The following is a 60000-nucleotide window of genomic DNA, read 5'->3' as shown; positions in this document are numbered from 1 at the left end:
TTTTATGCATTTTAACAAATTTGCACAATCATAAGATTCCTTTTAACCAACCTGTTAAACCAACCGTTTTACCAACCTGTTAAATAAAATCGTTGAAACGCAGTTTCGCTTATCAAGGTGGTTCCATTTGAACATTCGTCAACGGCGTAAACTTCAAAGTCATACACTGTGCCATAATCAGGTAAGTCTAGAGACAATGTCTGGTTAAGACCCAGTTGCAAATTCTCATAGATTGGAGAGTTATCGTAGTAGTCATTCACTGACATTGTGAAGCGCTCAGTGTTTCCCACAGCAGAAGTGGCGCTAATCCGGACTGGTCTACCATCCCCGCTTATGTCCAGTTGGACATTGACACCAAGTGGCGCATCAGGAACTAAACAAGGGATCCATGTCACAAGGGCAAAAAATACTCAATGCCAAAATCCCAAATTAAACGATATACCCAATTATAAATAAAAAATACAAAGTATAGTCAGTGAAATGTTACTTGAGTGAATTCCTTAGATTTTTCAAAACACAAACATCATGCAAACATATCTTATGGAAAATACCTCTCAGCATTGTTGTCAAATCTCATTTTTAACATCATTGGTTAGTCATACAAACGTCATCATGTCGAATCAAAATAAGCCCTATTATACCATCCGCTTGAATCCCAAATTATGATTATGATAAATCTACGCTATCGAATCCTTAATGACACCCTATCCCTTGGATTTCAGATCTTACATCCCACAATAATTGGTGTTCAAAATGCTATTATACATCAGATGATTTCTGCATTAAATGAAAATAGCGCGCCAAAAAGAACCGATGAGAACAATATTTTGCACGACAATTAGGTGATCTTTGTTTTGCGTGGCGATGTCACGCTCCAATCATGTAACCTATTATGGTGACTCCCAGTACAATTTTGTACAGTGACAGTGTAAATGCAATGACAACCCTAGTATTGAACTAAAATTCTTAAAAGACCGTCCGCGGCCGATATATGACATAAAAAGAATTTCCTGGATAGATTTTTGGTATGAAAAGAATTTGTCTGGACTTTAAGTGATGTCATCGACTTTGGCTGGAACTAAAACAACCGTCCTCAAATTTGTAATTTTGTATAGACAATGAAACGTGTCCTGGAATTTGGCCGAACAGTAAAGCGTGTACTGGAATTTGGCTGAACGTTAAAACGTGTCCTGGAATTTGGCCAGACAATAAAAAATGTCTTGTTTTTGAATGCTTTGAAAGTTAAGGAGATGTAGCGCAATTGAACCCAGATGTTGGGGGAACTTTTTATTTTGACTCATTTTTGCATATAAAAAGAATTTGGGTTCATCGACTAGGTTCCTCGACCATGTAATATAATTAAATATTTACCACCCCTCGCTCCTTCCCACTCCACATGGAATTATAAGATCTTTTTCATAATTCCGCAGGTCCAGACTAGGGAAATCAGTACAGAGATCATAACTAATTGGACTCAGGTTAAACCTAATTTGAGAGAGAGAGAGAGAATTTTAAATTGTTTCAACAAAATCATTTAAAAGTATATGATAGAGAACATATCCAAAGAGACGCAATCCAAAACAGAAAGCAGCATTTTTGCTTTTGCGGTAAAATTATTTAACAAACGCAGTAGGTTTTTTTTTTCAAAAGACCCATCACATTAGAGTTGCCTGTGACCAAATTTTTCACTAAAATACTAATTTTTGAAAGCTCATTTTGATGTGCTTAGAAACTGACAATCCGGTTCATCTGCCCCTAAGTCTCGCCTTTTATATTAATTAGAATAATTTAGGCCATATAGTGAAAAAATTAGAACTAGATTTCAAATAATTTTTTCCTCGAAAATTTTCTTTCTTGAAGTTTTAGTTCTCAAAAAAATTATCTTCTTAAGTAAAAAAAATATTGAACGATAGAGTAAAAAAAGTTCTATGGCATAAGAAAATGCCCAACAGAAATAGTAGAAACTTTGTCATTCTCGATTTGAGGAACAAAGGAGCTATCAGGAATCTGATATTTTCACTTTCATTTAGTCTGAGCGCACGACTCTGCATTTCCAAAATTGGTTAGATCCTTTTTATTTCTGGGACCGTCTACCAGGAGAAGAAATGCAGGCGCTTGCGGGATCAAACCTTGATTCGTTTGTTTCTCAGATCTCTGATATGCTGAGAACAATTGTTATAAATTGAACTTAATTTATATTTGGAGTTCAGTACGAGTAGGTTGAAATTATTGAGTTATGAGTAATAAACTTTTCAACCTAAAAATATTCAAGCTAAAGGTTTATCTTTTAGGGTACTTGCTGTTTTATTCCGTTGGTTTTTACTTCGCATTCGCTCCCTTTGATTTAATATCATTTAAGCTGAATTTGTCGAGATAAAGGGGGCGTTGTTTTAAGAGAAACTGACAATTTTAAATTTTGATATACGATTATGGGAAAACATCTATATTTAAGCTTAATCAGCTCTGCAGAAAGCATGCAGCGTTAATGATCTATTGAAGAATACAAACATGTTCTTTTTTGGAGAGGTGTACATTATTACGCACTTCAATTTTTCAAACAGTTCCGTAAGAAATTTTTCACTTTAAATCATATGTATCATTACTACATACACGAGCGCATCAATCTTAGATCTTAAACAACGAGGCCCGGTAATGTGCGATCGTACATATGGTTCCGACCCCACTCATCCACAATTTTGGCATAATTGTCTACCAAATGAGGAACAGAAAGAAAACCCCAAAAATTCAAGTATTCAAAAAAATTGGTGTATAAACAAAAAGATAGCCTCAAAAGTAAACAACTCAGTGGAGTACAAAAAAGATGCATTAGATTGATGAGATAGTCCAATATTAAGAAAGCGAGTCAAGACGAACAGCAAAATCAAGCAACAACAAAAATTAACTACATCAAAAACTTTATGTCCGTTTTAGAAAACAAACTTAATAACAAAGTCAAAATAGCGTCAGATGAAACTGAAACTAAACAAAATAATTTGTAATTCAACAGAGAAAACTGAGACCAGTCCATACTAAGGCTTGGTACCAAATAGACGAAACAAAAACAAAAACAGTAAAGTTGAAAAAATTTCCTTAATTTTTTTAAAAAATTAAATTAAAAGTAATAAAAACCATTAGAAAGACTAAAAGATCCCATAGCTTTACGGTTACCAATGCTTCTATAGAGGAGAATTAAGAACTGTCGGGATTCAATTTTGTATGCCGTTACAAAAAAAAACAACAAACAGACAACAAACAAAAAATCAATTAAAACTTTCCAGAAAACGCTTTCCAAGCAGTAAAGCCATGTTTTGGCCCTCAGAATGTGTTTGAGTGCACCTTCTTTTAACACTGATAAAGTTTCACGTACCCTCTCATTAGTGAAACTAGGTAACAAGTGGACAAAAAAGAAAAAAAAACGCAAAATAAAGTAAAACTTAATTTTTCTATAAAATTTTTTTCCAAAGTCATGAAAACCATTAATTACAAAAAGAAAAAAATTAAATAGGTTCTTTTATTCTTCCAAAGAAAGCCAATAAGACCTTCATTTGTCGAGAAAATGTCTTACGGTTAAAAAAGAACGTGAAATAAGACAAAAATCAAAAATTAATTGACATTTTTTGTGAAAAACCAGTGTCGAAGCCAAAAAAATCATAACGAATCATTTAAAAGCAATATATTTTGTGACACCAAATACTTTTGTCACCAATAATATTATATCTGGCCAGTAATTAACGAGACTAGGCTACAAACAGACAATAAGAGAGGACCAAAATTGCGAAGTTAACTGCTTTCTTTATTTTGGAAAACAATTGTTTTCAAAGTCATGAAAGCCATCAGCTATCCACTAATATCAGAATATCGGCTGTTCTTCTCTGAAAAGCCAATGAAACCAGGTCAATGTAAAGGAAAAATCATATGACTAAAAAGACAAACTAAAAACGATAATTAAAAACAAAATTTAAATAATCAATTAAATTCTTCGAGAAAGTATTGTCGTAGCCGTTAAAACCAAAATCTATATCTCTCAGGAAATCAGTATTATCAATTGTGCTTCATGTTGAACGCCAATAATGTGATATATGAGCTGTCAATAAAGTGATAAAGTGACAAAATTAGTAAACATGAAAAATGGGCAAATACCTAAAAATAAAAAACTGCAAAATCTAGTAGTATCAAAGGCAGAAAGCCATAATTTAAGGCGTAAAATCGCATTAGAGGATAAATCTAAACTCAGCAGAAAGAAGAAACATTCTTTATTTGCTGACAATAAGCTACAAGCTGACAATAAGTCATTATTTTTTCAAAAATCAAATTTTTTTTGATGTCAAAACGACCATAAGTTTTCAAGTAAAGAACTAGAAGCATTATTTTGGAGCTGCTAAGGAAGCCAATTGGACCTATTACTAATGAGCTTTGATTTGAAATGTTCTGATCTCTAGTTAATATTAAAAAGATCGACTAAATTAATTTTAAAAAATGACCGATTGATTACAACTCGAATTATTTTTGAATTGTAACAGTCCAAGTTTGGTCCAAAATTAGCCCTGCTAATGCTGTTCATCCACTAGGAGCACTTATTTTTTCGAATGTGGTAGATATAGATAAGTTGTTAGTTAAAAAATTAAAAACAAATGCTGCGTTTATGATAATCACCGAGTAAAGTTAGCAAAAAACAGCAAAGCTTTAATTACAGAGCACTCTCAACGGAAGTTAAAGTAAAAATGGCCCCCTTTCGTGTCTGCAACGATTGTGTTAGGGGTGGTGTTAGGTTGTGTACTTTCTGTAAGTTTAATCAAAGAGGACTAAAGAAACTTAATTCTTGCCGTTTTGATGAAACACAATATTTTTTTGTGTTTAAAAATAAAATCAACAACTTTTGTTTTTAAAACTAACAAATATTCGCAAAATTGACGAAATTTTAGTCAAAACTCCGTGAATGAAATCAACGGAATTCACTCTATTTTCTCAAAAGTTTAAACCTGATAACTCCCTGTAAAAAACGAAAATCTTTTTATTTCCATATTCTACGCTGGACGAGCTTTTTAATGATACTAGTCTCCACTCTCTACGATGAATATATCGATCGGCCAAAATTGTCTGAACAAAAAAACCCTTTTGAGTATATAGTTCCTCCCCCCTCAAGAGGGGTCGGAACAACTAATAGAAAACTTTTTCATTAGTTTTAGAAAAAATTTATATTGAAAGGGTTATCTAAAAAGATCTTGCAAGATGGATGTTTACTTTCATAAAATCCTGCAGGATTGTTGTAAGATTAATGATCTTAAATTGTTGAGCGTAGAATTACCTTCACAGCAATGTGCTCCATGGACAAGTGCATGAGCCACAATTAGAGCTAGCAGCGTTTTGCCTGAAAAATAATCATTATGATACACAATATAACATCATCTTGAAATTTTGTTGTTCGATTTGTGGTCCGAGTTCTTGTGTCCCTCGCAGATTTAAGCCACCAAGTACAATTAAAACCTCAAAAAAGCACGGCAACTATGCAGAAATAGCAGAACAGTGTGTAATTTTGTACGCCAAAAGTATACGAGATAGAAAATTGCTGATTCATTTCTGTTGTCATTTGATGATTTTTCTTATCTACTCGTACTTTAAAAAAATCCGTTGGCCCCGTCATTTCGGGCATGCAACATTCCAAAAGACGCAATCAAAAAGGTCTCTAGAACACTTCAAGTACCATTCACTAATGAGGGGGGGGGGTGGCTGCGCAAAACTGGTTTTTGAATCCCGGGAGGAGAATAGAACACTCTAGAGATATCAATTGCGTCAGGAAAATAATTAAAACTGCTAACTAGAAATAATTTGTCACAGAAAAACGAATTCTCTGATTTTAGTAACCCCCAGAATTAAAAAAAAAATTCAATGAGAAACAATTTTAGCTCCTTACTTTTTATCAGGGAACGATTCGTCAGTTGTTTCAGTTTAATTGTCCCCATATAAATGAAAAAGCAGAACAATGAGTAATAATGTGCTCAATATTTTATTAAAAGCCAGATGAAGAAAAAACGAAGAGAAGTAAATTAAATGACGATCAAAAATGCCTTTCTGGCAAAATTGTATGAACGAAAGTACGTTTTCAAATTCGATGGTTAAAAATAGCTTCTACCGTTCTACAAACGAAGCTTTTTACCAAATTGACAAAAAACGTATTGTGTAGTTACATTTAGTTACGTTACAATATTTATGCTTAAGCACTTTCAAATGCAGCTTTGAGAAAATTATGAAACCGTTTATAACAGCCCGTTTTTAATGCACACGCAGCTTCATAATTCTCCACATTTTGAATGCATGCACCTAATCAACATCTTAACAACTGCAACACGTAAAATTAACAGAAATTGGATATTACGAAACATCAAAACAGTGCTATTAAATCATTCTACAATATTTTTTAAGATATTTGGTCACACTGGTTAGATAAAAGAGTATTTTCAAGAAACAGTTAGTTCTATGTGCCACATATTCAACAAGGCATAACGCCAGACTGAAAAAATGCATGCTACAGCTGTTCCAAAAAGTTATACTGCAAAAAATGAAAGCACGAAAATTATAAATGAAAGACTTTATAGAAAACGATAAAAGCTTTTATTTTCACGACAAAGGGAGTCCAGCAAAATCGCTCGATTGCTATTATTATGAGAAACATGCGTACGCTGGGCTTAACGATCAGGAATATTACAAACTGCAATCAAAATTACCGGTTGATGTACACTTTCTTGATCTCTTGCACTATGCAATAATTGAGTCCTCTGTATGCATAGCTCATTGTTCAAAAAGCGAAGTCTAGCTTGTCGTTTTGTTGGAATGGTTCACAAAAACAATTGAAATGGTCAAATTTTGGTGCTAGTTAAGCGCTTTTTGCGGAAAGCGCTGAAATGAGCAACAGAGAGCGCGCTGAACAACAATCAAGAGAAAGGTCAAAGTGCTGTAAGTGTTAACCCGTGTTGAAATCTCCCCTGATTACACCCCCCAAAAAAAAAACGGATGCAAGAGTAGGTGGTAATTGTCTATGGGGGTAAAATTATGTAAGATTGGGGGGGGGGAGGGTAATGGGGTGGGGGAATTTTTGATTTTACCCGCCAAAACTTTCTCCCCAAAAAGATTATTTTTGGATTGTAACAGTCCAAGTCTGGTCAAACATTAGCCCTGCTAATGCTGTTCATCCACTAGGGACACTTATTTTTTCGAATGTGGTAGATATAGATAAGTTGTTAGTTAAAAAATCAAAAGCAAATGCTGCGCTTTAGATAATCACCGAGTAAAGTTAGCAAAAAACAGCAAGAGAAAGGTCAAAGTGCTGTAAGTGTTAACCCGTGTTGAAATCTCCCCTGATTACCCCCCCCCCCCAAAAAAAAAAACAAACGGATGCAAGAGTAGGTGGTAATTGTCTATGGGGGTAAAATTATGTAAGATTGGGGGGGGGGGAGGGTAATGGGGTGGGGGAATTTTTGATTTTACCCGCCAAAACTTACTCCCCAAAAAGATGTAAGATTAGGGTGTAATTCTAGGGATCTAAGAGTTATTCTAAGATAAAGGGATCATACTAGGTGGGTTAAACGATTAAGATAAGAGTCAGTGAGGTGTAAGGGGGGCGAATTTTTAAAACTCAACCCCCCATTAAAAAACCCAAAATTTGTAAGATAAGGGGGTAAGTTTAGGGGGTAAAACAATGTAATATTAGTGGGTAATGAGCAGTAAGGGGGGATTTATTAGATTTACCCCCCCCTTGCACCAGAAAAAAACCCCAAAAGATGTAAAGTTAAAAGGGTAATTTTAGGGGTTAAACGATATATGATAAGGGGGTAATGGGGAGTAAGAAGGAATTGTTAGATTTTACTCTTCAAAATTGCCATCAAAAAGATGCCAGATTGGGGGGCATCATTAGAGGGTAAAACAAGGTAATGGGGTCATAGGCGACATTTTCAGATTTAAGATAAGGGGGTAATGAGGATAGAACATAATGCAGCTGAGGGGAGTAGTGGGGGGAATTTTTAGAATGAACCCCCAAAAAATTAACCGCTCCCCCCCAAAAAAATATAAGATTAGGGGGCAATTTTAGAGGGGTAAACTGAAATAAGGGTGAGGGGTAAAATGTTAAATACATGGGTTGGCTTGTATTGAGCAACCATCTGTGCGTGGTCTGAGTGCTAAGGCGAACTGGCTTAGGGGACAGAGCTTGTGGGTGCAAGGTTGTCACTCTGCGACTATGGATGTAACACGATGTGGAAGTGGGGCTGCCAAACGGTACATATTTTGGGGCAAAACGATGTAAGACTAGGGTGGTAACAGGTGGTAATGAGGGTGGGGGAGTAATGGGGAAAATTTTTATTTTTTACTCCTCCCCCCAATATTTACCCCCAAAAGGATGTAAGATTAATGGGTAAATTTAGTGGGGCGGGGGGGGGGGGGTAATTTGAAGTAAGATTAGGGGATAATGGGGAGTAAGGGGGATTGTTATATATTACCAAAAATTTCACCCAAAAAAGTAATATTAGGAGGGTAATTTTAGGGGGTAAAACGATGTAAGATAAGTAAGGGAGAATTGTCCGATTTTACCCCCAAACCTACCATCCAAGAAGACGTACGATTAGAGGGTAATTTTAGGGGGTCAAACGATGCAAGAAAGGAGGTTAAATCCATCGTTTCACCCCCAATACTCCCATACACTTACGTGGGTTTACCCCCCTTACACCCTACTTTTGCGTTGTTTTACCCCCCCTCTTGCGCCGTTTTAACCCCCATTACACCTCATTACTCGTGCATCAGTTTACTTTACATTAACCCCCTGCTCTTACACCATTTCACACCCCCCCCCCCCCCCAATGACCCATACTCTTGCATTGTTTTACTCCCATTGCCCACCTACTCCTGCGTCGTTTAACCCCCATTACCCCCTACACTTGCATCATTTTACCCCTAAAATGTCCCCCCTACTCTTACACCATTTTACCCCCCCCCCCCAAATTACCCCCACTATTGCTTCGATTTACCCCCCATTACCCCCCCCCCCCCCCAAAAAAAAAAATGACGTAAGAGTTTTGTGAAGAATTGGCTAAAAATTCCTCCGATCCCCCCCCCCCTAATCTCATCTTTTTATTAAAATTCGACACGGGAAGATATAGTTTACAACTCGCCGCTTATATGTCCCTTCTGCTCATTTTCAGCTTCTCCACACAATTTTCAGCGCTAATTCAGTACCGTTCAATTTTATGCCTGTTGAAAAATCCCGCTCTCTCTCTCTCATTGCATTATTTGAACATGTTATTTGTATATGTTTTACACATTTTAGTGGCAATTGCAGCGCGCTTGAGTTGCACATTTCAAACCAAACAGACCCAGTTTAAGACAAGGCTTACAACAAAAAATAATAACGCCCAACAGTTACTGTTCATTTTACATAAAATTTTAACCGTTTAAATTGAAACAAGGCTTCTCCTTATTTAAGCAAAAACAATTTCCCGTCCTTTCTCTATCTATGAGCATAGCTCTTAAGGCAATTTGTTCAAGTCCATTCACCAACGGTTATTTCAATCAATTTTATGTAAACGTAGCCAGTGGATCGCAGTGAAAAAGTTACGGAGTAAAAATAAACTTGCGAAAAAACATTGACCAATCGGATTTGAGTATTTGCATAGCCCACACAAGACCTTAGATTACCCAAGAACCACGCAAAGGTTACCAGGATCTTGACAGGAACGGGTGTGGTTTTCAGAAAATCACATATTTGCAAATGTCTATAATAGTCTCCAAAACAAATCAAAATCGTTTTTGGTTTGCCACACAATAAAGCAAAAGTTTTTCAAAATTATATACGTTTAACTTTTTCCAAGGCCATGGAAGGATCTTGAAAAGAATTTGTGTGGTCTCTAACGTTTTATTTCTGCTGTTTTTTGCCTCATTTGTCAATCCAAAGCCATTTACTAATCCATAGAAAGCAACATTCGTTGACGCAGGCAATTCAAAAAGAAATTTTCCAAACCACAACATTTTCCAAAGCATGGCAGGGTCCTGGCAGGATCTTGTGTGGTTTTTAGATTTTCATGGCCTATTTGTATTATGTACGTTAATACTCATGCGATGCCTAATGAAAATACGTTGCTTCTACCTTTTGAATCGGAAAGTCATTGAACTGAATAACCGGTTTCATGAGAGACAAAACTGATTCTGCGTCCCAATTCTCGACTGCTCTCTAGCCAATATTTCAAACACCTCTATGATAAATTTTATCACTAACACCGTCACAGCGTTATAAATCCACAAACCTGTTTCAAATGAATTATTTGAACAATCCGATAACTCTACACAAGCTATATAGCGAAGAGCGGAACATTTGATTTGCGACTGGATTATTCGGTGCTGCTCTGACTTTTGGATGTCAAGAATTTATCAAGCGGATCTTGAAGACAGACGGTCTTGTGACAAGTGTCAATGTGCATGGAGCCGACAACGGGGCATGATGTGTATTCTCCCGGGTCACCGATCATACAACTTTCTTTGATTCCATTCTAGGTCATATATGATTCTTAGTAGTCATTCTAGGTCATAAATGATGTTGTGTATGATTTCTAAGCAGTCATAGAATGATCATATATGATTTCTTTGAAATCATACAAGAATCAAACAAAAAATTGAAAGCCAAAAAACCATTATTTTTTATCTTTCCTAGAAATTTGAAAAATTTCTTGGAACTCATACAAGGTCATATATGGTACATGAAACAATGGCTGATGCCATATAATGAACTCAGGGGGCGTTTAAATTTATTTAGTATGTGCAGACAACATTTGACTATTTGGTGCACTATAACTATATGGATTTAATAAATAATTAAAAAATGATTTGAAAGTTAGTTGCAAAAAATTGTGCATTTTCCAAATAAATGAGCATTTGTAGGTATAAACTGTCTTCAGAGAAATTGAAAATTTTAGTCATATAGATATACTTGTTTTTTTTTCATTTAGCACCTAATTTAACAATAATTATTGCACTGCAGGGTCTTTGGTGGATCACAAAGTGATACCGGGGAATCACTTAAGTGATGTCGTATCCATAAATTGAAAAAAATCCAGTCAAGAAAAAGAAGATGTATCATTCTTGGTAACCATAATAGGATCATATATGATTTCAATGCAACCATACGAGGATCAAATATGATTTCTTTGGTTTCATACTAGGATTGTACTTAAAAATCGGTTGTGGTCAGTATGAAATCATATATGATCCTTGTATGAAATTGAAGAAACTTCAACCCGGACTCATTTGCAATCTGTGCGCATTCAGACTTCACGAAAGTTGGCTTCATTAAAGAAGAAGGTCTCATCAACGGTGGCCACATTTCTCTCCTAGGAAAACAGCATATTGCGTGCCCAATCAGTCAATCCAAGCACCTAAGGCTAAAAACTGTAAATTAGAAATAAAATCAAAAAATCATTTTTAGCTGTACTCAAATGAGCGTTTAGCTGTACTCTAATGAGGGTTTACTTGGCAAAGCAACCTAACCCGATTAAAAAAATATTCTGATTGTCACAGCCAAAAATAATTTATTGAAATTTGAAATTTCACCTAACAAATTTGAATAATCGGTTACCATTATAACCGCAAAAGTATTTTCAAGAAGAAAAACTCAAACACCGAGTAAATACGAGTAAACGGTAAAAAAAATAAGCAACCATGTTTAATTATTTATATGCGTATAGAAATTGTTCCAAGTTAAGTTGAAAGGTAGAAAAAAAATGTTTAGCCCAGTATTTAGTAAATATAACCACCGATGACAATACGTTGCTTCTACCGTTTGATTATCCGGACAGTCAATGAATTGAAGAATTTCCTAATAAATTGGTTTTATCAAAGATTTAAAAAAAATAAGTCGCGTCCCAGTTCTCGATTGTTCCCTAGCCTATTTTTCAACAACCTCTATGAATATTTTAACGAAACAGAAAAAATATTCATGCAGAAGTTTTTACTTCTTCTTGAAATTTCACAAAAGTCTAGTAAGTTAACTTTAAAGAAAAAGCAATCTTGAAGTCACGGTGACAACAATCAATTTAAAAAACAAGCCATTAACTTCTGACTTAGAAACGAAAGGACAATGATGGATTTAAATTTATAAAAGCCTTCTCAGAATTCCTTTTCGCATCGTTTTCACGTCGATCTTTTTTCAAATAACTTTCAAGTCACAACTTTTTCAGAGAAATAATAATAATGAGCCAGTTTTTCATTTCTGTTGGCATATCTATGTGACCTGATTTGCTCATTGTACAAGAAGTACAGAATGAGTGAAATCTGCAATTTTGGAACATTTCCATTTTTCTTAAATGCATATTTTCCTTTCTCATTTGCTTTCTCGAACAAAGTAAGTTTTGGATGTTTTCTTCAAATTTAAAAAATTTGATCACCGACCAAAACTTGGTTATCACCGTTTGATAGAACAAAATCGCAAAACTTGCACAAATGCACCCTTTGAAATTTTTGCCGAAAAAATTTTCGTATTTTTGCGGGAGAAACTTTTGTTTTTTTATCAGTGATAAAAAATTTTAAGGATTCTGTCTGGTGAGTATCACAGATCCTGTTGATGTAAATTTAATTCCTAGCACATTTTCCGACTGAACTGCTGAAATATACCAATCTGGATATTTTCACAATTTCTTACATTGATACAGTGAATACTAATATGGTTTAAACCCAGAATGTTGCACTGTTTCAAGAGTCTGTAGTTTGAACTCGTTTCTCAAATTGATGAGATCGCAGATGCACTAGTGTTCAAGAAGAGTAGTGCAATGAAATTACTAGCCTAACCCTACCCAAATCAGAGCTATTGGAGGAGGGGCGGTAGGTAAGGGCTTGGTATGATTGGAATGGAGGTAGATAGCATTGGAGGGCAGCTATAATGGATAGTTTGGGGATTCTGGTTGCTAGGTTGGTGGTTGGGGTCAGATGTAGTTAGGTAACGGGCAGATAGGTAGGGGCAGGCAGGTATGTTGAATTATCTAAAGTTTAAAAATGGAGGGATTGCATTCAAGGAAAACTTTTCCAGTTAACCTTTTGACCATAAGTATTACCCGCAGTCCTTTATTAATGAAATTTAGAAACTAAGTTACGGCTAAAGCAACTGCTACTAAAAATCAATTTCGAAATTATAATTCAACGTTCTAAAACACAAATGCTCGAGAACCAAAAGTTCAGAGTTCAAGTCATGAACAAATTTGAACTTTCGGAGAAAATGGTGAGTGAGGGTACGCGGATGCGGTCTGTATTAGTTTGAAAAGGGAGTAGGGACTGTTATGGAAAAAAATTCTCTCAAAAGGACCAATCGACCTTGAACGATGCCAGCTTTTTTCGAAATACCATAAATTAGAGAAAATTCGACTAGTAAAGTCCAACGCTCAAAACAGAAGTCAACGTTCTAACCCAGAAGGCAATGTTTGAAAGCATAAGTTGATTTTCAGGACATACACAAATTTGCTTCAGCTAAAAAAAGTAGTAGCTTCAGCTAAAAACTTGTTGAATAACAATACTCGTCTTCCAGTAAAAAAAAACCAAGAGCACCTCAATATGGCTGCACTCAGCTTGCAAGTTTGCTGCTAGAAACTCCAAACTGAGACTTCATCTCTATATTATTGAGTTTCACCCGTACTAACAACTAAAAAAACCCATTCAAGGAAAAGAAGATTTATCATTCTTGGTAAACATAATAGGAGCATATATGATTTCAATGCAATCATACGAGGATCAAATATGATTTCTTTGATTTCGTACTAGGATTGTACTTAAAAATCGGTTGTGGTCAGTATGAAATCATATATGATCCTTGTATGAAATTGAAGAAACTTCAACCCGAACTCACTTGCAACTGTGCGCATTCAGACTTCACGAAATTTGGCTTCATTAAAGAAGAAGGTCTCATCAACGGTGGCCACATTTCTCTCCTAGGAAAACAGCTTATTGCGTGCCCAATCAGTCAATCCAAGCACCTAAGGGAAAAACTGTAAATTAGAAATAAAACCAGAAAATCATTTTTAGCTGTATTCTAATGAGGGTTTAGCTTTAAGCTAATGAGGGTTTAGCTGTACTCTAATGAGGGTTTAGTTGGCAAAGCAACCTAACCCGATTTAAAAAATATTCTGATTGTCACAGCCAAAAATAATTTATTGAAATTTGAAATTTCACCTAACAAATTTGAATAATCGGTTACCATTATAACCGCAAAAGTATTTTCAAGAAGAAAAACTCAAACACCGAGTAAATACGAGTAAACGGTAAAAAAAATAAGCAACCATGTTTAATTATTTATATGCGTATAGAAATTGTTCCAAGTTAAGTTGAAAGGTAGAAAAAAAATGTTTAGCCCAGTATTTAGTAAATATAACCACCGATGACAATACGTTGCTTCTACCGTTTGATTATCCGGACAGTCAATGAATTGAAGAATTTCCTAATAAATTGGTTTTATCAAAGATTTAAAAAAAATAAGTCGCGTCCCAGTTCTCGATTGTTCCCTAGCCTATTTTTCAACAACCTCTATGAATATTTTAACGAAACAGAAAAAATATTCATGCAGAAGTTTTTACTTCTTCTTGAAATTTCACAAAAGTCTAGTAAGTTAACTTTAAAGAAAAAGCAATCTTGAAGTCACGGTGACAACAATCAATTTAAAAAACAAGCCATTAACTTCTGACTTAGAAACGAAAGGACAATGATGGATTTAAATTTATAAAAGCCTTCTCAGAATTCCTTTTCGCATCGTTTTCACGTCGATCTTTTTTCAAATAACTTTCAAGTCACAACTTTTTCAGAGAAATAATAATAATGAGCCAGTTTTTCATTTCTGTTGGCATATCTATGTGACCTGATTTGCTCATTGTACAAGAAGTACAGAATGAGTGAAATCTGCAATTTTGGAACATTTCCATTTTTCTTAAATGCATATTTTCCTTTCTCATTTGCTTTCTCGAACAAAGTAAGTTTTGGATGTTTTCTTCAAATTTAAAAAATTTGATCACCGACCAAAACTTGGTTATCACCATTTGATAGAACAAAATCGCAAAACTTGCACAAATGCACCCTTTGAAATTTTTGCCGAAAAAATTTTCGTATTTTTGCGGGAGAAACTTTTGTTTTTTTATCAGTGATAAAAAATTTTAAGGATTCTGTCTGGTGAGTATCACAGATCCTGTTGATGTAAATTTAATTCCTAGCACATTTTCCGACTGAACTGCTGAAATATACCAATCTGGATATTTTCACAATTTCTTACATTGATACAGTGAATACTAATATGGTTTAAACCCAGAATGTTGCACTGTTTCAAGAGTCTGTAGTTTGAACTCGTTTCTCAAATTGATGAGATCGCAGATGCACTAGTGTTCAAGAAGAGTAGTGCAATGAAATTACTAGCCTAACCCTACCCAAATCAGAGCTATTGGAGGAGGGGCGGTAGGTAAGGGCTTGGTATGATTGGAATGGAGGTAGATAGCATTGGAGGGCAGCTATAATGGATAGTTTGGGGATTCTGGTTGCTAGGTTGGTGGTTGGGGTCAGATGTAGTTAGGTAACGGGCAGATAGGTAGGGGCAGGCAGGTATGTTGAATTATCTAAAGTTTAAAAATGGAGGGATTGCATTCAAGGAAAACTTTTCCAGTTAACCTTTTGACCATAAGTATTACCCGCAGTCCTTTATTAATGAAATTTAGAAACTAAGTTACGGCTAAAGCAACTGCTACTAAAAATCAATTTCGAAATTATAATTCAACGTTCTAAAACACAAATGCTCGAGAACCAAAAGTTCAGAGTTCAAGTCATGAACAAATTTGAACTTTCGGAGAAAATGGTGAGTGAGGGTACGCGGATGCGGTCTGTATTAGTTTGAAAAGGGAGTAGGGACTGTTATGGAAAAAAATTCTCTCAAAAGGACCAATCGACCTTGAACGATGCCAGCTTTTTTCGAAATACCATAAATTAGAGAAAATTCGACTAGTAAAGTCCAACGCTCAAAACAGAAGTCAACGTTCTAACCCAGAAGGCAATGTTTGAAAGCATAAGTTGATTTTCAGGACATACACAAATTTGCTTCAGCTAAAAAAAGTAGTAGCTTCAGCTAAAAACTTGTTGAATAACAATACTCGTCTTCCAGTAAAAAAAAACCAAGAGCACCTCAATATGGCTGCACTCAGCTTGCAAGTTTGCTGCTAGAAACTCCAAACTGAGACTTCATCTCTATATTATTGAGTTTCACCCGTACTAACAACTAAAAAAACCCATTCAAGGAAAAGAAGATTTATCATTCTTGGTAAACATAATAGGAGCATATATGATTTCAATGCAATCATACGAGGATCAAATATGATTTCTTTGATTTCGTACTAGGATTGTACTTAAAAATCGGTTGTGGTCAGTATGAAATCATATATGATCCTTGTATGAAATTGAAGAAACTTCAACCCGAACTCACTTGCAACTGTGCGCATTCAGACTTCACGAAATTTGGCTTCATTAAAGAAGAAGGTCTCATCAACGGTGGCCACATTTCTCTCCTAGGAAAACAGCTTATTGCGTGCCCAATCAGTCAATCCAAGCACCTAAGGGAAAAACTGTAAATTAGAAATAAAACCAGAAAATCATTTTTAGCTGTATTCTAATGAGGGTTTAGCTTTAAGCTAATGAGGGTTTAGCTGTACTCTAATGAGGGTTTAGTTGGCAAAGCAACCTAACCCGATTTAAAAAATATTCTGATTGTCACAGCCAAAAATAATTTATTGAAATTTGAAATTTCACCTAACAAATTTGAATAATCGGTTACCATTATAACCGCAAAAGTATTTTCAAGAAGAAAAACTCAAACACCGAGTAAATACGAGTAAACGGTAAAAAAAATAAGCAACCATGTTTAATTATTTATATGCGTATAGAAATTGTTCCAAGTTAAGTTGAAAGGTAGAAAAAAAAATGTTTAACCCAGTATTTAGTAAATATAACCACCGATGACAATACGTTGCTTCTACCGTTTGATTATCCGGACAGTCAATGAATTGAAGAATTTCCTGATTAATTGGTTTTATCAGAGATAAAAAAAAATTATGTCACGTCCCAGTTCTCGATTGTTCCCTAGTCTCTTTTCCAACAACCTCTATGATTATTTTAACAAAACAGATAAAATATTATATTCATGAAGAAGTTTTTACTTCTTTTTGAAATTTCACAAAAGTCTAGTAAGTTAAATTTGCCGAAAAGTCAATCTTGAAGTCACGGTGACAACAATCAATTTAAAAAACAAGCCATTAACTTCTGACTTAGCAACGAAAGGACAATGATGGATTTAAATTTATAAAAGCCTTCTCAGAATTCCTTTTCGCATCGTTTTCACGTCGATCTTTTTTCAAAAAACTTTCAAGTCACAACTTTTTCAGAGGAATGATAATAATGAGCCAGTTTTTCAATTCTGTTGGCGTATCAATGTGACCTGATTTGCTCATTGTACAAGAAGTACGGAATGCGTGAAACCTGCAGTTTTGGAACATTTCCCTTTTTTCTTAAATGCATATTTTCCTTTATCATTTGCTTTCTCGAACAAAGTAAGTTTTGGATGTTTTCTTCAACTTTTAAAAAATTTGATCACCGACCAAAACTTGGTTATCACCGTTTGATAGAACAAAATCGCAAAACTTGCACAAATGCACCCTTTTGTATTTTCGTATTTTTGCGGGAGAAACTTTTATTTTTTATGAGTGATAAAAATTTTTAAGGATTCTGTCTGGTGAGTATCACAGATCCTGTTGATGTAAATTTAATTCCTAGCACATTTTCCCACTGAACTGCTGAAATATACCAATTTGGATATTTTCAAAATTTCTTACATTGATACAGTGAACACTAATATGGATTTAACATAGAATGTTGCACTGTTTCAAGAGTCTGAAGTTTGAACCCGTTTCTCAAATTGATGAGATCGCATATGCACTAGTGTTCAAGAAGAGTAGTGCAATGAAATTACTAGCCTAACCCTAACAAAATCAGAGCTATTGGAGGAGGGGCGGTAGGTAAGGGGCTTCAGCTAAAAAAGAGTGGTAGCTTCAGCTGAAAACTTGTGAAATAACAATACTCGTCTTCCAGTCAAAAAACCAAAAGCACCTCAATATGGCTGCGCCCATCTTGCAAGTTCGCTGCTAGAAAAACCAAACTGAGACTTCATCTCTATATTATTGAGTTTCACCTTTACTAACAACGAAAGTCAAGCCATTTTCGTTTAACAGCATCTTGAGAATTGGTGGTCCTGAATTAGTATTACTTAAAACTGGGAATGTCTGCAGTCCGAAATAAGACACAGGTTTTTTTGGTCAACCCAGTTTGCTTCGTTCAAAGGCAATCTGTAGACTTTAAAATTCAACAAATCTTGGCTATAGTAAAAATTTAAAAAATGAAGCTACAACAGTGCCTAAAATGGAATTCGGATTGGACTCAACAGGTTGGCTACGGAATAATCAACGACACCAAATACCTGGGAGTGCGCCGTTTGCTGTTTCTACGTGTTTTGTATCGTTGATTGTTCCTTAGCCAATTTGTTGAGTCCAATCCGAATTTCATTTAAGGGCACTGCTGAAGCTTAATTTTGCTTTTTCAAAACGAATCCAAACTCCATTTCATAGGACTATGAACTATGACCGCGCTTCATCGGTTTATCCCGTTTCTGTTGACTTTGCTGTTCAGACCTTAACTACACTCACTGCATAGCTTCATTTAGTGCAAGCAATTCAAATCCATTCAGTTGAAACAGTGAGTAATGTAATTCAAGATCCAAACATGAACATAAACCGACAAATGTCGGAAGAATTGCTCTTGAACGACAGGCGAGGCAATTTAATTCAGGAGCTGTAGCCTAGATTAATTTTTCTTTATGGGTGCAAAAAACCTCTCCCCCACCAGGATTCGATCCAATGACCTCCCGATCCACAGCCTCAAGCACTAACCACTTCGCCACAAATTACTTTCCTCTGCAACCGATTATATATTAGCTTTACTTCAGAGCAATAGAGATCACTCAAAATTGAAGAAGGAAAGCGTGAAAAAGTCACTTGAGAAGTCAAAGAATGTTCTAGAAAAGCGCAAAATTGTCAGGCAAAAAATTTGCATAAAAAGACATACACGTTTACTATAATTGCTACGAACTTCGTTCAAGAGCAATTAAAAATCCTGGATTCTGTAACACAAAAAGCCTGAACTAATGACAAAAAGTGTTTGAAAAAGCTAGCAGTTCAAGTCTTGGCCTGAAATTCAAAGAACTTAAAAAACTAGACCTTAAATTGACTTCAGGATGGTCTCCGAAAACCATTTTAAAAATTCTATTAAGAGTAAATCGAAACCACAGGGAAAATTATCGTTAAATTGCCGCATAAGAACAAAAGACCACAGGGGAGGCATCGCTTTTCTGTTCAAAGGCTCTTTTTTTTACTCGACATTAAAGTTATTGTGAAAAACTTCCATTCCTTTAAGGCACTTGCTAACTCGCATCAGTTCCTACTTCGGTGTCACCAACATCACTACTCCGTTTTGTCTACAAAAGCTATCAAAATGTGTGAACATTTTTTTAAACAGCCAGAGTTATTCCTGAAAAAACCTTGTTTCAATTTGTAAAAGGAGTCCTTTGGAAAACATCAATTCCATAACTGAAATTGAATCTTGTAAGGGGTAAAATATTGCTGAAATAGCCCCAAATATATATTTGAGAGATCGCCAAATTAGCGTAAAACTCTTCATTATCCAAAAGCTTGGAAAGCTATCAAAAGAAACCAAATATCACCCTAGTCTTTAGTAACCTTTTCGGAAACAAAAACTTTAGAAAAAAAGCTTGAAGAAGGTGGAAATGAAGAGAAAAGATGTATACTTAAAAAAATTTTCTATCCCAAATCTCTTTTCTCCGCTCTTCAAATTTTTCACTTTTTTTCAAATTTTAATCACTCCCTGAACTTCGGTTTCTTTGCTCGCTGACATATGTCATCAGTAATCGTCACTTATTTAGAACAAAAAAGCTCTAAGGTAACACGAACAAAAAAAGCTGACAGGGCAGGTCCCGAACTACAATTCATAATTTTTCATAACTTGACAATTGATTCGTAGAAGCATTACAAAAAAGGATTATAAAATTTTAAATACAACAAAAACAAGTGAAGTTGCCGCAATTGAACTTAAACCACAATCGAGAACGCAAAATTTTGTTCAAACACGTTCTCCTCTAAATTAAAAATAAAAAAATTCACACGTAAAAGCACTTGCTTTCATACTCCACTTCATATTTAAGAGTGACAAAAATCATCACTTCAATTTGAATTGAAAAATAAACGTGAGCCGACTTATGTCGGAGGAATTGCTCTCGAACGACAGGCGAGGCAATTTAATTCAGGGACTGTAGCTCAGATAAATTTTTCTTTATGGATGCAAAAACAGTTAACCACGCCGGGACTCGAACCATGGAACTCCCGATCCTTCACCAGAAACACAACCCACTGGGCTATCAGGCCCTTCTTACTGCCGTGCTGCAATCGATTTTATTCTAACAACAAGCTTTACTTCGAAGAGAGAGCAGTAGAGATCACTCAAAAATAAAGATCGAAAGAATGATAAAGTCACTTGAGAAGTCAAAGAATGTTCTAGAAAAGCGCGAAAACGGCCAAGCCAAAAATTTGCATAAAAAAGACCAACATGCTTACAATAATTGCTACGCACTCCGTTCGAGAGCAATTAAAAATGTGTGTACACATCTTAAAAAGACAGAACCCAATACAATTCGTCTTTGTATTGAAATAAGCATAACGCCGCTTCGAGTCGTAAAAAAAGACAGCGCTTCAATACAAATCAAGTTCTTTGAGCATTCAAATAGTAGTTGAGAGGCTTACGGAGGTTAAAGAATTTTTTTATCATTTTTTTCCGGCGGGCTTAATTGTATTGTAATAAGGATTTGCCCAAGTAAACAGTACCACAATTTTCTGAATTAAATCTCAGCGCTTTAGTTGCAGTTACTTAGCGCTTCTCAATCAGTTCTATTCGTCGCTCATTAAAAGACATATTTAAGTCAAATGATTTATTAATCAATTGAAATTTGGTTAACTACATAAAAGAAATTACTAAATTGAACATTGCGAACTAGTTAAATATCCAAATTAACTCAAAGGAAATATTCAATAATCATAGTTTTGGATCATAGGAGGAATCATAGTTTTGGAATTGCGTTGAATTATTAAATGCTGTCAAACTACTGCACGTGTGAAAATACAAACCCATATACACGAATAAAATCATTATATTCAGCACCTTTTCTGTAAATTTAGATGCAACAAGTGAGACACAGGAGACAAGTGAATGGAATGTGTAATATTTGCTTACTACTAACTAGTATAACATAACCGAATAAACGTCGGAAGAATTCCTCTCTATTAAAAATTAAAGTGAAAAATGGAACCAGTTTCGGCGCATTTTCTAGTTTCGACATAAAGAGGTCCGAGCCGGGCGCGCACAAGCTAAGAAATTAATGAAAACAAAAACCAAATCAAACAGCAGAAACTTAGAAAGAAAGCCTGTCTTCATAACTAATCAGATAAAAATATACAAAAATTACAGCTTAGTCTAAATTGAGTAACCTAAAGATTAATTGGGAGATATCAATTGATATTTGCATTATAACCGATAATCGTCAGAAAAATTACTCCAAATAACTAAGGTTCGTCTTTTGAGATGATTCTCTAGCCTCCGGCTTATAGTCTTTTTGGGGTTTCATTTTACAGCTCGACTTAAATATTTTGAATAAAAATGCCCATTTCTGTACCCAAATAAATTTTAAGAGCCTTGGGGCAATCGGAAATAATTGGAGCAATTTTCTTAAACTAGTATTAGCATTAATTTATATCTATCAATTCTCTATTGGTACAATGTGAATGTTAGTCCTCTGTTTGGCCCATTCCCTGAAAACGTTTTGCTCAGTGAAGAACAGGTGTTTGAGTCCTTGGCGGCGATGATTTTTGCGGAAGTAGTAACAGTCGCCCATTGATTCGATCGTGAACAGGGCTGAGGGGTAGTAGTGGTAAGGCGCGTACTTCCAACTACTTTGGCACATATTTTCTAAAACAAACATAAACCAACTAACGTCGGATGAATTGCTCTCAAACGACAGGCCGGCGGCAATTTAATTTAGGGGCGTACCTAATCTTAGAAATTTTTTATGGGAACAAAACTCGGACCTCATAGGGGTTATAAGCCGAAACCTCCAGGATAGCCACAATGGCTCACAATCTCTTTTATATTAGCAACAAACAAAGAGCAATTGAGATCACTCAAAAATGAAAAGTGAAGCGTGAAAAAGGCACTTGAGTAGCTACAGAATGTTCTAGAATAAGTGCAAAAATGGTCAAGCAAAAACTTTGCATAAAAAGGACCGACACATTTACAATAATTGCTTCAAACTTCGTTCGCGATATAATTTCCGTTCAGCCTACAGTGTTACACTCCAAACAATTCTAGAAGAAATGAACGTTTCTCAAAAACGAGATTGCCCGAAAAAATTGAGTAATCGGGAAAAACTGCAAAACATACCCGGCAGATTGCCGGAAAATAGCCGCCGTTGATTCCAATAAGCATGACTGGGATTGAAATAACAGAAGATATTGAAAAAAAAAGATTTTCGTACAAAAACATTTTTTAAGTCCGATTTATTTTGATGGCATTTCGTAGTTGAACATACTTCTGTTTCTTAGAGAGAGGCTACAGGGGCTACTATCAATAACAATCAGCATTAGAGAGAGGTAACTAATACTTATAGGACCGACGTTCAAATAGCGGGCATCTAAAATTGGGCTTTATGGGTTTATCCCGTTTCTATTTCTGACTTCAATTTTTTATACTGACTGTTCATTTTGAATTGCTTTGCTGAGCAACTGATGTTCAAAATCACTTTTAGCAGAATGAGAGAAGAGAGAAACTAGCCTAGAGAAGTCAAAAAGATTTCACGCAAAATGTTGAAAAGGCGGCAAAATGAGGTAAAGCGAAACATTTTTTTTATTCGACGAAGTAAAAAAACATAGCAGGACAAGTCCTGACGTACAATTCAAAGAATTTTCATTGACTAAACAGAAAATCTAGACCTAGAATTAACTATGAGTGAATTCAGAAAAACATTTTAAGAAAATCAGAACAAAAAAATAAGAAAAAAAAACAGAAAATCAATATCAAAATGCCGCATGTGAACAAAAAAACCCCTAGCGAGAAATGAAAATTTAATTCAAACAAAAAACTAGGCCTAGAATGAGCTGTGAATGGATTGGGAAAACCAGCTAGAAAAAAATCCGATCCAAAAAATCGAAAAAACAGTAAAAATCAGAGTGAAATTGCCGCATGTGAACAAAAAACTGCTGCCGAGAAACCGAATTTTTGTTCAAACACCGTTTTCTCACTCTACTTTCAAATTAGAGCAAAAAAAATTCACGCCGCAAAACCACTCGCTTTTTCGCTCCATTTCCTGTTTCGGCGTGACCAAAATCACTACTCCAATTTGACTTCAAAAATCATGAAAATGTGTGAACAGATCTTAAAAAAAAAACATAGCCGGAAGAATTCCGGAAACGACTCGAAGTAGAAATCTGACTAATCTCACTAATCAGACGCATCACCAGCATATTACCAATCGACAGACATTGTAACCAATTAACAAAGAAAAGACGAGAAGTGGAAACTTGACAAAGAACAAAAGCAAAAAATAATATTCTCTAAAAATCCAAACAAAATTCTCTACAAAAAGATAACATGCAGCTTACCATCCATAACTCATAGAAATCATTTAGTTATATATTTGGCTAGATCAATCGCCCACCTAGTACTTGCAGAGAAACAATAAACAACAAACTAAAAAAAGACCAAGAAAAACTCTTTAACGAATTAGAATTTTGTATAATTTGTTTAAATGAAAACTGCCCTGCTAAGCCTTCAAGTGCAAAATCATAGAATCAACACCTACAAAAATGCTCCTTATTGAGAAAAAGTTACCGACAAAAAAACATTAAATTGGAAAAAATAGGCAAAAAACTTAGAAAAAAGACCAAAAGTGGCCAAAATTTGCTCTGATTTACTCGATTTTCTTTAACAAAAACAACTCAAAACTAATATCAATCAAAATGAGAGACATCCAAAAGAGCTACAACAACTGAATTCCACTAGAAAACTCCCCAAATGCTATCAAAGGTTGAGGAAGAATAGAAACGACATTTAAAACCAAATTGAACAAAAAAAAACGAGAAAACGTAAGGTGTTTTTTAAATTTTACAAGAAAAAATAAAGCCAAATAAAGTTCCTTTGAGCAAATAGAGCAATGAAATGCTCGCGAAATAATGGGCAAGTCATAACAAGCTAAAAAAATTGTCAACGATTGAAAAAAAACGAAAAAAAGCAAAAAAAATTTAAAAAGTGGTTAAAAAATTCTCTATTCTGTCATTTTTCTTCAGAAAAAAATGTTTTATACCAATAAAATTGAAATCAATTTACATCCGTGATATTCTTTGAGTAACGAGCTTCTATGCAAATTGCACTTAAAGCAGTAAAACAAAACAAAAGGCCAAAATACATTAAATTTCGTCGAAAAATCAGCAAAACTGATCAAAAACCTCCAAATTTTCATAAAACTCAAATTAACTACTTGAAACCTTCAATTCCTATCAGAACGAGCTGAAATCCAATACAGTATCATAATCAGACCTCATAAACAAGAAAAATTGCAAAAAAACTGCTTTTAAAAGCCGCACGTGAACAAAAAAATTTCGCTCGCTCAGAGAAAATTTTTTCACACATCAATTTCTCGCTCTCTCAAAAACAGCGGTATGAACAAAAAACCACTCTCTTTTCGCTCCGCTCTTCACTTTTGTTCAGCAACCAAATCACTCCAAATTTTTTCACGCGTTTCATTTCCCGCTTAAAAATTCACTCCAATAAAATGATTAAAAAAAAAACATAGCCGGAAGAATTCCGGAAACGACTCGAAGTGAAAATCCAATTAAACGCCATCCAACTACTCAACAAACAAAACATGTCTTCCTTAACTTATGATTATCTTGAAACAAAGTCATGAAACAAAAAAGTAAAAACAATAAAATCAAATCTGTTAAAATATGATAAAAAATCTGATCAAATTTTGTTATAAATTGAGATACCAAAAAAACTATCTCTGCCAAAATAACCTCATCAAAACAACTATTACCTACAAAAACCACTTATGTGAATTTTGAAAAAACACTTTAGGCTAAAATTATGAAAAAAAAGCTCTTAAAAACAACTTTCACTGAAAAACTGGAAAAAGTTACTAAATTTTTTAATATTTCAAAAACATATAAATCCAAAGAAAACATCCGCTCAGCCAGAAGGGTATCCAGATGCTCGCAAAACAATAGGCAAGTCATAATAGGCAAAGAAACTTAGCTAAAAACAGAAAAAAAAACGAAAAACTGCAAAAAAATTAAGAAAAACAGTTCCAATTTTCGCCTTTTTTGGTCATATTTCTCAACAAAAAAGTGATTCTTACCCACAAAAACTGTAACCAATTGTTATCATAAAATTGCTCAAGTAGAAGGGGTTTCCTCAATACCCATTTGAGCCCGTAAAACAAAATAATCGTAAAAAAAACGCAAAAATTAGCCCGAAAATAAGCAAAATACATTAAAAACCTCCGAATTATCATAAAATTCATATTAATTTCCAGAAACCTTCAAACCACTACCAAAACCAGCCTAAAATTAAAACAAAATCATAACCAAACCTCTTAATCAAAACAAACGAAAAAAAACTGCTTTAAAATGCCGCACGTGAACAAAAAAATTTCGCTCGCTTAGAGAAAATTTTTTCACACCTCAATTTCTCGCTCTCTCAAAAACAGCGGTATGAACAAAAAGCACTCTCTTTTCGCTCCGCTCTTCACTTTTCAGCGCCAAAATCACTCCAAATTTTTTCACGCGTTTCATTTCCCGCCTCAAAAATCACTCCAATAAAATTGATTAAAAAAAAAAAAGGACTTCTCCAATACTCCTCTTCGAGTCGTAAAAAGGACTTCTCCAATACTCCTCTTCGAGTCGTAAAAAGACAGCGCCCCAATACAATTCAAATTCTTTGAATTGTAAAAAAAAATAGGAGCGCTATAATAGCCGGCTGAGAAGATGAGGGCGGCTATTAATAAACATAACGGATTACCGTGGGAAAAAAAGCTCATGAAAAACAGGCCAGGCGCTGGCTTTAGTTGTACTAAGCTAAGCTTAGGAGGCTTGACTCCCATTTTCTCTTACTATACCACGAAACTCTTCCCTCTCAAGTGTTCAAAAGCTTCGAAGAACTGTACATTCGATCCCATTAAGGCTCTAAGAGCCCTAACAGCTAACAGTCCCCTGCCCTGGAGTTCACTGGATTATACAGTTTCTCAAGACTAAAATTCAACGGGAAGACTGACACCTGAACAATTAGATAAATTGAATTCCTACTAATGTTGCGATGTGTTTGATTGACTCAAATGCGTGTACTGCAGAACTGCCCTCAGATAGCCTTCATTTAGATAGAGATATGACCTTTTGAAAATGAGGACTGACCGAAAAGATATTCACGAGAATGAAGAATACCTCACTCCAATAACCGTGAAAAATGGTCTGAGGCACTCATTTTAGTCAAAGAATTCACGAATTAATAACAAGTTGATTTGAAGTGAGAATGTCGTTGCAGGTGGTTAACCCGAATAATACAACATACCCATCAGATTGCCAAAAAATAGCCGTCACTGATTCCCATAACCCCAATTGGGATTGATAGAACAGGAAAAAAAGGAGAAAAAAAACTGATTCATTAAAGAAATCTTATTTAAAGTGCGAACTATTTTGATTTCATTTTGCTGGTAGACATACTCCTGTTACTTAATGAAAGGATAAAGGGGCTAGTATCAATACCAATAAACATTAGAGATGGTAATTGAGACTTACAAGAAACTAAGTAGCGGGTATCTAAAATTGGGCTTTATGGGTTTATCCCGTTTCTATTTTTGATTTCAGTCTACTGATACTGAATCTGTTAATTTTAGATTGCTTTGCTAGGCAACTGCCGTTTAAAACAGGTTGAGCAGAATGACCGAACTATAAAACTAGCGTAGAGAAGTCAAAGCGATCTCACGTAATATGTCAAAAAAGCAGCAAAATGAGGTAAAGCGAAAAAATTTTTATTCGACGAAGTAAAAAAAAACATTGCAGGACTGGTCCTGGCCTAGTTCAAATAATGTTCATTGAATAAACAAAAAAATAAGAATATGAGTGGACTGCGAATGGATAGGGAAAACCATTTAAAATCAAAACAGATTAAAAAAATAGTCAAAATCAATATGATAAGGCCGCCGCATGTCAACAAAAAAGCCATTGGCGAGAAAACGAACTTTTGTTCAAACACCATTTTCTCAATCTACTTTAAATTTAGCGAAACAATTCACGCCGCAAAACCACTTGCTTTTTCGCTGCACTTCCTGTTCCAGAGTGACCAAAATCATCACCCTAATACAATTCAAATTCTTTAATTGTAATAAAAATAGGAGCACAATAATAGCCTGCTGCGACGATAATGGTGGCTAAACATATCCGATTAACGTCGGAAGAGTTTCTCGTGAACGACTAGTGGTAGCTCTAATCTATTGCTGCCTGCTTGTTGATGGGATGAACTAAGAAATTCACCAATGTGCTTTAAATGAGGTCATTAGTGGGAAATAACCATTTTCTGCGCACTTTTCAAATGACTTTTATCGGTACATTGTGTTCAGCTACTTGAGCTTGTAAATGAGGGAGGAATTTAGATCGCGCAAAACGTCAGGGGCGTTAAAGTCACTCGAAAAGTCAAAACGGTAGATCGATATTTTGCATAAAAAGACGCACATTTAAAATTGCTTCGTTCGAGAGCAATAGAAGGACAACCGCTCAGCTACCACTCGCCCGCCTTTAGAAAATGACCATACGTTAATGCCCAACGTTCGAAAGCAGAAGTTGATGTTAGAAAAGATTGAAACCGAAGTTGAAGTCATGAGCGGACGATATGAATCAACAGCAAAAAACCTGGCTGATACCAATACTGACTACTATTCGAGTCATAAAAAGACATAACTACAATGAACGTTTCAAACTTCGTTTTAGAGGTTGAGAAAAAGGTTGTCATTGAGAAAAGGTTGTCCAACCTGGTGTCAACCCGTAGACATAAGTTTGCTTGCACGTGTTCATTGCTATGACGAAGGCGTAGAACCCTGTAGAGATCCAAGTAGTATTTTGAAAGGCATTCGACTCCGTCCCCGTCCACTCCAGCCACAGATTGTCAAAGAACTCCGAACGCCCGTAGAATACCTTAACGTTTGGCCTCAACCTACTTAAGTTGCGTGACAAGTCGAAAATGTCCAAATCTGGCGCTCGCCCTCTGTCCGACTTTTTGCCAGAGCTGAAACGAAAACTAAATGCTTCCATATAGCTCTCTCAAAAAGTGAACATCAATAGATTCACAGCGTGCAAAATGGCACAGGGATGAAAGAAATGAACGTCAGAGTTCTGATTTTGAACAGTTAAACTGTTGAAAATCAAAAATCTTGCCCAGTGGAAAGCAATTACAAGTTTTTCACTGATTAATTAAACTTCGGATGCCACTAAAACATAGATTAGCAGGAAAGCATGGTCAATTAGAGTTGGATGAGTTGTTTGTAGCCGTCAGTTGAACTCAAAACTTAAATGCTGCACCCATAGACCAAGAATTAGTTGATCAATAAACAGAACTAAAAAATAATTGAGAAAATATAATTGTCATTCATTGTTACCTCTTTACTGAAATTAACCAGAACGAGTAAGAGTGATTTCATTCACGCAGAATTCACTCGCGAAAAGAAAGAAATTTCAAATTGATGTGACGAAAGAGTCCCCATACTAATAAAAAACATCTATAATCTGAACTAAAAAGTATTTCAAGCAGTTATCAAATTTTGTATTAATTTTTAATTAATCATTCGAAATATACATTTTTCTGAGCTTTAAAACACATCAACAGATCCACGGGTAATAAATCAACGTAATAACCTGTTTCGCACCTCGTCTACAAAAAACAATGAATTCCACTGATCTGCAGTGTCAAAAAAGAATATCAATAAGTTATATGGTTGTTAGCTCGTTATAAGAGCCGCGAGAAAAAAAAGGCCATTGCAACACATACGCACTAGGGTACCACTATTAAAGACACTATTCGTGTTTCAATAAATAGTCACTGCTGAAATTCTCTCATTTCAATCTAGACCTTTCTCATTTCAAATTCCGAACAACCCCCAAGGACTATCTATGTACCAGTAAAAGGGAAGAAAACGATTATAATTAATAAATCATATTAAAAAAGCGAAATGCAAACTTTAATAAATAAAGGTTCTAATAAAGGGCTCACAACGTTGTTAAAACACCTCTCAAACGTTAGGTGGTGTGCGGTTTAAGGAAAATTTTGAGCGCTATGATTCGGACATGTTGTAAATTTAACCTTCTTTAGGCTATGGTGATTCGACATAGCATTTTGCGCCTTTAATCTAAATTTAGTAAAAAGGAAATTGTCTGTCAGTGATCGTCATACACTCTGCTATATAACAACACGTAAAGCATCAAATTAGATACCACCACCGTTCTTAAAGCCCTATAAACTTTTAAAAAAGGAAAAGTTTGACAAAAACGCTTAACTAGCTCTTCTGTTAAGAAAGCCATATCGTCAATAAGAATAAGTGCCAGACAAAATCTAACAAACGGTTAACTGTTAACTAAAAAATCTTTAATCAATAAAAACTGAGAACAGTACAACCAATTTTTAGGTCAATACAAACCGGAAAATAAAATTTTCAGCTCTAAGCATAATTTTCGTAGGTAAGATAGAAAATCCATCGGAGTGAGAGCAATTGAAATCACTGAAAAATCAAGAAATGCGTGAAAAGGGGACTTGAGAAGTCAAAGATTAATCTAGAAGAAAAGCGCAAAACGAATTGCTCTCAAACGACTGGAAATCGGTTGGCTTCGGCAGTGGATAGCTGCGGCTTAGAGATACTCGCTAACACTTAATAGAGGGGGAGTGTGCATTGGGGGGGGGGGGGGGGGGTGGTCGAGCGTGCGGTGCTACGGGTTAAATGAGTTAAGGGGTATGGGCGCCCAACTCTAGGAACCACCCCTCATGCCACGAAAATACATTTTCTCGACAGTTTCGGCGAATCACAAACTTAGAGACTAGTAAGGCGGTAAGAGAACTGCACAGCGACTTAATGTTGATCGGTGATTACCTGTTTATTTCCTTTGACAGCCTCATATTGACAGCCTTTGTTTTCCGTTTGAGCCTCCCTCAAGCTCAAGGGTGTATATTATTTTCACCACCAGACGCTCGCGACATATTTTTATGTCATTATTTATGTACGGCCACGTTCTCTGTAACTAGGGGTGATTGCATAACGTATTGGGGGACACAAACGCCTCGGGGCGGGGGTCTAAATTGGCAGGTGGGGTAGCGTAGACGAGGGCAGTGGCGGTGACTGAGGGGGAACAAACATTTCTCAAAGTTAGGAAACTTACATCACACCAGGAATTTATGTCTCCTCAACAGTTGCGGTGAATCGCATAGTTAGAGACTAATAAAGCTTACAACTCTAAGAGAGCTCTTTTTCCTTTGCCAGGTCTGTGAATCAACACATTTGCTGCCACACTCAAATACAATTGCCATCCTTTTCTGTTATCTGTTCTGATCAGATCAATGGCGTTATTAGGGATCTGTTTGAGGTAATTCACTTTGTCTCTTCTTTTAGCCTTCTTCCCGAGTACCTCTCCTGTTATAGCTAAATGCTCCACTTCCCTCTTCCTCATGACATGGCAAAAAAACTTGAGTTGTCTCAATCTAATCAGGGACAGTTTCTGCCCAGACATCTTGACAACTCTTTCGTTTGTGAGTTTTGTGCTCCAACTGATCCTCATCATCCGGCGCAAGCAGCACATTTCAAAAGCTCTGAGCTTTTTCTCTATTGGTTTCGCTATTGTCTATGTCTCGCATTTATAGCAGGCGATGGGAAAGATCACTTCGAGATTTTATCCTTATGTTCTTGTTACATAGGACACTCATGTCATTGAAAATAGCTTTCGCAGTAGCGATCTTTTCTTTCACGTCTCTGTCGTCATTTCCATCGCATTAGATTGTTGATCCCAAGTACATGAAACTTCACACTAACGTTATTCTTTCTTCATAGACATTCCGGTTCTGTTAACCATCACTTGTGTCTTAAAGCGTTGTGCCACGGGGTACTTTTCACTCTGCAAGTTTACTGTATCAAGTGCTTGGAGACCGCTTTCCGTTTCAGCTATCAAAACGTTGTCGTCTTCATACCTGAGGTTGTTGATGATTGTGCCACAGGATGCCCGGCATATTTTCGATGGCTGCAAGGATCCTTTCGCTGTACAGGGAGAAAAAATCGGGCGAGCACACGCAACCATGTCGCACTCCCTGTTCAACTTTTAGCTCTTCCGATAGATTGTCTTGAATCTTTACTCTTGCCGTTTGCGTATAATATACTTGGATAATTCTGAAATCTTTTTCGTCCACAAGCACTTCGTCAAGGATGTGGATTACTTCGTTGTGTTTCACATGGTCAATGCCTTCTGACAGTAAATGAAGCACACGTAGACGTCACTTGAACTTGAAGCGCCCTCTCTATAATCGCCTTCAGGGCAAATCTGCATTTCTAGCGCCTCGGTCAGGCATAGAACCGTACTGAGCATCGGCAATTTGAGAGTGGATAACCGTTTTCATTCAAGATAATTTTAAGTAGTAGTTTGCGGCTGTGACTTATAAAACTTACGGTTCTGTAGATTCCAATCGCGAGTGCATTGTTTGTTTTTGGCAGAGGTATGAAGGTGACGCATTTACACTGCTTAAGTATTTCACCGCTCTCAAAGACCATATTGAGCAACGACGTCAAAAGACAAGCCACGGTCTCCCAACAGTTTCAAAAACTCAATGCTATTTTTATTTTTTCCAGAGCTTGGATAACTTCTGTTTCCAAACTTATTTGTTTGTTCTTCCAGGGTCACTGTACAGCTGACCAGTGTACTTCGCCCATCTTTGAAAAATATCCTCCCGCTCTGCATATCAAGCCATCATCATTTCTCAGACCTTTTAAGTTCCGGCTAGATTTCTTTCTGCCTGCTATTTTGCTGATCTTCTGATGTGCTTCCAAAGGATTCGCGAGATAATTATTTTGAATTTCTGAGCCTTCTCTGTTAACATATTCCTCCTTGGTTGAATTACACATCTTTCTGATTTTACAATTGAGGGGGACATCTTGGTATTTCAACCTCATTTGCTTTCTTACATGCAATTCCTCGTTCCTCATTCAGGGCTTGTGCTTTCTGGGTTTCAATTTCGGTATTTTTTCCGCCGCCAACTTCATAGTTCTAACTATATCTTTGAACTTATTTTCATTTCGAATATTTGCCCAGTTCTTTTTGAAGTCTTCCATGGTCTGATAATCACACACCGTGCCCAGTCGATTTTATCCGTTCTTACTGTTTTAGGTGACTTAAACTGGTACCGAAGCCTGTACTTTACAATAAGAGGGTTATGATCACTTACGCAGTGCAGTCTGCACGTGGTTCACAATATGAATCTAGGATATTAAACCTATTGGACGTCATTATGAAATCGATTTGATTTCTGGAGTATCCATCTGGGCTTCTCCAGGTCCATTTCTTGTTTTATGATTTCTTGAACAGTGCATTGCATAAGCACAATTTGTTGGATTGGCACCATTCAATTAATCTGTCACCTCGTTCCTTTTTTATGTACTCTCCGCTTTCGCATTTAAATCTCGCATAATGAAAACAGTCTCATTATGTTTGGTATTTCTCTCTGCTGCTTCAACATTTTCATGGAAGGTCTCAATCTCTGAGTCGTACTTGTCACTCGTGGGTGCATAGCATTGTTAAAATGCAAATGTCCTGGTTTGTTCTTTTGATCTTTAGCAGCATCACTCGATTAAAATCGCCCCAGCGCTCCGTACCATTGGAGCTAAACATGGGTCCACAATAATACTGACACCTCTTGTGCTGCAACTGTTTCCGGAGTATTCGATGTCTAAGAGCTGCTCAACCACTTAAAACCCTCCAAGCTTCACTTCCGTTTTCTGTTTTGGAGATGCGTGAAAAATTCACTAAAGAAGTGAAATCAATAGAATGTTCTAGAAGAAAAAGGTGAAGCAAAAATTTTGCATTAAAAAGGCACGCATATTTAGAATAATTGCTTCAAAGTTCATTCAAGAGCAATTGAACAAATTTCAAGAATCGTACCAAATCGTCAAAAAACGGTTATCTATAAGAAGGATTCTCTCATAAACACTTTTCAAAGCCGAAAAATCATTCACTCCACGTAGCGTTTGAGCAAAAAAACTTCTTTCGCTAAGAAATAATAAGTTCACACGGAAGTTGTTACGCATTTCGCTTTTAGGTCAAAACGCAGCCTGAACAAAAATTAATTATAAAAAACTCAAGAAAACCAAAACACCGCTTCGAGTCGTAAAAAACAGAGGAGGCTGAAAATAACCATAGCTACTACTTTGGCGATTAGAAAAAAATCAGGTACAAGTTGAAGAGTTGTTGTCAGACAATATTGGATTTAGATTATAGGCTCAATAGTCTGGTAGAGTGATGTCGACAAAAAATGTCGATTTCCGATGCTAGTACTAATTTCATCTGTGCAGAGCAGGATGTACCACTAGATTTTATTAGAAATCTTACTGATATTCACTTCAGCAGCTTAAATTCCTAGTGAAATCAATTTAGAGCAAGAAAACTATCAGGACTTCACTCTGGCTATTTGTCAACAGGTGAATACCTGTGGTTAAAATGTGCGTGGGATGCGAGCAGATTTTATCATTTGAATTTCTCCGCTAACTTGATTTTGAGCTACCCTAAACATTTTAAAAGGTTCAGAACTTCAAGAACTTTCCGGATGATCATACTTTTCAACCAAAAGAGCCAGTTACAATTGTAAAAGAGGTAATCCATAGTATTTGTGAGACGATGCTCAGCCTAAAAACATGTAGACACACACTATACTTCTAGTATAATTGAAAGAATCAATTCAATTTAAGCGGTCAAAATTATCTAGCACGATTTAATAACAGCGTTAAAAAATGGCTTAATATGGTTGAACTTCACCTGAAAACAAAAAGCAGGCGCTCTATAATTGATACAAAAATCATTGACACTAATCAAGCCTAACTGATACTGTCAGTGAATGAATGAACTAGCACACTAAGAATTATTAACAATCATATACAAAGGTGCTTACATTTTTCCGGACCTGAAAATGAAATGTAATGTTAACCGATATAGATAGCTACAAACGGTATTAACATAAAATGACACGACTCAAATTATCCGACAACAAACACACACGTTATCTCTAAACCTATACATTTATCAGACCAGGAGATTGCGCCCCGTCCTTCACTGGTTTACCTTTAGCACGAAGTACATGTAATGCAGAAACAGTGGAACAATTATCGCTGACGGAGTTCGCAAGTAGCGTTCCCAAGCAAATCGACCTTTTTATCAATTTTAAATGAAATTTCTAAATATAATTTCATGTAATTACCAAAAGTCTGGCCCATTAAAAACGTTCTCAGAATTTGGAGCCAGAAGGATTGAGCATGTTGACTAGTGTTATCATTTTCCTGGTCGCAAAATGTCATTTCAATCATTTGTACGCATTAGACAAACAAGGATAACTTGAATTACCTAAAACTTTGCCTACCGTGTTAAAGAAGTAATCGTTTACATTAGTAACGAACATATATTAAAATTTTAACTAATGCAAAGGAAAGGAAAGTGGTAAGGGTAAACGGGAAGAAAAAATCAATGTGCAACTTACAATGGTGGATCCCAGACAACTACAGAGCCTTCACTTTTCTCTGATATCACTGACAGAATATCAGGACCGCTAAAACAGAAATAATCATTGCGTAAAAGGGGGAATCTAATAAACAGCGACTATTTCTGCAAGTATTAATAGGCGTCCCGAGTTTTCGCCCCTATTTGTTTAGCTCCCTATCATTTCACCCTTTATTGGTGGAATTTAATCCTTTATATAATTGGTACTAATAATGTTGGTACTATAATTATTAAGCTTTGCTTCCCGGGCGGGCCATGGCCATGCTTTATCGCTCGCTCCGCGGACTTGATATGAATCCATCACAAACGAACAAGGGATTAAGCAGGAGACCAGCCTGTAATGCCCACTGCTAATTTGCTGGGTGAAATGATATATTAAAATAAGCTAAATGAATCGGAGCGAAAAGTAGAACCGTACGGAACATTTTAGATAGAGATATCACTGCATTTAACAAAGTTCGGATCTGTAAGATGAATAGGCAATTTTTCAGAGAGCTATCAATCAACTTATTTGAGAAATTAAACGGGTACAGCACAATTTAACATGGTAAAAAATGGCGAGCGGTTTCTTCGAACCTATTACCACTTAAATAGTTGTAAATTTAGCCCCAATTTTATTGTTCCGACCCCACTTGTGGGGGGAGGAACTACATACTCAAATGGGTTTTTTTTTGTTCCGTGAATTTTGGCCGATCGATATATTCATCGTAGAGAAGAGTGAGTGGTATCATTAAAAAGCTCGTCTCGCGTAGAATTCGGAATTAAAAAGATTTTTTTGAATTTCGTGTTTTTTGAGGAATTATCGAGGTTTAAAGTTTTGCGTGAACACGTGAAGTTTGGCATGATTTTGTTCACTTTTTGTTCAAATTAAGCTATTTTCTATAAAAAAAATATCAATTCAAAATTACATTTTCTGCTATAAATGGAACATTCTTGTGATTCTAACAGACGAAAGGCCATAAAAGGGGTAGTTTTCGTCTCATAGTGATGTTTACTATAGAAAATCCTCGATTTTCATTTGAGAGCTGGATTTTTTAAAAACCTTTTCATGTTTTTTTTATTATTTTTTTTCAAGTCACTTGGAGACTAGTCACATTTATTATCCAGGTTGTGTTCCTGACAAACCTCATTTACCGTCAAGTAATGCCCAATAAACAAATAATTAGTTTTTAAGGAATCGGGCAATTTTTATGGCTCCGATTCTGAGTTTTATTAATTTTTTTTTTAATTTTGATTCTTTTTTTTTTGAGATTTTAATGAGATTTTGTAGCCCTATGACATAGATTCTTTGACTAGAATTGCAATACGCTTCCTAAAAAGCATTAAGCGAACCTATTTAGTAATTTGAGGGGACAGCTAATGGCTGTTAAGACTTGAAAAAAAATTTTCGAAAGAAAATTTTTTAACAAAATTTTCATTTTCTATTTGAAAGTTTACTAATTTTTCGGGGTCCTATGGCATAGACTCGATGACTAGAAAAACAATAGGCTTCCTAAGGAACAGTAAACGAACTACGTAGTAACTTGAGAGGACAGCTAATGACTGTTAAGACTTTAAAAATAGTTTTTCGGAGGAAAACTTTTTAATGAAATTTCGATTTACTTTTTGAATTTTTTTTATAAATTTTCGGAGTCCTTTCGCATTATTAGGGTTCAAAATAAGCCACAATGTAACATATTAAAACCCTGAAAGATATAGATTATCGTTTTAACGGCCTCGACACTTTCTTGAAGAAAGTAATTGAATTTTTTAATTTTGTCTTTAACTGTCATTTTTACTTTGTCATTTCGGTCGTATGAAATTTCCTTTATAGTGATAGGTTTTTTGGTCTTCATGGAAGAATAGTAGAGCCGATATTCTGATTTTATCAGATAGCTGATGGCTTTCCTGACTTTGAAAAGAATCGTTTTCCAAAACCAAAAAAAATTTAACTTCGCAATTTTCTTTTTATTTTTCTTTTTGTTACCTAATCTCTTTAGTTAGTTACAGCTCAAATATGACATGGTGGATGTCTGGGGAAGGTGTCAAAAGGAATTAGTGTCCTCAAATTTTTTTAAAAAAAGAATTCGTTATGACCTTACTGGCTTCGACACCGGTTTTTCACAAAAAAAATAAATTAATTTGATTTTTGTCATTTTTGACGTTCTTTTTGTAGACGTTAGACATATTCTGGATAACTGCAGGTCTCAAGAGGTTCCTATGGATGAATAAACGACCCTATTTGAACATATCATTATGTAATTAAAGACTTTTTTGACTTCTGATGTAATTTTGTTTCGAAAAAAATTAAAAGTATTACATAATTTTGCCCTTCTTTCGTTTTTGTCTACTTGTTACATAGTCTCACTAATGAATGACCACATACTACATTTTTGGTATATGAGGAAAGCGCAATCAAATATATTTTGAGGGCCAAAATATGGCTTGAAGGTTTTGACAGCGTTTTCCGGCAAGTTTCAATTAACTTTTTGTTTGTTGTTTTTTTTTGTTCTTTTTAGCCGCTTAAAAAATGAATAAGGTCAGGTCCCGATGCCCTTCTATAGAAGCATTGGTTATCGCACGCCTTTAGGATATTTTACTTGATTTTTAACGGTTTTCATTACTTTAAAGTTAAAAATTTAAAAAAAGAAAGCGAATTTTTTAACTTTACTGTTTTTGTTCTCTTTTGTCTAACTGTTACCAAACCTTTTTATGGACTGGTCCCATATCTTTTCTGGTGATTTTTAGGTTATTTTGTTCAGTCTTAGTTTTATCTGACGGTGTGTTGAATTTGTTATTAAGCTTGGTTTTTTAAAACGGACGTAAAATTCTTGATGTAATTAATGTTTGTTGTTGCTGTTGTTGTTTGATTTTGCTCTTCGTCTTGACTCGCTTTCTTAATATTGGCATATCACAGCAATCTAATGCATCAATTTTTACCCCACTGATTTGTTTGCTTTGGAGGCTATCTTATCGTTCATACATAATTTTTTTGAAAAATACTTGGGTTTTTTAGTTTTTTGGGATTCCAAAAGATAATTTTTGGGTTTTTCTATCTGTTCCTCATTTGGTAGACAATTATGCCAAAATTGTGGATGGGCGGGGTCGGAACCTTATGTGCCATCGCACATTACCGAGCCGCCTTGTTAACTCCAATATCAAACCACATTGTCATTATTTAATTTAATTTTAAGAATACTTGACAGGGTCAAACTGTAAGAACCGCCCTTCCGATCATGAATTATTTCTCCAAAACAGTTTCAGTGAATCGGATACTTGAAGTCTATTAAGGCGTAAGGATCTAAGAGAAGAATACCCTCCGGGTGTTACCAGTTTATCCCGTTTTTGAGGACGAAAAGTGCAACATTAACTGAAAAAATTGCCGGAACTGGAATGGCAGATTGTGAACATGCGGTGTTAAATTGTACAATCGGCATAAAAATCTTAGCACTGATGCATAGGTCAATCGAAATAGCCATGAATGTTGGCAAAAACGGTCTCAGACACTTTTCATAGAGTTCACTATTGTTAATGAGATTAAACTGATTTTTCATGCATTTGACGTATAAAAACATAACCGACTAAACGTCGGAAGAATTGCTCTTGAACGACTAGTGGGAGCTCTAATCAATTGCAGCCTGCTTCAGTCGGGGGGGGGGGGGGGTAGCCTAAATGGGACTAAGAAGTTCTATAGTGGGCTTCAAATAACCATATTAGAGGTTAACATATACCACTATTAAGATTTAAAGTAAAAAAATGACACCAGTTTCGGCGCACTTTTCATTTGACTTTTAGTATTAAATTGCCGCCAATTGAGTTCAGCTGCTTGAAATTGTGATTGAGAGAGAATTTTAGATCACGCGAAATGCAAAAAGTCAAGGGCGTAAAAGTCACTCTAAAAGTCAAAACCGTCAAGCGAAAATTTTGCATAAAAAAAGACACACACGTTTACAATAATTGCTATGAACTGCGTTCAAGAGCAATTAATAACGATAGCAATAAATAATGCTTGCATCCAAATAAGAGCATCAGGTTACTTTTGATGCTCCGCCTAAGAGCATGAAAAGGTTGACTTCATAATGTAAAATCAAATTCCAAAAAAAATAATCTCTTTCCCACTTACACTCTGAAATCATAAAGGGCATTGTGGGCAACCACGCGCAGAGTTGTCCTCCTCCCAACATCTCTCTCGAATCCTCGAGTAGGAGCATTGTTCATCCGAATTACACAATGATGACTGTCTATTGTAGCACCATAATCTGAACAAAACAACACAAAAATATTTTTGGTAGTTGACGTTATTTGGCGGTACTTCAGTTTTGACGTCAGAGAACAGAGTAGTTAATATGACAGCAGACTAATATCTTGATCAGTCAACTGAGGTCGATTTATTGTGAGAGGAACAAAGAACAGAAGACATCCAACACATGATAAATTGTAAGAACCGAAAAAATGATGAAAATTTTGGTACATTCAATGATAGTTTAATGTTAAACTTGGGGCACTAAATCATTCGTGGAAGGGGATCTCTTATAATCAATGAACACAACTCAAAACGCCCGACATTGTTATTATAAAGACCGCGCACGGATTTCCTGATAAAAGTTTCTATATTAAATTATTTCTATAATCAATGTTTTCAAATTTCTACGACTTCCGTTTTCAGAAACTCAAAAGAACGTAATAGAGAATTCTTACTTGAGTCAATTAAGCGTCCGGAAGAAAAGACAAGTGCACACGATTCACACCTTTCTTCTAACACTGTACTCGTATCATCCACATTCACGAAAGTCCGCATTCGGTAGTCGATGCACGAGTCATTCGTCAAATCTTTCACATTCTTTTGTAATCGCGATAGATGTTTAGACATTCCTTTAATATAATCAAACGATGACCAACAATCTCCATGCTTCAGTTTTCGATTTTCAATTCTGAAAGCTTTGAACTTTGGATATTCATCGTTGCACGGGTCGTATCGTCTCTCATTACCCGTTTTGTTTGAAAACTTGTAAACAAAGTCATCGCTTTCCTCTCGAAAATGCCGATGAGCTTCACAGCGTACAAACTTGACATCTTCATATCGATAAAGATAGAATTGATTCTTGCTGATAGCAATTGAACTTCGAAGGTAGAAATAAATGCATGCGAAAAGAGACAATAGCAGCAAAGTTTGATGTTTCGTGATGGTGACAAAAGCCATTTGACCCTGCTGAATGCAGCAATACTAAAACAGACAATTATAGGAGACTGGTTACAGTACAGAAAAACCTATTATTCTCGGTAAGCTGACAAATTAACACTAGCGTTCGGAACAAATTTAGCTCAAATCACTGCTTTAAACCGATTTATACGCCTAAACTTTACCTTATAAACCAGACTAACAAATATGGCTTTGCATCTTATTCTTGTGAATTCGGAAATAATCACCTACAAATCAGGTTTACACAGCTAACAAAAAGCTACGAACAATTTTACTCAAAGAACTGCACAATTAAATTTAAGCAGACAGCAAGCCAACACTTCAGAGTAACTTCAGATTTTCCAGGAACAAGAGAGAACGCGCGCTTATTTTTCTACTTAAAACAAACTAAACCAGAAAAAAGATAAAAGAAAAATGCTTTATTTACGTTAAATATTAGTTTAGAACTGCGGCGAGTCAAGCAGCCGATGAATAAGCAAGCCGAAGTTTGAAACAGGCGTGATGTAAGTCAAAATTAATTTTTAACAGCCTCAACTTAAATTGGCAATGGTAGGGCCGTTGAACGCGCTTCTTCACAGGAGAAGCGGTTTCTATCTGACAGCGCATGGGGGCGCATGCCCATGATCAGAGGTACACTGAGGCGAGTACTCATAATGCGCTTGAAAATGGCGTAATTTTAATCGGCGCGCAGTAAAACCAATTGGTATTAAATATCGATAATTACAATCTTAGGTTAGATTTTATGTCGGCTAACTTTTATTATAGATTGATTGTTTTCACCTGTTTAATATATAATCATTTTATTTAACATAAAAAACCTTCGTCTGCCGAGCTTTCTTTTATTTTTAAACTTGATTGGCTTTATTTTAATAATTATTCAATTTAGTAATATTTGAAGACCATTTCTGAGAAATATAACTAAAAAATTCAGGAAAAAGCAAGCCAAAAGAGAAAAATAAGATCCAAATGAAAGAAATGAGAGCCAAAAAATTATCACATCTTCAAGAAATGAGAGCCAAAAACATGTTCACATTTTCAAGAAATCAGATCCGAAAAATGATCACATCTGTAAACGGTCCGTAACCGTTTAGCCCCCCAATCCTTCCTCTTGTTATTTAGTTCAAATTTATTGAGTTCATATTCATAATCGATGTAAAAGTCATATCTCTAACTTTGATTTTCATGACTTTCAATGCCAAACCTTTTCATTCATTATCATACATGAGTTTCATCGTGCCACACTTAGCTTTGATCATAAATGCAGGTATAAACCACACCTTTGTAAGCTATTATTTAATAATCGGATCTTTTCCGTTTGTGCCCCCTCCCAGTACGTTATGCGCCCCCCAGTTACAGAGCACGTGCCATTACATAGTAAATCATTATGTAAAAATATGGCACGTGCGTCTGGGGGGTGCAAATAATATGCGCCCACTAAGCTGGGGGGCACAAACGGAAAAGATCCTAATAATCATACAAGCTTATAGAAGACCACACAGCAAAATAAACTCTTGAAAATAAGTCGTCTCTGAAAGCGGATCAGACTAAAGAAAAGATAACAAATTCTGGCGCGTCCTAGGTTTTAAAACCTAACCATCGACTCACAATACAGAGACAAAATTTCTGACCTGTAGTTTTTCACTTAACTTTAAAAAATCCCACCACCTAATTGAATTAAACGTGTTATAGATTTTTTCAATCTGATATTTTAAGCACTTCAAATTTATAGGCTGTCAGGTTTTCAAGTTACAGTACGATGACCTTCCCTATGCATCGTTCATTGCACTCCGAACATTATTATGCAGTCCGCTCAATGCAGTTCTCTAGTCCATGCGGCTAGACGTCCCACATTTGCTAATAAGATTGACTGGGGCCTGAGTGGGTGAGGCTTTCTCTTTTGAACCAACGCATAGGCCTCCGACGGGGATAGGCGAACATATTTATACATAGGTAGCAAAGCCTGATCTTTCTTAGATTATAGCACGTTCTAGTTCAGCTAAAACTCTCTGACTCCAAGTCTAGCGAAAGAGCATTAGAAAAATTAGGGTTTGATTAAGCCCTTCTTACAATCAAAAAGATACAATAGCTGATTCTGATTTACAATTTTCCACCTGCTGACACGCAAGTGCAAAAGTTGTGTTTCTAGAAACAAATTTTCTAAAGGTAAAACAGTATCCTCCCCAGGTTAGGGTGTTTCTCCGCGGCCGTGATCAGACAAAACCCTTCCCACAACGCAAAGCGTACATAAAATACTTTAATAAACAGCATTCAAGCAAGATTTGGTAAAACATAAGACAACCAAACCATTGCTAGCTGTCCACAACATAAATAGCATTCAAGTTATATTAGATACAAAAAAAACAATTAGTAAGCTTTCTAACAGCACTTTAAGTCCTAACTATAAGTGCAGTGACTCATAACACTCCTAGTTTTTTTGTGAATGTTATCGTGCAACCATAAACTAAGTAACCATTAACCAATGAGACAAGCCAAAGCCATATCAAGCAAAACCAAAACAAAGTCAACCTCAAGGCTCAACTCATGCAACTCTTGAAGTTCGGTCATTGAGTGGGAAGCAGCACAAGATCTACTCGAGGAACAGATGCAACAAACAGAAGCAGCAGCAGACCTCCAAGAGCTCGTTGACGAACTTCGACCGCAAAAAGCGGAGCTTGATCACGTGTAACGAACTCATAGAACAACAGTTGACACAAGAAGAGTTGGACACTGTGGCTGCAGAGTCTGCACGGAGAAATTGCAAATGGCTGAGAACCAAACAAAAAATTAGATTGCTTCATGGGTCAAACCATCAAATGTTATCTCTTCCGACACCTCGGAAGAACCCAACAAACCACGGAGCAAGGTTGTTTCAGGAACCAGACGTAAACAACCAAGCGGAATGAGACGTAGAACGCCAATGCAAAATGATGCAGGTGAAAACGCTGAGAGCTGGGATGAGGTTTTCAGTTCCGATGACCATGATGGCGTACCGTCCGTACCGTCATGTGATCTTCAAAAAAGAGAGAGCAAGTGTAGCAAAATACAATGCTCAGCAACAAAACCAAAAGAGAACAGTGAGATGCAGGAGCATTGCAGCCTCAGTGAAGATGCGAAACAGGTTCAGAGTTGCCCGATTTTTGATCTGAAAGTTCCAAATCAAGGTTTTGCTACCCTCAATATTTCAAGCGATCAACCATCAGACACTGTGTACTGGAATTCCGGTACAACACCTGGATTTCAACCTCGAGCAAAGCCTGACAATTTCACTTAACCTTTTGCAGACAATCACTATCTACGTGATCAGCAAAAGTCACGTCATTTGTTCGGTAGTCAAAAGGATCACTCATTCCCAGAGACGAACAAAATGATGAACGCTCCCAACGGAGAGATTAATCGAAACTTAAATTTCATGCCACAGTAGCTTTCTGAGCAACAGTTCCCAAAACTACCCCACAATTCTGAATGGACCAATCATCAAGTGATGATGAATGCTCTCAGTCTACCAATGATTAGTCTCGACCATTTCTCAGGCAACCCTTTGATGTGGCATCAATGGTACAGTTTTTTCAAGTCAACCATTCACGAAAATACAGCTCTTTCAACTGTTCAGAAAATGACATACTTGTAAAACTCTAACTCACAAAGCAAAAGACTTCATCTGTGGTTACGCTTACAACGGCGACTTCTATGAGGAGGCACTTCAGGAACTTATCAGAAAGTTTGGAAATCCACAGCATGTTGTGAGTGCGTTCCTCACACAACTTGAACAACTGCCTCAGACCAGAATGGATGATCCAAGCAGCTTTGTAGGTTTTGCATCCCTCCTCAGACGTTTGGTACAGACCTTTCGACTTCACCATTTTGCCATTTTGAATAGGACCTAAATGCTACTGCGGTAGTTAAAGTTGCCAAGGAAAAGTTGACAACACCAATGACAATTCGCTGGAATCAACATGTAAGGAGCATGAGAATAGAGCAACCCAATTTGGCTGATTTTGCAGACTGGATGAGCACATATGCAGAGGCTTGCAAGGATGTCTCTCACAAAGAACAGAACGGGTTGAACGGCTTTCCCAAGGCCAGAAAAACTCATAATTCTTCAAGCCAGCTGAAAATGTCAACTATGCTCTGGGGATCACAACCTTGGTAGCCGCAAAGAACACCTGAGCAAGTCTGTAGCTGACCGTCAGCAATTGGTGAGGCATCACAACTTGTGTGTCAATGGCTTGAAGAGCCATGAGAGTGGACTCTGTAAATCAAAAATTCGATGTCTTGTAGAGACGACTTCAGGACTTCGCAGAGAAGTGATTTCCAAGGAACGAGTAAATGGGGATTTCACCCAGGAACAACCCGGTGCAGTCAAACTACGGTAGAAACTTCAACCATATAACGTCTCAGCTTTCGTCAACAATCAGTAACACGCCAAATACCAACATCAGAAGGGGATCAATCAAAACAATTTCAACCCTCGTTATCCAAGCTATGGAAACAACAGCTTGCATCAAACTGCCAATCAGCAGCACAGCAATCCTTAGCAATGTAATGACAGAAGCAACACCCACTTTCAATAAGTGACCAGCAACGAACTAAATCATGGGTCAGCAAAACTTCAGCTAACAGTTTTATTTTCAAACTTGAAATCCAAATTTTTGTTTTCATGCAAAACTGTATAATGCAATAGCATTCTTAAACGCATTTTGAGTACATTTTCATTGACAAATAGTGGGGGGTCTTCAACATCTAAGAACCACCCTTTACACCATAAATACAATTCTCCAAAACAGTTTATGTAAATAGCTTACTCTGAGACTAGCTAGTTGAAAGGCTGTAAGTATATGTTAGAGTAATGTTCTTGGAAGCCTAAGACAACTAGAGCTCAAAGCCGAGGGCGCTTGCGCCCGAGGCTGAGCTTGAATTGTCGAATGCTTCTCAGAACTAAACTGTAACTTTAGACTTCAATTTGGCTGTTAAAAACTCAGAGAGAATTCAATTAAAATTTATAGTAACATTGCAATTCTCGAGCAGTGAATCAATCCCACAATTGAATAATCGTTCAAACCAAACAATATTTTTTTCTGAATTCCTTGATATTATTTTAGGAGCGAATGGATCGCAGAGGTCGTCAGCGGGCTCTGTTGTGTCACTCTCATTGTCACTCTTTATGGTTTTTAGAAAAATGATCAATTTATAAAAAATATTTTTCTATATTGGCTCAATTCTAGACCTTAGAAAAGTCCTCTTTTCCAAAGTTGTTATATTTTGTGACTGTTTCCCGTGTTCTACTATCTCCTTCAATTATCTTCGAAAAGTGTGTGCTTTGTCTCATGAGAAAAAATTGGGCTTCCAATAAAATTTTCCAAGAAACATGCCTTAAGGCTTCCAAGAAGTTTGCTCAGTTGATTGCTCATTTTATACCATTTTGTAAGGTTGAACTCTTCGAGACAAATATGAAAAGCGAGCGAAAAACTGTTTAAGTTGAAAGTCTAGTGTGATATGAAACCTGAAATCTTGAAAAAAAAGTGGGACGCATGAAAAAGTATGAAATAATGACTTCTTGCTTGATCAACTTTCAAAATTAGTGATCGAGCTTAACTTTATTGTTGATTTTCTTTGACAGCGAAATTGAGGTCTAAGAGCACTTAATGCTCGCTGGGCGCTGCCTATTTATCCCGATAATTTTTTAAACTAATCAAAGTCGCAGAGACAAGAAAACGGTGAAGCCGGATAGATATAAACACGTTAAACGCGCTCGAAGGTTTTCACATGCTTATGGTGTACTAACATGTCATCAAAGTTTAAACATTTTTCTATAGGTCAGATAGTAGGAGAAATAAGTCGGTAATAAAGCCAGTATCTTCAATGATGATGTGTTTAAGGTACGGAACAAAGATGCAATAAAGAAGCTGAACTCCGAAAAATGAACTGAGAAAAGAAATGCTAAGAGCATTATTCAAACATTTTCATTTCAGCTCACACAATTTTATTTGCTGCTTTGCAATATACTAGTCTGAAGGCGCCGTATATGTTTCTTTAGGGAGCAAAACCAATTAAAATAAACATCTGTTCTTCATAATTGAATTTTAGATTGATCAACAGCAAACAGACACTCGCTCCCCAAACATAAAAAGTAGAAACGATAGCAATTGAGATTTTTTGGATATAAACCTTTGTTGATCATCCATTAATGCCCGCAGCTTTGAACAAAAATATTACTTCCCATTAGAAAATTGATATATAATAATTATGCTTTGCAACGGGTGTAAAATTTCAGGTGGTGCATTCTAACAAAAAGTCGACTGTGAACATGTTTCAAAGTTCAAGAGATTAAAAGTGACAGACGGCTCCAACCCCTCTTGAGAGGCAGAACTGAGTAACTCTTTGGAAATAACAATTTTTGAAATACAGGTTACAACTAATCCTGTTTTTGAGGGCAAAAGTCAAACGGGTAAATTTGTAAATGTTCGTAAATGAATGCAGTGCAGAATCAGTCCAATAAATTTTATGAGCAATTAAAAACAGAAGTCAGATTGACGCACGTGAAAATATTCTCTCCAAAAATTTGTGCAAACACCAATTTCTCAGTCCACTTTAAACATATTTAGAAACAATTTAACGCCGTTAATCCATTTTAACTCCCGTTGCTACTCTAGCGTGACTAAAACCATTACTCTAGTTGGACTTCTCATTGACGTGAAAAAGTCAAAACATAACCGACTAACGTCGGACGAACTGTTCTCGGACGACCGGTTGGCTTCATCAGTAGCTAACCACGGTTTAGTGAGGCTAGCTTTAGATTAATTGAAGGGGCGTACTGTGAGCCCACCGGGAGTGCAAAAGTGGATTGGGGTGACTGATGTGGGGGCGGTGGGTGCGTGGGGGTGTGGGATCAATTTCTAAGAACCGCTCTTCACACCATAAGTATAAGTCTCCAAAACAGTTACTGTTAATCGCCTACTTGAAGACTAGTGGGCTGAACGGCTCAAAGAAATTATGCTAACTTGTGCTACCTCTTTATCCCATTTCAGAAGATGAAAGTCAATTGGGCCAGAAGAGCGAAAAATTGCATAAAAAGACAGAGGATTAATATATTTGCTACAAATTGGTTTTGAGAGCAATTAACAGTGATTTCCTAAAAAGTGCATGTTATCATTTACGATAAAAACATTTCTACAAAAATTCATCGATAATGAGGATCAGAGATTATGACATTACGCCACATAACAGCAGCTGAAGTGCGGCATCAACAAAGAGAGAGAGAGAGAGAGAGAGAGAAAACGTGAACGAGAAAGAAGGAAAGAAACCCTAACCGACAGAGAGAGATAGGAATATTTTCTTTGATGGAATTCGACTCTGCAATTTCTAGTTTTCTAGCCTTGTTAGTAAATAAATTATAAAGAAAAAAGTCAAAATTACAAACAGAAGTTTTCAACTTCGAAGTAACAAAATTCAAAACCATTTTTTGTTTGGAAAGTTCTTTCGTTTTGGAAATAATGGAAAATTTCAACAAAATCTGGAATCTTGCTAAAGTTCAAGATATTAATATCTTAAGAAATATGTCATTGTCTCAAGAGACTATGCAGTATCCCTGTTTCAAGCCTGAAAGAGTTTCACCGGCTCAAAGATCAATACACTTAGAACATGATAAACATTTTCCAAAAATTTTAAAAATTACTAGAACTGGAGTCATCAAAAAATGTTGATCACCATTTTGAACTTTGGAAACTATGCAGCAGCTTTTTATCAAACCTTGGAGGAGGTCCCAGGGCCCCTGTTACCGGCAAAATACAAAAACATGGAAAAATATGCAAAACTTTAAAAAATGCTTCAAGTCAATATATTAAAATCTACAAAACATTCCAGTACTTCTATAAACTTTTCAGTAACATATTATCTAACCCTAGAGATAAATCCACGGCTATTTAGGCTAAAAAAACCCAATAAATGACAAAAAACTTGTGCTAAAACTTGTGATTTTAAAAAGTTGAAACCTTAACCATGACAAACAAAAACTTTTCCAGTAACTTATTACCAAACCCTAACGGAGGTTTTCTGAACCCTGAGGCTCTATAAACCTGAATAATGACTACGTGCCAAAAAATTGAAAAATTGTCAACAAAAAGTTAAAATTCGTGATGCTGAAATCCTGCAAGACATTCCATTACATGTAGAAATTAAACCTATTTTCAAAACCTAGAGGAGGCTCCTTAGCTTTTGAGGCTAAAAAACCTGAAAAAACGACAATTTCAAACATTTTGAAAAACAAAGCTTCATAAAAATTGCTAAAATTTGTGACATTAAAAGTTGCTTGACACCTAGGGCTAAAAAATATCAAAACGTCAAAAATTTTCAAAAGCTTGGAAAAATTGTGCAAAATAGTATTAAATTGCGTGATTTAGCAACCGGTTGTTCCTCAGTAGCTAAAAACGGGCGGAGGGGTGGGGGTTACCCCGACGGCTGATGGTGGGGTAACAGCGCGCGGGGGGTGGGGCAAAAGTGGGGGGGGGGCAAACCTATAATAAAAATTATTATTATTATAGTTTAGGCACCATTTAAATACTCAAAAGTGCTACAAAATAAAACATTCAGAATTAAAAAGTTTTCAGTGACTTTCTATAATTTAGCTTATCTGGTATTAGCTTCAATTCAAATGGCAGTCTGTTCCATTCATGCGGAATTGCATGGCTGAAAGACCTTTTTCCAAAGTTAGTTTTAAGGAGAAATTTGAAGGTTGTATAAACACTAGCACCTTGGAACTTTATCATTGCGAGATCCTTGGAAGCCTAAGACAACTAGAGCTCAAAGCCGAGGGCGCTTGCGCCCGAGGCTGAGCTTGAATTGTCGAATGCTTCTCAGAACTAAACTGTAACTTTAGACTTCAATTTGGCTGTTAAAAACTCAGAGAGAATTCAATTAAAATTTATAGTAACATTGCAATTCTCGAGCAGTGAATCAATCCCACAATTGAATAATCGTTCAAACCAAATAATATTTTTTTCTGAATTCCTTGATATTATTTTAGGAGCGAATGGATCGCAGAGGTCGTCAGCGGGCTCTGTTGTGTCACTCTCATTGTCACTCTTTATGGTTTTTAGAAAAATGATCAATTTATAAAAAATATTTTTCTATATTGGCTCAATTCTAGACCTTAAAAAAGTCCTCTTTTCCAAAGTTGTTATATTTTGTGACTGTTTCCCGTGTTCTACTATCTCCTTCAATTATCTTCGAAAAGTGTGTGCTTTGTCTCATGAGAAAAAATTGGGCTTCCAATAAAATTTTCCAAGAAACATGCCTTAAGGCTTCCAAGAAGTTTGCTCAGTTGATTGCTCATTTTATACCATTTTGTAAGGTTGAACTCTTCGAGACAAATATGAAAAGCGAGCGAAAAACTGTTTAAGTTGAAAGTCTAGTGTGATATGAAACCTGAAATCTTGAAAAAAAAGTGGGACGCATGAAAAAGTATGAAATAATGACTTCTTGCTTGATCAATTTTCAAAATTAGTGATCGAGCCTAACTTTATTGTTGATTTTCTTTGACAGCGAAATTGAGGTCTAAGAGCACTTAATGCTCGCTGGGCGCTGCCTTTTTATCCCGATAATTTTTTAAACTAATCAAAGTCGCAGAGACAAGAAAACGGTGAAGCCGGATAGATATAAACACGTTAAACGCGCTCGAAGGTTTTCACATGCTTATGGTGTACTAACATGTCATCAAAGTTTAAACATTTTTCTATAGGTCAGATAGTAGGAGAAATAAGTCGGTAATAAAGCCAGTATCTTCAATGATGATGTGTTTAAGGTACGGAACAAAGATGCAATAAAGAAGCTGAACTCCGAAAAATGAACTGAGAAAAGAAATGCTAAGAGCATTATTCAAACATTTTCATTTCAGTTCACACAATTTTATTTGCTGCTTTGCAATATACTAGTCTGAAGGCGCCGTATATGTTTCTTTAGGGAGCAAAACCAATTAAAATAAACATCTGTTCTTCATAATTGAATTTTAGATTGATCAACAGCAAACAGACACTCGCTCCCCAAACATAAAAAGTAGAAACGATAGCAATTGAGATTTTTTGGATATAAACCTTTGTTGATCATCCATTAATGCCCGCAGCTTTGAACAAAAATATTACTTCCCATTAGAAAATTGATATATAATAATTATGCTTTGCAACGGGTGTAAAATTTCAAGTGGTGCATTCTAACAAAAAGTCGACTGTGAACATGTTTCAAAGTTCAAGAGATTAAAAGTGACAGACGGCTCCAACCCCTCTTGAGAGGCAGAACTGAGTAACTCTTTGGAAATAACAATTTTTGAAATACAGGTTACAACTAATCCTGTTTTTGAGGGCAAAAGTCAAACGGGTAAATTTGTAAATGTTCGTAAATGAATGCAGTGCAGAATCAGTCCAATAAATTTTATGAGCAATTAAAAACAGAAGTCAGATTGACGCACGTGAAAATATTCTCTCCAAAAATTTGTGCAAACACCAATTTCTCAGTCCACTTTAAACATATTTAGAAACAATTTAACGCCGTTAATCCATTTTAACTCCCGTTGCTACTCTAGCGTGACTAAAACCATTACTCTAGTTGGACTTCTCATTGACGTGAAAAAGTCAAAACATAACCGACTAACGTCGGACGAACTGTTCTCGGACGACCGGTTGGCTTCATCAGTAGCTAACCACGGTTTAGTGAGGCTAGCTTTAGATTAATTGAAGGGGCGTACTGTGAGCCCACCGGGAGTGCAAAAGTGGATTGGGGGGACTGGTGTGGGGGCGGTGGGTGCGTTGGGGTGTGGGATCAAATTCTAAGAACCGCTCTTCACACCATAAGTATAAGTCTCCAAAACAGTTACTGTTAATCGCCTACTTGAAGACTAGTGGGCTGAACGGCTCTAAGAAATTATGCTAACTTGTGCTACCTCTTTATCCCATTTGAGAAGATGAAAGTCAATTGGGCCAGACGAGCGAAAAATTGCATAAAAAGACAGAGGATTAATATATTTGCTACAAATTGGTTTTGAGAGCAATTAACAGTGATTTCCTAAAAAGTGCATGTTATCATTTACGATAAAAACATTTCTACAAAAATTCATCGATAATGAGGATCAGAGATTATGACATTACGCCACATAACAGCAGCTGAAGTGCGGCATCAACAAAGAGAGAGAGAGAGAGAGAGAGAAAACGTGAACGAGAAAGAAGGAAAGAAACCCTAACCGACAGAGAGAGATAGGAATATTTTCTTTGATGGAATTCGACTCTGCAATTTCTAGTTTTCTAGCCTTGTTAGTAAATAAATTATAAAGAAAAAAGTCAAAATTACAAACAGAAGTTTTCAACTTCGAAGTAACAAAATTCAAAACCATTTTTTGTTTGGAAAGTTCTTTCGTTTTGGAAATAATGGAAAATTTCAACAAAATCTGGAATCTTGCTAAAGTTCAAGATATTAATATCTTAAGAAATATGTCATTGTCTCAAGAGACTATGCAGTATCCCTGTTTCAAGCCTGAAAGAGTTTCACCGGCTCAAAGATCAATACACTTGGAACATGATAAACATTTTCCAAAAATTTTAAAAATTACTAGAACTGGAGTCATCAAAAAATGTTGATCACCATTTTGAACTTTGGAAACTATGCAGCAGCTTTTTATCAAACCTTGGAGGAGGTCCCAGGGCCCCTGTTACCGGCAAAATACAAAAACATGGAAAAATATGCAAAACTTTAAAAAATGCTTCAAGTCAATATATTAAAATCTACAAAACATTCCAGTACTTCTATAAACTTTTCAGTAACATATTATCTAACCCTAGAGATAAATCCACGGCTATTTAGGCTAAAAAAACCCAATAAATGACAAAAAACTTGTGCTAAAACTTGTGATTTTAAAAAGTTGAAACTTTAACCATGACAAACAAAAACTTTTCCAGTAACTTATTACCAAACCCTAACGGAGGTTTTCTGAACCCTGAGGCTCTATAAACCTGAATAATGACTACGTGCCAAAAAATTGAAAAATTGTCAACAAAAAGTTAAAATTCGTGATGCTGAAATCCTGCAAGACATTCCATTACATGTAGAAACTAAACCTATTTTCAAAACCTAGAGGAGGCTCCTTAGCTTTTGAGGCTAAAAAACCTGAAAAAACGACAATTTCAAACATTTTGAAAAACAAAGCTTCATAAAAATTGCTAAAATTTGTGACATTAAAAGTTGCTTGACACCTAGGGCTAAAAAATATCAAAACGTCAAAAATTTTCAAGAGCTTGGAAAAATTGTGCAAAATAGTATTAAATTGCGTGTTTTTAGCAACCGGTTGTTCCTCAGTAGCTAAAAACGGGCGGAGGGGTGGGGGTTACCCCGACGGCTGATGGTGGGGTAACAGCGCGCGGGGGGTGGGGCAAAAGTGGGGGGGGGGGGCAAACCTATAATAAAAATTATTATTATTATAGTTTAGGCACCATTTAAATACTCAAAAGTGCTACAAAATAAAACATTCAGAATTAAAAAGTTTTCAGTGACTTTCTATAATTTAGCTTATCTGGTATTAGCTTCAATTCAAATGGCAGTCTGTTCCATTCATGCGGAATTGCATGGCTGAAAGACCTTTTTCCAAAGTTAGTTTTAAGGAGAAATTTGAAGGTTGTATAAACACTAGCACCTTGGAACTTTATCATTGCGAGACACAAGAGAGCTAAGATACCCTGGAACTCGTTGAGGTTGATGAATTAGGAGATGGCCAAAAATAAAATTTTGAACAACACACGTTTCTGCACAGGCAACCAGGGTAGCTGCTTGATGAATCTTGGAGTTGGTGTTCCGGGTGACAGTCGAAATATCAGCCTGCATGCACAATTGATCATCCGTTTTAACTTCCCATGAAGTACAGCAGGTGATCCACAATAAAGTGAGTTGCAGTAGTCAGGCCGCGAAATAATCATAACTCTTACCAACTCTATCAGGACATCCCTGTCAACTATGTCTCTGATAGAATAGATCTTCCGTAGCATATAGTAGCAGGCAGAAGTAACTGAACTGATTTGCTTTGTACATAAAAGTTTGTCATCCAAAATGAAGCCAAGAAATTTCACATAAGTTGAAAATTTGGAATCCATAGGGAGTTTTAGATCAGCAATGAAACATTTTTTTTTCACTACTTTCATAAATTTTGTTTTACTAGTATTTAATTTGTTGGGCGCCACGAAACCATTTCTGCAAGGTGTTAATAGTCAAATCAAATTTCTCCTGAGTCACCGTTTCCTCATAGACAAAGTAAATAACGGTATCATCCGCATAGAAATGATAGTTTATTTGCAGCTGTTTAAATATGAGCTCTAATGGCAGCAAAGAACAGGAGAAGAGCAGGGGATCTTCAACCTCTAAGAACCAACGTTCACACTAAAAGTATAAGTCTCCAAAACAGTTTGAGCTGAAATGAAACAGAGCTGAAAGGCTCTAAGAGCACTTAATGCCTGCTGGGCGCTACCTGTTATCCCGTTTTTGAGGACGAAAAGTCAAAAACGTCCGACGAAAACTCGGTCAAATGAAAAATCGCACAAAAAAGACCGACCGGACTAATATAATTGCTACAAATTTCGTTTGAGAGCAATTAAATACACGTTAGAGTATAAATACGATTCAAAGTCTTTGAATTGTAAAAAAAATCCAGCAAAGGCCAATAATAGCCCCAGCTATCGCTTTGGGGCTATTAAAAAAATAAACTCGTACATAAGAAACAGATATCTATTTGAGAAAAACCACAATGTCCGAAAACGTTTGGCAATTTCATATTACCGCCTAACCAACACTTCTCAGATGTAGTAGAAGACCGATAAAAAAGTATATTGAAATCATGCTTTTAAATCCAATACCAAAAAGAGAGTTTATAATTACTGTGATAAACGAAGGCCAGATTCATCACAGGCAGAACTTCCAGATGCCTTCAAAACAACTCAATGTTGTTTATATTCTGCATCAATGTTTCCATTTAACAAGTTTTCTATCGGCTATTTGTGTTTGTCTTGAATCAGCGAAATTTGGTTCATTATTTGGATTTTACAATCCATTCTAGAAGGATAAAATGTTATTTTATACTGATCGGTATCTCAATGAGAAAAAATGGAACTCCTCAAATACTGTAGAACTCATAGAATTTTGAAGGCTAACTTTTCATATGAACTGCAGATTTCAGAGAATTATTGAAAAAATTTCCCTGTTTTGCAAATTAATCACTCATTTTGAGACTCTTCAAATCTTAGAATCCATTACTTCTTGATTTGAATGACACTTTTTTAAATTATGAGATCAATGAGAAGTATAATTTCAAAAAAAGAATTAAAAAGGTCTTGCCTTGTTCTTAGTTTTTTTTTGGTTTTCAAAAAATGGGAACCGGTGATTTTTTTAGCCTTCGCATCCAATAATCCTCAGTTTTGTTAAGTCTCGTAATTAACAAAACTCATATGCTTCTGGAACAGATAAGTTGAAGGTTATTGATATATTGTTGAAAAAAAAGGAAGTTAAAGGATTTTCCCTTAAATTTAGTTTTTAAAATTGAAAGCCTTTTTTTTAGTTTTTCCAATCACGTGATACATAAACTCTTTTTTTGAAAAATTTAACCTATTCATAAACTAGAAACTATTCTGAGGTTCAAATTGACAATAAAATTCTGAAAAATAGATAGAATAATTCCATACTTATTTTTTGATCTTTAACACCTTTAATTTGGTGATTTCTAAAAATCATGATCTATTTTCATTATTGAAACTACTCATTTTTCAGACGAAATGACTGTAATGGTTACTTCAACAGGAATAACAAAACTCAATTCAATCGAAACCGTTTTATTCATAATTGCTCGCATTACCATAAACCCAATTTTGACTGGCTGACTTTGCTATTTAATATAATGGATTTGTGAATCAAGAGATAATCACTTTGAAGTTAACACTAAAATCAGTGAACTAATTTAGGCAAAATTTTTTGTTTTCGAGAACAAATTTTAGGGTTCCTTTTACTCCTATTTAGAGAATACTGACTTTTCTGAATACTTCGGTATTTATTAAATCATGAAAAGGAAAAATTTGCAAGTTATTTTTAATCCAGGGAAAAAAAGAGGGGAATTCAATTTCATTATATTTTTTGTTTTAAAATTTTTCCCTCTAGCATTTCTTTGTGATAAAGTGGATCTATTTCTCAGTCATTTTAGCTGAAGAAAGCACTAAATATTTAGAGAGAAACATTTTAAAAGTACTTAATAGAAAAAGACAAAAAAAAGCAAAATTGGCCGTCTATGTTATTCTTTAATTAAGAACAAAACAAGAAAACTTACTGATTTTTATGCTCAATTTTATGGTCAAACTTTTTTAGATTCAAAAATTTAAAACATACCAAGCAGATTGCCGGAAATAGCCAACACTGATTCCCATAACCCCGATTGGGATTAAATGAGAAAAACATGAAAATAGAGTAGTTCTGTAGTTGAACAAAATTTTGTTTCTTAACGGGATGATAGAGGAGCTAGTATCGATATCAATAAGCATAAGAAATGGTAACTAAGCCTTAAAAAAACACAGTTCTAGTAGCGGGCATAAAACATTGGGCTTTACAGGTTAAACCGAATTTTAATTCTGATTTCGTTTTGCCGCTGATTCTACAATATTTTGATATTAGTACTTAAGAAATCTAAACATTGAAAACTTAAACCGACTAATACCTTTGAGACAAAAAAATAAACCGAAACTTTGGAAGAATTGCTCCCGGAAAACAGGCAAAATTTAAATGAGTGCACAAAACAACACCATAGAGGTTTAAAACCGCAACCTCCGGGTTGGCAGCCTGACATCTTCAATAATAAGAGATGGTAGCTTTGCTAATCCAACGCTCATATTCGCCTATATTTAGCAACAAATTAATTCGAAAGGAAAGCAATTCAGATCAAGCAAAAACTGAAACAGGCGTTAAAAAGTCACTGGAAATCTACGAATGTTCTAAACGATGTACGACCATGTTCTGAACAACCAAGTCGTATTTTTGCCTAGCAAAACTCACACGCTTACAAAAATTGTTCTAAAATTTAATCGAGAGCAATCAAATAGAAAAATTTCCGAAGGAAAATTAGCTGACAACAAAAATGATAAGGTAACTGATAAAAAATTGTAGTGGGCTACTCAAAAACAACTATTGGCAAAAGATCTTTGGCGAATGATTAGTTTTCATATACTAATTGACTATTGTTGACAGAAAAACCAACAAAACAAATTCATAAAGAGAAAACTGGGGAAAGGAAATGAAAGACAAACATTATACAAAAAATAAAAAAGCAAAGGAAGAAAAAACCTGGAAAATAGAACTTAGTTTGTTTTTCCAGTGCAATGTACCTTGTCGTGCTTCCTGTGGCACCTTTTAGCAGCAACTCATAGAATAGCGCTAAATTAAAGATTGACCAAGAACAGCTATAGCGAGAAGCACAAAATCAGAGGACATTCAAAAACAAAAAATAAACAAAAATCGGCCAAATTTAATCAAAATTATTCAATTATAGGACACTACTACTAGGATAAATTATAGGTTGCACTGTAATCGAATTCTACTGGATCAAAGTTTTTTTGCCATTTTCCCTCTGTTCTTTTTAAAATATATTCATCCATTTTTGAAAAATTCTGAAACAATGACAATTTTCATGTAAAGTGTTCCGGATTCCCCCTATTGGCGCAAAACCTGTTATGTGAAACGTACTATGAAACAACAGCCACTCATCAATAAACCTGGCTATTTATTTTAGTGGAAACCGCAAAACTTGAATAAATGAATCATCTGAAACGTACTATGTAGCAACTCATGATTTCCAGCGGGAGTAAAAAAAAACGAATCAAAGGACAATATATGGTATAGCCAAAATCGGGTCTTTTACCACTTATGGTGTTTACGCTATTTTTGTTGGGTGGGTGGGGGCTGTAAAATGGTTAAAACATCGAGGCACTTTTTCCCAATATTATTAGGCCGACATTAAAAGCACTACAAATTAATCAAATTGCTATTGCTTTTAATGTGCGAAGCATCGGTTTACCTTTCAATGACGGAAGATTAATAAGCTTTGCAGTCTAGCAAACAATAACTCGGCGTAATCCGACACATAGTTTGAAGACGACAAATAAGGAAACAAAATCCAAACACAAAATTTCATCTGAAATGATACACCAGATTGAAAGACATTTATAAACATAACCGATTAACGTCGGGCGAATTGCTCTCAAACGACCGGCGAGCGGTTGGCATCGTAAACAGCTAGCCACGGTTTAGTGACCTCAGGGCACTACATCTTTATCCCGTTTCTGAAGACGAAAGTCAAATGGGTCAGACGAAAAATCGGCCAAGCGAAAAATTGCATAAAAGACAAACAGGGTTAATAAATTTCTACAAATTGCTTTTGAGAGAAATTAACAATGGTTTCCTGAAAAGTGCCTGTTAGATCAGTTATGACAAAAAATATTTCAACTATAACTCATTGATAATGAGGATTAGAGATGATGACATTACGCAAAGAAGACGGTGACATTACGCACGACATAAATATCTTAAGAACCAATTCATTGTCTCAAGAGACTCTCCGGTATCCCTGTTTCAAGCCGAAATAGATTCACAGGCTCATAAAGATCCATACACTTGGAACATACAAATTTTCCAAAAAATTGAAAAGTTTAAAGTTTATACAAAAATTACTAAAATTGGAATCATGAAAAATGTTGATCACCATCACATTAACTCTAGAAATTATGCAACAGCTTATTATCAAACCTTGGAGGAGGTTCGAGGGCCTCCGTTGCAGGAAAAAAATCAAAAACATGAAAAATTGAAAATATTTTTAAAAATTGCAGAAATTCGTGATATTAAAATCTAGAAGAACATTCCATTACATCTCTAAACTATGCAGTAATATATTATCAAACCCTAGAGGAAGTTCCGTGGCCCTTGAGGCTAGAGAAACCTAGGAAATGACATAAATTTTTAAAAAACTTAAAAAAATTGCAAGTTTTATAGAAAAAAATGCTAAAATTTGTGATATTAAAGAGATGAAAATTAATCCATGGCCAACAAAAATTTTCCAGTAACTTATTATTAAACCCTAACGGAGGCGTTCTGACCTTTGAGGTTCAAAAAATCTGAATAATGAGTATAAATGTCAAAAAATTGGAAATAGCTAAAGATATCAAAAACATGCTGATATAAGTGATGTTAGAATCTTGCAAGACGACACATTTAATCTAAAAATTATTCACTAACCTATTTTCAAACCCTAGAGAATGTTCCTTGGCTCTTGAGGCTGAAAGAATCTAAAAAAAACTAAAAAAAAATTTTTAAAAAAAAATTGAAAAAAGCAAGTTTTAACAAAAAATTGCAAATTTGTGACATTAAAAAGTTGAAAAACTATTCCATGGCCATTAAAAATTTGTCGGTAACTTATTATCAACCCCTTAGTTTGTTTTCCGGCCCCTGGGTCTGGAAAGACCTGAATAAGGAAAAAAAATGTCAAAAAATTGCACGTTTTGTCAAAAAATTGATGATGTTAAAATGTTGAAACCATTCCATTACCACTAGAAACAATGCAGTAACCTATTATCAAACCCTAGAGGAGGTTCTTTGACAACTAGGGCTGATAAAAATAAAAAAAATGTCAAAAATTTTCAAAAAGCTTGAAAAAAAGTATAAATTTGCGTTTTTAGCAAGCGGCTGTTCGTCAGTAGCTAGCCACGTAGGGGGCGGGGGGGGGGGGGTGCACCGGGGGCAGATTGGGGGGGGGGCAACACTGGGGTGGGGGGGGCAATAGGGGGGGTCAACAGTGGGGGTGTCTTCAACCTCTAAGAACCGCCCTTCACACCATATTAAGTCTCCAAAACAGTTTGAGCTGAAACAGAGCTGCAAGGCTCTAAGAGCACTTAATTCCCGCTGGGCGCTGCCTGTTTATACCGTTTTTGAGTACGAAAAGTCAAAAACGTCCGATGAAAACTCGGTCAAATGAAAAATCGCCCAAAAAAGACCGACCGGACTAATATAATTGCTACAAACTTCGTTTGAGAGCAATTAACAATAATAATTATAATAACCAATCATAATAATATAAAAAGAATAAATGATTCAGGATCAAAAGTTCAAGGGGCTCGCATAACACCCAGTGAGTGACGTGTTCAAAGTTCAAATTTTACTCAGCAAAATGGAGCTTATTTCTGCAGTTGTCACAGCCACACGAGACGCTCCTTCAGCAAGGATCAGTTGTATTGTACCGCATTTTCGAAAACCATTCCCGAGTCCAACAGCCTGCTTTGAGTTTTGAATCGAAAAAAGATATCGCATTTAAGCATATGGCATTAAAAAAGATTGGCAAAACAGCAGGCTCGAAATTAGTAGTCAGAGTAGCTCCTTTTTAAAGACATCACAGCAGAATAACGAATATCAGTAATAGTCACGCAATTTTGCCACTCTATATCGACAATTCCAGATAAAGTTTTTCAATCTGCTGGACAAGTCTTTGCGGCTCATCTTCCAGACATGCATCAATAAGGGATGTTACCCAGATGAAGGATGGAAACTCAGCAAAGTTACCCATATATACATAACAAAGCAATGACAAAGCAGACATCACTCAATATCGCCCAATCAACCTCCTTGCTAATGCTTCAAAAGTTCTTGAGAGGGTTTTTATTTATTTAAGCCTGACAATGAAACGCAATGTTTGAAAAACGTTTGTTTTTTTTATGTACAAGAAACTAATTTGTCAAATTAAAACTAATTCTGATATTTTAAAAACAAAACGTTTTTCGAACATTACGTCCA

At 35.8% G+C, this 60000-nt stretch overlaps 2 protein-coding genes across 6 annotated transcripts in view; both read right to left on the bottom strand.

Annotated features, from left to right (window-relative positions):
• The window catches only part of LOC142342819 (uncharacterized), a 53543-nt gene extending 47423 nt beyond the window's left edge, over nucleotides 1–6120 (bottom strand). The window contains exons 1-3 of one of the 2 annotated variants that reach the window (XM_075394413.1): nucleotides 5912–6120; nucleotides 5306–5368; nucleotides 77–373 (exon numbers count right to left, since the gene is read on the bottom strand). In XM_075394413.1, the coding sequence (XP_075250528.1) occupies nucleotides 77–373; nucleotides 5306–5368; nucleotides 5912–5960 (409 nt within the window). In that variant the 5' untranslated portion in view covers nucleotides 5961–6120. The remainder of the gene's footprint in view (nucleotides 1–76; nucleotides 374–5305; nucleotides 5369–5911) is intronic. The other variant, XM_075394414.1, reaches the window with a different exon arrangement.
• A 15717-nt stretch (nucleotides 6121–21837) lies between these two features.
• On the bottom strand, nucleotides 21838–57376 carry LOC142342817 (alpha-N-acetylgalactosaminide alpha-2,6-sialyltransferase 5-like). Of its 4 annotated transcripts, none has more exons than XM_075394411.1 (6): nucleotides 46516–46732; nucleotides 39666–40191; nucleotides 39091–39226; nucleotides 34969–35037; nucleotides 28232–28485; nucleotides 21838–22125 (listed from the first exon to the last, which is right to left on the bottom strand). In XM_075394411.1, the coding sequence occupies exons 2-6, from the start codon at nucleotides 40165–40167 to the stop codon at nucleotides 21917–21919; spliced, it is 1170 nt and encodes a 389-aa protein (XP_075250526.1). In that variant the 5' UTR covers nucleotides 40168–40191; nucleotides 46516–46732; the 3' UTR covers nucleotides 21838–21916. The 4 variants fall into 4 exon arrangements, with proteins under 4 accessions (XP_075250526.1, XP_075250527.1, XP_075250525.1 ...); XM_075394412.1 differs by lacking the exon at nucleotides 46516–46732 and adding an exon at nucleotides 46333–46490; XM_075394410.1 differs by lacking the exon at nucleotides 46516–46732 and adding an exon at nucleotides 45950–46314.
• Between the last annotated feature and the right edge of the window lie 2624 nt (nucleotides 57377–60000).

Source organism: Convolutriloba macropyga, chromosome 7 (assembly GCF_964194025.1).
Source record: "Convolutriloba macropyga chromosome 7, txConMacr16.3, whole genome shotgun sequence".
Lineage (NCBI taxonomy): Eukaryota > Metazoa > Xenacoelomorpha > Acoela > Convolutidae > Convolutriloba > Convolutriloba macropyga.
This window is presented reverse-complemented; position numbering and strand designations above follow the sequence as displayed.

What these genes read in the sequence shown, in the direction of transcription:
- LOC142342817 (XM_075394409.1), bottom strand. Translation starts at nt 40,167, where the DNA reads ATGGCTTTTGTCACCATCACGAAACATCAAACTTTGCTGCTATTGTCT. An exon ending in GTTGTCTGGGATCCACCATT is followed by an intron (nt 28,486 to 34,968) that starts GTAAGTTGCACA and finishes TTTTCGTTTCAG; the next exon opens with CTCTGGCAAAAAGTCGGACA. An exon ending in TGTCTACGGGTTGACACCAG is followed by an intron (nt 22,126 to 28,231) that starts GTTGGACAACCT and finishes TGTTTGTTTTAG; the next exon opens with AAAATATGTGCCAAAGTAGT.